Source organism: Ovis canadensis, chromosome 3 (genome assembly GCF_042477335.2).
Source record: "Ovis canadensis isolate MfBH-ARS-UI-01 breed Bighorn chromosome 3, ARS-UI_OviCan_v2, whole genome shotgun sequence".
NCBI lineage: Eukaryota > Metazoa > Chordata > Mammalia > Artiodactyla > Bovidae > Ovis > Ovis canadensis.
Genome location: NC_091247.1, coordinates 222353590 through 222423089, shown reverse-complemented (window position 1 = coordinate 222423089; position 69500 = coordinate 222353590). Strand labels below are relative to the sequence as shown.

The window sequence follows — 69500 nt, the reverse complement described above, 5'->3', positions numbered from 1 at the left end:
TGGTCCCCCTTACTGCCCACAGTTACGCAGGCAAATCTCACTCAGGGGGCAAGAAGCCAGGGCGTGGAAGGAGCATGGGCTGTGGCTGCACGTGTGTGAAAGTCAAGAGCAGGCAGGTGTTTCTCCCTGGGCAGGGACGGGGTACCGACCAGAGGGAGAACGAGGATGCTTCTGGAGGCCGGAAGAGATCTCGTCTTGATCTTGGAGCCGGTTTTGTGGGTAGGTTGAATCAAAAAAAAAAAACCAAATTATCAGTTTTGATTTTACTTCACGCAAGCATGCATGCTAAGTTGCTTCAGTCGTGTCCGACTCTTTGCGACCCCATGGACTGTAGCCCTTAGGATGGCGTGGATGAAGGTTCAGGGAGATGAGACCGGAAGGAAGTGAGGAAAGGGGCCTGGGAGGACAGCTCGAGCAACGGCCCTCAGAAGAGAGATGAGGACAGGGTCCTGATCCACCCTGCAGGGTTAGAAGAGGTCATTGTGAGGGGAGGGGCATTGGAGGTTGTCATTTTAGGGACTGATACACACACACACACACACACACACACACACATGTATCTTCCCCGGTGGTGCAGTGGTAAAGGATCTGTCTGCCAGTACAAGAGATGAGTGGGTTTGATCCCTGGGTCAGGAAGATCCCCTGCAGTAGGAAACAACAACCCACCCTAGTATTCTTGCCTGAAAAATTTTGTGGACAGACGCCTGGCAGGCTACAGTCCACGGGGTTGCAAAGAGCTGGACATGACTGAGCATGCACGCACAACATATATATATATATTTAAATTGAATATTTATTTATTTATTTGGCTGCCTCAGGTCCCAGTTGCATCACGTGGGATCTTTCTTTGTGGGGCATGAGCTCTCTAGTTGCAGCGCATGGGCTTGGTTGCTCCACTGGGATCTTAGTTCCTCAACCAGAGGTTGAACCCACGTCCCCTTCATTGCAAGGAGGACTTGTAAGCCCTGAACCACCGGGGAGATTTCTCTGTATTTTGATCGTGCCACCCAGCATATGGGATCTTAGTGCCCCAATCAGGGATGGAACCCAAGCTCCCTGAAATGGAAGCATGGAGTCTTAACCAGTGGAACCCCAGGGAAGTCCCTACTTGGTTAAAAAAAATTTTTTTTAATTTGTTTGACTATGCTGCATCTTAGTTCCAGCACTTAGGATCTTCAGTCTTCCTTTTGCACACAGCATCTTCAGATGTCGCACGTGAACTGTTAGTTGCGGCACGTGGGACCCGGTTCCACCAGGGATGGAACCCAGGCCCCCTACATTGGGAGCGCGGGGTCTTAGCCACCAGGCCACCAGGCAAGTCTTGAAGAGCACCTCTTATCTGACCCCATCTGCACCTGTTGTTTTCTCTTGAAGGGGTTCCCGTCTCCCTTGGGCCAGGGTTGCCCTGAGTCCTCACCCTGCATTGAAGCTTCCAGCTGTGTCTCCCCTGGGCATGGGCTGGGCACACGTGTGCCAGGTGAGTGAACAATCTCTGACAGGCTGCCCGGCCTTTGTGTATCAGGCACACATCCTCGCCGTGAGGATTTGTTTGGACATTTCTCCCCCTGGGTGCAGCTCAGAGCTGTTCTTGCAGGAAGAAGAGGGTGTGGGCTGGGACTCATGACCCGGGCTATATCTCATCACTGTGCCTGGGTGGCCTTGGCAAACTCCTTCCTCCCCAGTCAGCTTCCCAGCCTGTAAAATGGGGTTTTTCACACTCGGGGAGGGGTCGTCAAGGGCCAGTCCAGGGCTTACCCATTGGAGGGGTGTCCAGCAGCCCAGGAGTGCAGGTATAAAGGAGAGGAGGCGTTCTTAAGAAACAGTAATTAAGTAGGGAGTCCAGCGATTTGGATTTTGGCCTCTGTGACTTGGGGCAAGTCATCTCCACTCTCTGATCCCTGCTTGGCTCCAAGATAGGTGGTGTGGCTGCCCTTTGGGGCTTGGGACTGGGACAGGGGTGTTCCGCTCCTGGAACCCCACCTGGCAATGGAGGACGTGGAGCGGTGTTGGCGGCCGGGGGCAGCGGCTGCTCAAAGTGTCTGGGGCAGACAATGGCTCTGTGTGTAGGGGAGCAGGCGGGGCCGGGCGGGTGGCACAGTGGCTCCCCAGCAGGAATGTGCCAGCCTGTCTGGGAATGCAGGCATGTTGCTCCCCACACAGCCTGCTCCCTGATGGGGGCTCCCACCCGGCGACACTTGGTGTGTATCCCGCAATGGCCAAGGGAGGCAGGCTAGGAGTTCCTGGGTCCACATCTCCTGCAAGGCAACCTCCTGGGCATTGGAAGAGTGAGGGCGAGGGGAATAGGGGGAGCTTCCCCGTGCCATTGACTTGCTGGGTGACCTTGGACAAGCCCTTGCCTCCCTCCAGCCTCGTTTCCCCGTTTGTGCAGATGGTCTCTGATGGCCCTGTAGGGATTTCCTTGGCTTAAAACATTTCTCATGGCCCAGTCATGAGAATCACTCTGCCTCATTCTGCTCCGTGGAGTGGGGACTTGGTCTGTCTGGGTCACCACTCTGTCCCCAGGCCCAGAACAAAGCCTGGCTGTGGCTGTGCTCAGGAAACGTTTGCTGAATGAAGCTGCATTCATATTATGTGGATTATTCTCTGCTTGTTGCCCCCAGGCCCTTTCTCTGCTCTTCTCATCCTGCCTTTTGGTTGCCCCATCCCATAGGTTCTCGGGGCAGTGGGTTTCTGGCTCAGCAGATTCCAGTGGGTTTCAGCCAGTGGGAAGCGCTGGTGGGTGGACAGGTGGGAGGATGGAGGAGGGGTATTTGTCCCCGTTCCCCTCCTTGGTCGCAGCTGGGCCCGCCACAGCTGTAGCCCCTCTGTGTGTGGCCTGCGCCTGCCTCCCCTCTCACCAGCTTGCAGACCCTCAGGCCTCCTTGTCCCTCCACGGCTCTGGGGAAGCTCACAACTCCTCGGACACTTTTTCAGGGGCTTCACATCTCATTTGTCCATAGCTCAGAGGGGTCCCTTCCCCAAGATTTCCTCTCCTAAAGCCCCTATCTCTGTTTCCTGCCAGGACCTTGATACGTTCACTTGCTTTCCTCCCAGCCACCAGGCCAGGTATCTTCATGATCTCCATTTTAAGACGAGAAAACTGAGGCCCAGAGAGGGTTTATGAATGACTCCGAGCCTTGCGGCCAGAGAATGCCAGGATTTGAACCCCTGTCTCTGTTACTCCAGCGTCTGAGGACTTTGGTTGTAGGCAACACTTTATTGTCAGCTTTTTAGATGATCACGGTAGTAAAAGCTCAGAATGCTCAGCTGGAATGGCCAGCAAGTAATAAAAGAAACAGTTATGTTCCCTGACTCTCACACCAGCACAGCCTGGAGTCCCTGGCCCACTGCCCATTCAAGGCGTCCACTTCTCTCTTCTCCCTGGCTGGGGTGAGGAAAGGAGCTGGGTGGGCTAGGAGGCTTGCAGTCTGGGCCAGCGGAGTCCAGCGCTGGGCGCTTCCTCCAGCAGGGCTGTCTCTAACCTGTAGCCAGGGCGGGACGGGAAAGGGGTGCAGACAGCCCCCTCCCTAGGGAACTCCCCAGCCGGTGAGTCCAAGGACCAGACAGGCTCCTGCACTCCGGAGGTGGCTGAGGCTGTTGGATGACTTCATGGGCCTTTCCCACCCCTGAGTCACCCACACCTAACTCACTGGCCCCTGGGCACCTTTGGAGGAAAGGAGGCAGCTGGCTGGGCTGGCAAACAGGGTGGGGCTCTATTACCTAACGGTGCAGGGCGAGATGGGGGAAAGAAGGAGGGGGTCCGCCCCTGGACACGGGGTGTTGACTCTGTGTTGCCTCTGGTGCATCACACCATCCCCTCAGGGGGTTCATCTAGAATCCCACCTTCCAGAGCAGGCTGTCTGGAACCGGCCACTTAAGGACTGTGGATGCGGTTGCCTCAGTGCAAAGGAAGGAATATGTCCCTGTCTGTCTGTCTGCCTGCCTGCCTCCTGTCTTATACTCTGCACAGGTGTGAATCAGCCCAGGTGAGGAAGCTGATTCACCTTCCCCATCTGGCCCTGGAGAAAGGGCCACTTTCTCTTCCCTGGGGGTTGGAATTGAACTTGAACTTGGCTGTTTTATAAAGACAGTGACTCTGCCATGGAGGGTGGAGGGAGGACTCAGGGTCAGGACTTAGGGTGTCAAACCGCTAGGAGAACATCACAGGCACCTACTAAGTGCCTGGCTTGTGACATCCGTTTGGCAGGCGTTATTTCAGAGAATCCTCAAACCAGCCTGCTGGCCATGTCCTTATTTTGGCAGGTGAAGAAAGCGAGGCTCTGGGGTTGGGGGGAGTGACCCACCTAAGGTCACACTGCCCAGTTAAGTGCCTGTGGGTGGAGGAGGTCTGACCTAAGTCCAAGATTCCAGGTGTTTTCTGAGGGGGTGTGTTGTACTGGGGTGTATGCAGGGGGTGTGGGTGGGCTCTTAGTTCCCCTACCAAGAAGGCCCTAAGCCCAGGGATCTTGTCCTTGGAGGAACCCTCTTGCCCCAGGTAAGGCCGGGAAGGGCAGAGGCAGAGAGAGGAGGGGGGTTCAGAGCCAGCCGCCTTTTCACACCCCACCTGTGTCACCCGGTCCAGGGGTCGCCTGGGAAGGGCTGAGCTCCTCCTCCTCTGTTCTGCTTTCGTTAACCTTTAAACAGCCTGATGGTTAATTAATTACCGAGACTTAGAGGGGCTCGGTCTAGTGCCCTGGGTGCCTGTGACCCAGGAGCCCTCTCCCAGCTCCCAGGGTGAGCAAGGGGACACACAGGCAGGGCCCGCCCAAGTCCCAGAGACACTTAGAGGAGTCACTCTCACTGCTCCGCCCCAGGCCGTGGGTACCACACAGCCCGCGGTCAGCAGGGGGCCAGGACAGAACCGAGAGGCCAGGCAGGGCAAGGAGGGCTGTAGCGCCCCGTCCTGGCTTCTGTTTCATGGGTCTGTTTGACCCCCGGCGTGCCCTGGGAGCTGGGTGTCATAGGTGCCCACCTCCGCGCCAGCTCTGAGGGCCCTCTGAGCCCAATCAGGGTCTGCCGACTGGACGGGACGGGCCCAGCTGGGTTCTGACCCCCTCAGGCTCTTCGCGGGGCTGAACCTCAGTTTCCCTCACCTACCTCGCTGCCCAGCTTGCCTCACAGGGGCACCTGGGAAGAATGAGCCTCCAGTGGAAATGCTGGGGGCCGCAGATGGTGGGTGTAGAAAGTGGGGGGGGGGGGCAGGTCCTTGTTGAGACGGGACCGGACACATGACTCCTAATTCAAGGGCTGACCTTGGCCTAATCCTTTCTGATTTTCCAGCCTCGGTTTCCCCATGTATAAAATGAGGGGTCGCATCAGTGAATGCCCAGGACCCTGGGGGGACTTTTAATGGGTGAAAGAATGGGTCGTTGGTGCCATGCGGAGCCCCAAGCCCACCGCTCCCCTCCCTGCCCCCACCATGTACTGGGTGCTCGGCTCATCCTCCCGGGGAGGTGCTGGGCTGTGAATACCAGGAGCCATCCCTCCAGTGACATGGGAGGCTCCTGATCTGGTCATCTGAGGTCTCCTGGCGACTGTCAGCTTGGTCAGCTAGGGCTCGTGTGGCAGAGCTCAGTCCTGCCCACGGTGAAAATTTTTACCTCATTGCTGAGGAGACTGGACCTCCCAGGAAACCTGAGACGCTGACCCTGGGAGGCAAGGGATCTTGGAATGCATCCGGTCTTCTGAGATTTTAGAATTCTTTCAAATTAAGATGAAATGTGGGACTTCCCTGGAAGTCCGGTGGTTACGACGCCACACTTTCACTGCAGGTGGCACGGGTTCGATCATTAATTGGGAAACTAAGACCCCAAAAGCTACATGGCAGGGCCAAAAAAGAAAAACAGTTAAAATGCAACAATGCAAGTAAAATCAAAGTCCATAAAGACAACCTTCCGTGTAGGAAGGCACATTCACCTGCCCCCGCAGGGGTTGAATAGTGTCCCCCAGATTCATGTCTACCCAGAACCTCAAATTATGACCTTATTTGGAATAAGGGTTTTTGTTTTTCTTTTCAGATGCAATTAGAATAAGGATCTCAAAATAAGATTATCCTGGAATTGGGCAGGTCCTAAATCCAAGGACAATGACCTTATAAGAGAAAGGAGAGGGATTTGAAAATGGAAACAAGGAAAGAGGAAACAGGGACAGAGGGAGACGGAGCAGAGATGGGAGGGACGTGGCCACAAGTCCAGGGTGGCGGGAGCCACCAGCAGCTGCGGGAGGGCAGGAAGGATTCGGCCCTAAGACTTCGGAGGGAGCCGGGCTCTTGTGACACCTTGCTTTCGGACTTCCGGTCTCTGGAGCTAGGAGAATAAACGTCCCTTGCTTTTAGCCACTTGGTCTGCGGTTGTTTGTTACAGCAGTCCCAGGAAACCGTTGCAGACTCGTCCCAGAGCCCTTCCCAGTCTCCTGTCTGTCCCTCTACGGCTTCTCTCTCCTCCCCATGTAGACCCAACTTGTATACAAGAGACTGTGCTTTTCAGATAGACACATACCCCACATCGCGTCTTGTAAGTGGCTGTCATCGCCGTCCACTGTGTCTGGGGAGGGCTCCAGGGTCTTACTCCTACAGCTGACTTCATCATTTCTAGTACCCGTAGTTAGTCCGCCCCGTGATTCTACACGGCTCGTGTAGTGAGACCTTGTGGGTGGCTGTGCAGGCGGTTTCCATTTTGCTCCGTGTGCACGCCACCGTGAGCATCTTTGCACTATCTCTTATGCCTGATGGTTTCCGGGGCACAGAAGATCCCTCAGAAGAAAAATTCCTGAATCAAAGGGTAAGCCTGTGTACAATTCTACTGGTTTTGTCAAATTGAGTTAAAATGTGTTAGAAACTTAGATACCTGAGAAGGGGTTTATCGTGTTGGATACTTCCAACCCCAGAATCGTGAGGGTGAGAGGGAGAAGCGTCCTTGGAAAGGACATCTATGCTGGAGTCTCACTTGGGGTGACTCAAGGTGACCACTCTGAGTCCCTCTGGGGTGAGCAAGTAGAAAGCAGAGGAGATAGGACTGGGGGTGGGGTGGGCCCTGGGAGAGCCCTGGCAAGAGCGAGGCACCTCCCCAACCTGGGCACCCGGCTCTTCTGCCCCATTGAGGCTGCCCCTTTCCAGCTGGGGTGCAGGGCCAGCTGGGTCTCTATGGCCACGCACACTGGTCCCTCAGTGCGTGGCACTGAAGGAGACGTGAATGGAGGGCAGGGTGGGGACAGGGGAAATGGGGCCACCTGCTCTAGGACTGATCTGCTAGCTGTGGCTGGAGGGCTGGGCTCTGGGGCAGGGCTCAGGGGGTCTGGGATAGATAGTAGTTTCCTGCCTTGGGGCCACCTCTGTCTTCAGTTTGGTGGTTTTAGAAGATGCCCTGCCCCTTGGTATCTGACAGTCTTCTTATAAGAGGTGGGGGGAGGTGTCTGTGTTCCTTTCCCTTAAATCTGGGTTCTGGGGATTCTTGGGCAAAATGGTGGAAGTGATGCTGTGTCAGACCCAGGCTGTAAGAAACGGCAGCTTCCACTACCCATAAAGTGGGTTGCTTACACTTGGAACTCAACCACCATGCTGTGATGAAGCCCACCAGCTCCATGGAAGGGCCATGTGGAGGGGAACAGAGGCCCTCACACCCACAGAGCTAATGGATCCTCCAGTCCCCCGTCGACTTGCCCCAGCTGATGCCTCCTGGAGCAAGACTGTGCCTTCCCTGATGAGCTCTGCTTAACTTGCAGATCTGTTTGCTCTTGTTTCAAGCCAACAAATTTGGGGGTCATTTGTTACACAGTGACAGCTAACTGAGACATCCCCACAGCCAAAAAAATCAGCACCAGTGCCTGAACACAGGCTTTGGGGTCAGTCCCACCAGTCTTATCCCAAGATCTCTCTCAGCCTCTGTTTCTGCCTCTGCAAACAGTGGTTGTAATAGCACTTGCCTTGAGAGGCGCTGAGAGGGTGGAATGAGATGAGGGATGGAGGGGCTGGCAGAGTGCGAGCCACGGTGCTTGGCAGCTTCTGTGGTTGCCCGTTATTGTTATTATCATAAGCACTAAAAAAATGACCCACTCCAGGCTTCATTAAAATAGTCAGATCCTTCACTGATCATTCCTTTGGGGGCTTCCTCCTCCAGGAAGCCTTCCCTGACCATCCCAGGCTGAGCTGCTATCACCTTTGTGCATCTACAGCCCCCTGTTTTCTCCCCACCATGACATGGGTCCCACTGAGTGGTCACAGCCTGTTTATAGCTGCCAGGCTGGGAGCTCCTCAAGGGCATCAACAGAATGGCTGGCAAGGGGTTGAAGAGCCCCATGGGAGGACGGGATGTGTGCACACAGGTGGGGGCCCTGGAGCTGCTTGCTCCTTGCATGAGTCTTGCGTGCAAGGCCTCTGAGTATTTTGGCCAGGCTGTGCTCACGAGGATCCACGTACGCGTGTCTGTAGGTATACGTGGCGTGGGTATATCTCAGTGCTTGTGCTTGTGTGCACGCCTCTGTGTGCAAGCATGTTTGTGTACATGTGCCCGTGGAGGGGCATGGGTGCCAAGTACACAGGTTTGTCCGTGTGTGTGGGTTTGTGCTCCCGAGGGCAGGCTGCGGCAGTGAAAACCCTCCCTGTAGCAGCTGTTACATCCAGGTCTCACCATTCCTCATTTGGGAACTAAAAATAGCCCAGGCCCAGCCCTGTCCCAGCGGGCCGGGGGCCGATGGGCAGCCCCACTGGGCACCCTAGACAGGCTACTGCCCTCCCCGCTTCTTGGGCCACTGCCCCGGCTTCTGGTCCCCGCCTCAGGCTCCCATGAGCTCAGGCATGCCCTGTGCGGCCAGGCCAGTGAGGGGGTGGGGAGGTGCAGAGGCCCTGCCCACGTCCAGGCGCTGGACGCAAGCAAGGCCTGATAAGGTCAAGTGTGGCATGGGGTCCGCCCCTCCCTCAGCCAAGGCCAACCGGGCGGATATGAGTCAGCACAGGGGGCACTGGGCAGCCCAGGCCTGACTACTGGCTGGTGACGAGGAAGGCCCCCTGGGGTGGGCTCACCTCCCTGGACAGGGCAGGAACTGGCTAGAAGGAATCACCTGCTGGTGTTGGCCAAGACTTGACCTCATTCTCCACCTTGAGGAACCCCACCTCCACTTCCGCCCAGAAAGCCCCACTCAGGGGCTTCCTGCTCTGTCTGGTCATAGCTGGGTCTCCTGAGGGCTTATACTCACCCAGTTTAACTGCTCTGCCCCAGGGCCTTCCATGTGCCCCTTTCTCCGAAAGTCCTTACTGACCCCCAGGCTGGCCTCGGGCATTCCCTGGGCTCCCAGCTCCCTTTCTCTGAGTTCCTCACTCTCAGAGTCAAGCCTGTTAATTCGTCTCTGGAGCCTGAGCTTCTAAGGCTCGGGAAGCCTCTTTTCCGTCTGTGTTCATATGTGGACCCCCACTTCTTCCCTTCATAGCCTAGGACGTGTCATTCTATCTTCCTCCACAGCGGAGGAAGCTGAGACCTGGCAAGGAAGTGACTGGCCCAAAGTCCCCATTTGCTGTGTAACTTTAGGCTGATGGCACAACATTTCTGGTCTCCTTATCGGAGGAATCAGTGGGACTCTAGCCTCTTGATGATGCTGTGTTGTCTAAGGGGACACTATGAATTCTTGAGGTATCCTGCCTGCAAATCCCACCCTGGACAGGCTGCACTGGGGGGTCCTAGACTCAGGCTCCACTGGGGTCTGTGTAGCCCCCAGCTAGACTGGAGGTTCAGGGGTGGGAATGCTTCTGGTTGGAATCCAGATGGTTTCCAGACCTGGGGTTGAGCCATTCCTGGAAGGAAACCAGCCGCTCTGAGTCCAGCTCGATGGGCAGGAGCATGAGGGTGTGGCTGGGGGTCCGGAACTGCCCTCGTAACTTTCAGGAAGGAGTCTGAAGAAGGCGCCAGGGGTCTGGGGCCTGGGTTGGGCCAAGAAGACCTCAGACGGTGGATCTTTAGTGGACAAAGAGAAAGGGAGGAGCAGGGACGCCGTGGAAACCTGGGCCCTGAGCTCTGAGCCACCTTCCATAACTTCTGGTCCTGCAGCTCAGTTTCCTAAATGGGGTCATAATAGCCTCACCTCCCAGAGTTTTTGTGAGGACTGAAAGGGTCGCACGCTCGGGGCCTGGACACATACCGCAGGCCTCAAGGGGGTAGCTCTCCTTTTCCATCTCTCTAGCTCCCAGGGAGCTTGCCCCCAACCGCAGGACACCTGCAAATCCCCCTCCATGTCCCAGGTTCAGAGAATGACAGGAGGGGAAGAAGAGGGGACAATGGAAACAAATTAAAACATGATTCACTTGCTGAAGGCTGCTGCTCACGTGTCCAACAATTAAAATATATCGCAGGAGTGGAATGAACAGCTCCCACTCTTCCTTAGTCCAGTTTCTGGAGTCTTCCAGGGATGACCTAGGCAGACACATGTCAAGAAATGTTCACATGCTTTCCTCTGCCCTAAACATGCGCCCGTTGGCGGCCTGGCTCTTCCTCTCCTGCACCTTGGAGCGGCCCCATCGGCCCCTTGCGGAGCTTCCTCGTTCTTTTCTTGTGGCACTGCCTGCGGGTGTTCCAGCACTGTTCAACCAGACCACAGACGGAAGCTGGCCTGCTTTCCCTTTCTCTCTTTCCTCCTCTCTTTCTTTTTTCCTCCTTCCTTTCTCTCTTTCTTCTTGTCTCTTTTCCCTCCCTCCCTTCTCTCTCTCTCTCTCTCTCAGCAAGGGGACAATGGAATGGAAGTGTTTTCCTTAGGGAATCGGGGACAAGAGACATGGGCTTGAGCATGGCCTCCTATCCACATCCCTCAGGGAGTCTCATCCATCACGCTTCCCCTCCTTCAGCCTCAGTTTTCTCCCCTGTCAAGGAGTGCTTGCTTCCATCAGTGAGACAGCATTGCTAACTGGTGGCCCACAAGCTGCATCTGTTTATGGACTGTTTTGCTCCCCCCAGTTTTGCCCAGATCTAGAGATTTCACATTAAAACACAGATTATCTGGCTTCTCTTGAAAAACAAAACGTCTGGCAAAGGCTGCGTATAGTCTAGTAGCAGCAGCCCCCTTTGGACGGGCGGGGAGGTTCCTTAGCCCACATGGCTCACTGACCTTTCTGCCTGCTCCACAAGCAGGTTTGTGATGTTGGGGTTAGAGTCTTGCAACCATGGTGGGGGCTCTGTGAGCTCCCCGAGGGTACGGTCCTCAGTGCGCAGCACGGGCTCCAGCTTTACCTCTTGCCAGCTTCTCAGGCTGTCTGGGACTTTGTAGCCAGAGCCGTGAGCAATCCAGGCCTGAGGACTCAGGCCTTGGGCGGGAGGCTCCAGAGTGTCTCCTGTACCAGAAGGGAAGCGGAAGCACTGGCACCACGTCTGTCCGGGATGGGCTCCAGGCTCCAAGCCAGGCGGCTGTGTCCTGGGAGGCGGCAGCTGAGGCTTCTTCCCTAGGCTGGAGCCGGAAGCTAGGCTACGGGCACCTGGAGTTCCCATCTCCTGGTCCCCAGGATGTGGATTCCTGCGCACAACCTCCCACGCCTTCCTCTTCCCCATCTACATTTGGCAGTCACATCCTGTAGGGGTGGGCCAGGCCTGAAGGGGAGGCAAGGACGAGGGTGGAGTCCTGGTAGGACCTTGGGGGCATCCTTTTTTGAGGGCGGTTGAGATCTCTTCTTGTCCGCAGGGTACCTTGGAACACAGTTTGAGAACTACTGGTGGAGCTCTATAGACAGATGGGAAAACAGAGGCCTGGAGTGGAGGAGGGTGGAGGGGCCAGAGCCCAGGATGCCCTTGCTGTCCCGCTTTCTCCCGCTACAGAGCCAGGCACATGAAAATGTAGCTAATGGTGCCCTAACCCGCCTTCCCTGGAAAGGCTGCCCTGACAATGTCTTCCCAGCATACACACACATACATACACACAAATGCCCACGAAGTGCCCGCTTGGTGGGGTTGTAAAGAGCAAAAGAGATGATCGTGCATGTAACAAGGCTGCCAATCCTTGCTGCTACCACCTGTGAGTCTAACCAGATGCTGGACAGGCAAGCTTGAGTATCTCATTTGTTAAATAGCTTTATTGAGATATAATTTACATACCGTAAAGTTCACCCATTTAAAGTGTGTGGTTCAGTGGTTTTTAGTATATTTACATAGTTGTACAAACATCACCATAATCCAATTTTAGGATTGCCCTGCAGAGCAAACTGATACTCATCAGCAGTCACTCCCCAAACCCTTTGCTCCAGCCCCGGAACCACCGCTCTAATCTCTATGGATTTACCTACCCTGCACCCTTCATACAAATGGAATCATACAACATGCGGTCTTTCGTGATTGGCTTCTCTCACTTAGCATCATGCTGTAGCATGCGTCAGTACATCATTCTTTTTCATGGCTGAAAAATCTTCCATTATATGGATGCGTTCCTTTTGGCGCATCCATTCATTCACGGATGGACATTTAGCTTACTTCTGCCTTTTGGCTATAAGGAAGACCACTGCTACCAACACTCCTGTACAAGTCTTTGTTATGGACCTGTTTTCATTTCTCTTGGCTGTATACTGAGGTGGGGAGTTTCAATCTCAAACGGTAACTCTTAGTTCAACATTTCAAGGGGCTGTTCAACTGTTTCTAAAGTGGCGGAATCATTTCACACTCTCACCAGCGATGTACGAGAGCTTCATTTCTCTACATCTTCACCAACACTTTTTCCGCATCTACTTTCGATGATAGCCATCCTTATGGGAGTGATGTTTTAATTTTTATTTCCTTAACCACTAATCATGGTCATCTTTTCATGTGCTTATTCAGATATGTTTTGGGGAGAAATGTCTATTCAAATGACAGCATCTCATTTAATCCTCACAGAAATGTCATGAGATCTGTACTATTATCGTCAGCTCCTTGATGTCAGAGGAAAACTGAGGTTCAGAGGAACTCATGAGAGATGGTGGGGCCAAGGCTGTGAGCCCTGGGCCCTTACGCTGGGACACCACATCTGGGGAGGGGAGTTTGTGCACCTCAGAGTCATGCAAATGGGGGGCACAGGCGATGAGGGCAACAAGGAGGCCTGAGGAGCCCCCCTGGGGCTTCAGGGTCAAAGAAATGAGCGCTGGGACCTCCCTGGCGGCCCCGTGGTTTGGACTCCGCGTTTGCACTATAGGGGCACACGTTTATCTGCTCTGGGAACTAAGATGCTGCATGCTGTGGGTGTGGTCAAAAAACACAAATGAGCCTGTAGTCTTCCTAATGTCTTCCTCTGTCTCATTCTGGGGCCTTGGACAACATTTGCCTCGGCCTCAGTTTCCCCATCTACCATCTATTCTGCCATGAGCATCAGATTTGCTGCTACAAGTGAACTTGAAAGCAAGATGAGGGGAGCTTCCAGATCCCCAAGAGGCTCACCCTCGAGGCACTGGCCTGCCGGGGCCAGCTGAGGGCCGGGGTCTCTATTCTGGGTCTTGGGCCAGCCTGCACTCCTGGGGCCCAAATGCTGGGAGGTTCTGGGATGCAGGGAAATCCTTGCTCAGGCTGGGAGTGGGCGGAGGGCAGGCAGGCAGTGCCTGGGCTGCTGGGCTGTGGGAAACAGCAGGCTTGTCCCTGGGTAAGCGCGGCCTCCTCCCGTTCATTCCCTCCATTCACTCATTCATTCATTTATTTAATTTTATTATAATTTTTTAATTTAATTTTATTTTGGCTGCACCTCAAAACACATGGGATCTTAGCTCTCCAATCCAGGATCAAACCCATGCTCCTGGCCTTCTAAGGCAGTGTCTTAACCACTGGTCTACCAAGGAAGTCCCGTCATTCATTCATTTATTCATTCATTTGAGTGTGTGGGGCGGGTCAGAGCTGGCTCCCAGGGGGAGGTATGGGTGGAGCCAGGCTTTGGGAAGAGTGGCCGCAGCCCTCAGGTCATTTTCCAGGGGACACTAGAGACTGGGCCCCCTCCTGCCCAGGAGCTCTGGCTGGCTTATCGCCTGCCTGTCTCGGGCGGCTCTTCCGAGCGGCTCCTTGGGTTTCAGCACCAAGTCTGTGATAGTGGGGATGTGGGAGACCCAGAGGGCAGGTGGGTGGCTCTGCTGCGAATAGGGCTCCGGGCATCCCGACTCCCCCGGGTTATCTCTGGCCTGGGACAGGCTGGGAAAGTGAGAAGCTGTGTTTATCTCCTCCACTTCCCTCTGGAGATAGGGCTGCCTCAAAGCCCTCTTGTTCTGCCCCCTTCACACCCAGCGGTCTCGCAGGAAGTGAGGAGGGTGGGGGGCTCCCTGGCAGCACCGAGGCTGTGGCGGGGGGACCAGAAGTGAGGCCAAGTAGCCTGAGCACCGGGCGGGCAGCAAGGGGCTGCGAGGGGTTTCGTGCTCACCGAGCATCTACTGTGCCAGAGCAGGGGAGAGACTGATAAGCGCTCACACCCGGGGGGTCCAGGCAGCGGCCAGTCAGCTGACCTGGGCAAGCAGGTCTGAGGACCCCCTTCTAGGACAGGTGAGACCCGCTAGTCACTAGCTCATAAGGAAGCCTGAGGGCTGGAGGCGGGGGTCTGGGCAGCGCAGGGGGGCATTTGGAGACCTGGAGCCGAGGCTGGTTACCGGTGGATTTGGGTCTACTTTAGGATTTAGCAACCTGGGAGGTCCCGGTGACTCCCCAGCCTACATGGTGTCGAGGTGAGGGGCCCAGGGCAGAGACACCGGGAGATAATGTCTGCTTGTCTGTAAAGTGACCTGAGAATGGCTGGTTCTGCACAACTGAGGCAGAAGCAGGGCCTCCTGAGCCGGTGGCTGCAAGTGGTGCCAGCGCAAACTAGGGCGACCGCCTGGAAATTTCTGTTTGACCATTTTTGACAAAAACGGCCATTTCCTGTGCTCAGGCGGTTGTGAGTGCTGGTGAATGTAGGAATTCAGGTTTCTCAGGCCTTGTTCCAGGTACTGGAGGCACAGAGATGAGCGAGGACGGCCAGACCCTGTATTCAAGAGCCTAAGGCCAGTGGGCAGACAGGTAATTGCGGGTAAAAGGTGGCTGATGGCTCCAAGGAAGGCGTGGCAGACAGAGTAACTGCCCCCGCACCCCTCACCCCCACCCCACTGCCCAGGATAGCCAAGTCCTAATCCCTGGAATTTTGCCTTTGGAGCAAAAGGAATTCTCCAGATGTGATCACGAGATGGGAGATTAGCCTGGATCATCCATCAGGGCCCCATGGAATCACCAGGGTCTTTGTCAGAAGGAACAAGCTGAACCGCACACTTAGAAGCAGTTAAAATGACAACTGTCACGTTAGATCTGCTGCTGCTGCTGAGTCGCTTCAGTCGTGTCCTACTCTGTGCGACCCCATAGACGGCAGCCCACCAGGCTCCGCCGTCCCTGGGATTCTCCAGGCAATTCTAGAAAAGTAATAATGGAGTAAATCCCAAGTCATGGAATTGTATACTTTATTTATTCATATACTTATTTTGGCCACATGGAGGGCGGGGCTTGCGGCATCTTACTTCCCCAACCAGGGAGTGAACCTGTGGCCCCTGCTGTGGAAGTGCAGAGTCCTAACCACCGGACCGCCAGGGAATTCCCTTGGAACTGTATACTTTAAATGGGTGAATCGTATGGTATGTGAGTTACATCTCAATAAAGCTGTTTTTAAAAAACCAAATGGAGCGACAAAATACCCAAGCAGCACGCCTCAAAAATGTCAAGATCAGGAAAGACTGAGGAACATCACAGACGGGAGGGATGGAGGTGACAATGTCACATGGGATCCTGGACAGATTCTGGAACAGGGAAAGTACATTGGTGGTGAAGCTGGTGACATCTGAATAAAGTCTGCAGTTTACAGGGCTGTATATACGTTAACCATCTCATCCTCTCACCCTGTTCTCCTCCTACCGTCAAGCTTTCCCAGCATCTTTCCCAGGGTCTTTTCCAGTGAGTCAGCTCTTTACACCAGGTGGCCAAAGTATTAGAGCTTCAGCTTCAGCATCAGTCTTTCCAATGAATATTCAGGGTTGAGTTTCTTTGGGATTGACTGGTTTTGATTTCCTTGCAGTCCAAGGGACTATCAAGAGTCTTCTCCAACACCACAATTCAAAAGCACCAATTCTTTATGGTCCAACTCTCATATCCATACATGACTACTGGAAAAACCAAAGCTTTGACTATACGGATCTTTGTCAGCAAAGTAATTTCTCTGCTTTTTAATGCACTGTCTAGGTTTGTAACAGCTTTTCTTCCCAAACTGTAAGATTAAAAATTTATGTTGCTTTAAGTCATCACATTAGTAGCTATTTGTTACAGCAGCCACAGGAAGCTGATACCGAGGGTAAGGATAGATAATAATGACAGCCACAATAATGAACACTTAGGAAGGGCCCAGCACGGTTCTTGAAGCACTTTACATGTGTAAACTGAGTTGGTTGTCAAACACTCCTCAGTAGAGGGACTGTTATGGTATCCCCACTATACAGATGAGGTGCCTAAGGCACAGAGAGGTTAAGTAACTTGTTCAAGGTCACACAGCTGGGACGGCAGAGTGGGCTTCTAGTCCAGGTAGATGGCAGCTGAGTGTATGCGTGTAGCTGCTGCCCTCACTGCCTGGCTTCACCCTGGGTGTGAACTCTGACCCCGTTTGGCCCATGTTGAGACCTTTGAAAGAATCTGATTAATTTCACAACCATCCTATGGAGTAGATGTTTTCATCATTCTGTTTTACAGGTGAGGAGACTGAGGCCCACTGAAATGGAGCCCCTTGCCCAAGTCACAAGGACAAGGCTGGGCAGAGTTTCCTAAAGACGCTGCTGCTTCCAACTGGGGCCTTGGAGCCCCTTCCTGCCCCCTTCTCCACATTCCCTGTGCTCCCTGAATGGGACTGGCATCCTCGTTAAATGTCCCCACACCCCTGCCTGCCAGAGAGGGACATCCCGGCCCCATTGTTCAGGCCAGGAAGCCACCCCCTCCTTGATGGCCAGGGGAGGCGGTCTCTGGGGGGAAGAGTTCCTTCCCAGAGAGGTGAATGCTCCGGGAGCAGGCCCTGGCTGGGCCCAGGACGGAAGGCATACACTGGTCCTTTAAGGCCCAGGCCGGAGGTCACTGAGTCTCTTAAACTTTTCTAGCTGGGTGGACCTAGGACCAAGGGCAGCTGCTGACAGCAACTAGGGGAGGGGAGAAGAGGCTATTGTTTAAGGCATGGCCTCCTCCTCTGAACTCAGTTTTCTCAGCTGTAAAATGGGAGAGAGGGGCTGGGGCTCTGTAAGCCCCTGGCATCCTCTGGGCCCGTGACCCCAAGGATGCCTGCTTCCTGTTCATTGGTAAAACATAGTGAGCACCTATTGGGGCGCTCACACCATGACTTTTCCAGTTAAATCTCACAGTGCCTGGGAGCGAAGCATACCATTACAGTTTTTTATCTTTTCATTTTAAGAATCATTTTTGTCTATTAACATTTATTTTTATCTTTTGACTGTGCTGGGTCTTCACTGCTGCACGGGCTTTTTCTCGGGCTACTCTCTAGCTAAGGTGTGCGGGCTTCTCATTGTGGTGGCTTCTCCTGTGGAGGAACACAGGCCCCAGGGCATGCGGGCTTCAGCCGCTGCAGTTCCAGGGCTCCGGAGCACAGGCTCAGTAGTTGTGGTGCATGGGCTTAGCTGCCCAGTGGCATGTGGCATCTTCCCGGATCAGGGATCGAACCTGTGTCCTCTGCACTGGCAGGCGGATTCTTTACCACTGAGCCACCAGGGAAGCCTTGCAGTTGGTTTGAGAAGTGAGGAGGGAATTCCCTGGCGGGCCAGGGTTTAGGACTCAGTGCTTTCACTGCCTTGGGCCGTGGGGGTTTCCATCCCTGGTTGGCAACTAGGATCCCCATATGCTGTGGAAATGAAAGTGTTAGTTGCTTAGCTGTGTCCGATTCTTTGCGACCCCACGGACTGTAGCCCGCCAAGCCGGCCAGGCTCCTCCATTCATGGGATTTTCCAGGCATGAACCCTTAGTGGGTTGCCATGTCCTTCTCCAGGGGATCTTCCTGACCCAGGATTGAACCCAGGTCTCCTGCATTGCAGGCAGACTCTTTACCATCTGAGATACCAGGGAAGCCCCATATGCTACACAGCGTGGCAAAAAAAAAAAAGTGAGGAAAATGAAGTGCAGAGAGGTTAAGGAGTGCCCAAGCTCATCCATTTGGGGAGCTTAAAGCTGGGATATGCACCCAGGACTCAGACTCCTTGGGCTGTCGGAGGCCACCAGCCACGCCCTCTGTCCTGTAGTCACCACTCACTCTTCCTTTCTCTCTAACCTGCACTGAGGGGTGGGAGCTGGATTAGGGATTGGGGGTTGAAGAGTGAGCATCAGAGGGTGTGCCTTGTGAAAACTTAAGAACCCAGATGCTGCTGGTGCTCCAGTAACTCCTATCCTGCCAAGACCTGTGCTTTCTCTGGGATGGACCAGGGTTCAGGAGCCAGTTGCAAACTGCCCCAGGGTCAAGGAGGGCTTCCTGGAGAAGGTGGCATCTCAGCTGAGCAAGAGTAAGCATTAAGCAGGCAAAGGAAGGGGGAGAGGACCTTCTGGGCAGTGGGAAGCCCAGGTTCAGAGAAACAGGAAATATCCAACCTGCCTTGTCAACTCCCCTCCCCCTCCCCCTGGCCCATTTTCTCAGTACTGCTTCTTGGCCTGGGGATGCCTCTGAGCTCCCCCTGGCTGAGGCATGGCTGTTTGTCCACCTGGGGATCCTTCTGGTACCTGATAGCTTCTGCACTAAACTGTCAGCCAGGTGCAGTCGAGAGCCTGGACTTAGGAGCCCGACCACCCCATTTAGACCCCGCCTCTCGCTTGTAACTCTGTCACCTGCCTTGAGACTTGGCCTCCTTGTTACTGTCTCAGTGTTATTTACGATTGTTATCGTTCTTAGTCCCTCCAGCCCAGCTCACATCACGGAAGGCCCGTGGACTGCGCTTGTGCAGGAAGCACAGCTGAAGAGCCGAGCAGTGAGGGGCCAGGTGGCCGGGGTGGGGGGGTCTGGGCTGCAGCGGTCCCCAAGGACCATCTGGGAACCTGGCCCTGCCTGGCCAGGTCTGCAGAGTATTCAGGAGATGCCAGCAATCCAAGAACTCTCCAAATTTTTAAGGGAAGGTCAAATTTTAGAAAACAGTTAGGGGTCGAGAAAAACTGGGCTGGATTCTGCCCTTGAGGCTGCCAGATGTCACCCTCTGCCTCCTCAGCGCTGCTCCGATTCTGACAGGCCAATGAGCACCTTTTCTTGTTGGCACAGAGCCGAATGCCAGGGCAGTCTTCCTGTTAGCTCTTTCCCTCCATGCCTTTGGGATGGAAATGTCCTGAGGGCAGGGCTTTTTTCTGTTTTGCTCACTGCAGTACTGCGAGGACCTAGGCCTGTTCCTGGCATACAGGAGGTGCACCTCTTCTGCTGAGTGATTAGAGGAATGCGTGGTGGTGGAGGGAGGTGAGGTATCAGGGAAGGATGGTGGGCATAGCTGATTGGCTGAGTGACTGTGGACACTTCACGTCACCTCTTGGGGCCTCTCTTTGCTCTTCTGTAGAATGGATGGTGCTTAAGGCCTTTGGAAAGCAATTCGACCCAGTGTGCCAGAAATCTATATGACTCACTGACCCAGTAATTCCATTCCAGCCAAGGAGATATCCCTAAATATGGAAAAAGGAAAGCTTTATGTACAAAGATCTACCAAAATACATTATTTATAACATCGAAAAACTGGAAATAATGGAGATGTCCGACAATAAGGGAATGGCTAAATAAACTATGGAACTTCCACTTGACAAACTATTAGGCAGCCAATAAAAATGAGGTTCAGAGAAGAGGAAAAAGAAATGGGGTTACAGGGAGTGAAATAACCAGAAAAGTGCCCGTGATATAATGGCAAGTCAAAAAGGCAGGATACCACCGTTTTGTTTTTTTTCTTTTAATATACAGTATGACCTCAGCCAGGTTTAAAAAAAGGTTCCAAACAAAAAACTATAGAAGGAAATCCATCAAACCTTAACAATGATTGTCCTGGGTGGTGGGGCCGTGGGTGGTGATTTTTCTTCCTTATTTTGACTTTTCTGCATTTTTCAGGTTTTCATAAATGAGCATGTATTGTTGCTTCATTAAAAATGAAAAAGAATGTGAATTGGGAAGTGGGAGTTGATGCAGCCTAAAGTCTACCCAGGTCTCTGATAGGGAAGGTTACAGTCTCCTCCGGGGAATCAGAGAAGGTTCTGGGCTTGCGGTTGGCAACCCAAGTTCAGAACCAGGGATGTGTGTGTGTGTGACACTGGGCAAATCATTCCATTCCTTTGGGCTTCAGCTATGTCCCCTGTCAAATGGGGCCCGGTCCCTCACTTTACAGTAGCAAGAACAGGACAAGAACATGGCTTTCTCATGCCTTCCGAAACTCCAACTGAGTGAACCCAATGGTATCCTTATTAGCAGTTCCTGGGAAGGCCAGCTCTGCTTTCAGTCACCTTGGGAAGATGTCAGTGTCTTTGTTTGGAGTCCTTGGGAGTATTTTTGGGCCCCCAAGGTACAGATGTTCCTGACTCATTTTGGAAAGTCGACCGGGGGTAATTTCCAGAAACGCATCACTGTGTGGAGGAGGAACAGGGCCAGGGACTCAGAGTCCTGGGTTCTTGTCCTAGTTCTTCCTCCACTGCTGTGTGACCTTGGGCGAGTCACTCAGCCTTCCTAGCCTCAGCTTCCCCTTGCCACAGGCTCTGGACACAGGGGTCACTAAGACCCCTAAACTCCGTTCACTGGAGGCCCCCTCACCCCAGCCCTTAGGGGCAGGGACGCAGGACTCTGAGAGGCAGCCCCTTAGTGGCTGGGATCCCCAGAACCTCCCATGGGTGGCCTGTGACCTCATTTCTGGCCCACCATTCCCCGGGAGAGTGTGGGGGTAGGTGGGTGGTTTGGGGGGATATATCCCAGAGAGTGTCTTGAAGCTCAGTCCATGGGGTGGGATTACCCTCAGTGCCCACTGTCACATTTGACCCCTCAGAGGGTCCAGCAGGGGAGGAAGGGCAGAGGCTGCTTCAGGGTTGGTGGTGGGTATACAAGAAAGAACACCTGTGTATGCACAGCCAAAACATACAAGCGGGGTGCACCAGTTCTCAGCCAGGGGTGACAGTCACCCCATCCTTGTTGCCACGAGGGACCCCAGAACCTCAGTCCTGGACACTCGCAAGCCTCTGCTCTGACACACAGTGGAGATGTGCAACAAACCTGTCACACTCTCAGGCGCAGATCAAGGACATCGGCCCTGCTTACGGTCTAATTAACCTGAAGGTTAATGCGTGTCCAGGGCTTCCCATAGGAGCCATCACTGTGAATCTTCAGACCCGCTCCGTGAGATAGGCCCTGAAGCTCCTCAGCACTATCGATGGGGGACTGGAGAATCAGAGTGGTTAAGAAACTCGCCCGTGATCACACAGCTGGCATGGGCACAGGGCCAGGATTTGACCCCAGGCCGCCTGGCTTGAACTCACACTCGTGATTGTAATGCTTTGAGACCACTTAGCTTCTTCCAATTGCGGCTTTGGCAAATGCGAAGCCCAGCACAGGTCAGTGGTTTCCCATGTGTGCAAAGCCCAGACCGGCTCCAGACCTCTGGCTTTGGGGGATGGGGTCTTGACCCTTGAACTCGAGGGGATCTGTCTGTCATAGTCATCGTTGACTTCCGTGGCCAGCACAATGCTCAGCAAACAGGCCAGTGGCTAATGTGCCAAGTGGACCCGGATAATTTCTCTGTTTGTTCATTCACTTATCTGTCTGTCCACTAAGATCCTTCTTGATGCCAGGCCCTATGCCTGGCCCTAAGGTATAGAGATGAGCAAGATCCCTCTTCTGCTCATAACCCAGGGACTTCCAGGAGGCGGTAACAGCTGAGATGTGAGGAGGGAAGAAAGGGTGTTCTGGGCCCAAGGAATGGCTGATGCTTTTGGGGAACCCCCATGGTGTCTGGGAGGGCTGCTGAAAGGGAAGGAGAGCAGGCTGCCAGGGTCTGACCCTACTCGGGGGGGGCGGCCAGTGAGTGGGGGAGGGATGAGAAGGCAGTCACCCACTGACTGGGTGTCGGTCAGCTGCTCCGACCTCCGCCGTCCTCTCTGGAAGTCCAAGAGGGAGTGAGGCAGGGAAGATGCAGTTTAGGAAAGGATGCGGTTCCTGCCTTCCCGGGTCATAACTGGAAGGGGAAGTGGGGGCTGGGCTGGGGCTGGGCTGCAGCTGAGGTCACAAGGCAGGAGGGGTGGTGGCGGAGCAGCACCCTAGCTCGGGCCTGGGGGCTGGTGGGCAGTTCTGCAAGCGCTCCTCCGTCAGAGGCAGGAAGGGGAGAGGGAAGTGGACCCAGCACCGGGGCTCCTCTGACGGCATCTCCTGCCTCTGCTTCCTCACTCACTTCCCACTGGCCTTGCTGCTGTTTCTCCAATGCATCCCACTCCTTCCTACCTCAGGGCCTTTGCACCCGCTGTCCTCTCTGCCTGAAACGACTCTGTTCTCTCATCCATTCGCCTCTTAAGTATCACCTGCTTGACCCCTCTGCACGGCCCTGCCCCATCCCCAACCTCCTTCCCCATTGCAGCGCCACGTGATTGTACATTATTTCCTGCCATCTAACCACCTTGTGCTCACTTATTCACTGTTTCTTCTTCCCCTCAGGACATAAGCTCGGTAAGGACAGGATCGTGGTCTGTTCTGTTCATCACTGAATTCCCAGCTCCAAGCATACTACCTGGCACACAGTGGGCCCTCAACAACATAGCACTGGGCATTCACTATATGCCAGGCACCATCCTGTGGGCAGTAACTCATTTAATTCTGAACATGCCATGGGTGGTGGGCCAGTCCTGGATTGGTGGGGCCTGAAGCTGAATCATTCTTGAGATCTTTAATGTGATTAAGAACATGAAATAGGTGATATCCCTTACATGCAGAATCTTTAGAAAAAAAAACAGTACAAGTGAACTTCTTTGCAAAACAGATTCACAGACTTAGGGAACGAATTTATGGTTACCAGCCGGGGAAGGGTGGGTTTGGGGAGGGAGAGTTAGGGAGTTTGGAATTGCCATGTTCATACCGGTGTGTTTAAAATGGATGTGGGGGTGGGAGGGAGGTCCAAGAGGGAGGGGTTATAGTATACATAGAGCTGATTCACTCCATTGTACAGCAGAAAATAACAGAACATTGTAAAGCAATTATATGCCAATAAAAACAAGTTAATTTATTAAAAAACTAAAATGGATAACCAGCAAGGACCCACTGCTTAACAGGGAGCTCTGCTCAATATTATTTAACAAAATAAATGGGAAAAGACTTTGAAGAAGAATAGATACATACGCATGTACAACTGAGTTACTTTCTTGTTCACCTGAAACTAACACAACATAGTCAATCAGCTCTCAGTTCAGTTCAGTTCAGTCGCTCAGTCGTGTCCGCCTCTTTGCGACCCCATGAATCGCAGCACGCCAGGCCTCCCTGTCCATCACCAACTCCCAGAGTTCACTCAGACTCACGTCCCATCGAGTCCGTGATGCCATCCAGCCATCTCATCCTCTGTCGTCCCCTTCTCCTCCTGCCCCCAATCCCTCCCAGCATCAGAGTCTTTTCCAATGAGTCAGCTCTTCGCATGAGGTGGCCAAAGTACTGGAGCTTCAGCTTTAGCATCATTCCTTCCAAAGAACACCCAGGACTGATCTCCTTTAGGATGGACTGGTTGAATCTCCTTGCAGTCCAAGGGACTCTCAAAAGTCTTCTCCAACACCACAGTTCAAAAGCATCAATTCTTCAGCGCTCAGCTTTCTTCACAGTTCAACTATCACATCCATACATGACTACTGGAAAAACCATAGCCTTGACTAGATGGACTTTTGTTGGCAAAGTAATGTCTCTGGTTTTGAATAAGCTATCTAGCTTCGTCATAACTTTTCTACCAAGGAGTAAGCGTCTTTCCATTTCATGGCTGAAATCACCATCTGCAGTGATTTTGGAGCCCCCAAAATAAAGTCTGACACTGTTTCCACTGTTTCCCCATCTATTTCCCATGAAGCGATGGGACCGGATGCCATGATCTTCGTTTTCTGAATGTTGAGCTTTAAGCCAACTTTTTCACTCTCCTCTTTCACTTTCATCAAGAGGTTTTTTAGTTCCTCTTCACTTTCTGCCATAAGGGTGGTGTCATCTGCATATCTGAGGTGATTGATATTCCTCCTGGCAATCTTGATTCCAGCTTGTGCTTCTCCCAGCCCAGCGTTTCTCATGATGTACTCTGCATATACGTTAACTAAGCAGGGTGACAATATACAGCCTTGACATACTCCTTTTCCTATTTGGAACCAGTCTGTTGTTTCATGTCCAGTTCTAACTGTTGCTTCCTGACCTGCATACAGATTTCTCAAGAGGCTGGTCAGGTGGTCTGGTATTCCCATCTCTTTCAGAATTTTCCGCAGTTTCTTGTGATCCACACAGTCAAAGGCTTTGGTATAGTCAATAAAGCAGAAATAGATGTTTTTCTGGAACTCTCTTGCTTTTTTGATGATCCAGCGGATGTTGGCAATTTGATCTCTGGTTCCTCTGCCTTTTCTAAAACCAGCTTGAACATCAGGAAGTTCACGGTTCACATATTGCTAAAGCCTGGCTTGGAGAATTTTGAGCAGTATTTTCCTAGCATGTGAGATGCATGCAATTGTGTGGAACTCTACTCCAATATAAAATAAAAAAAGTTTTTAAAAAAGAATAGGGAATAGGAATGTTGCCTTGGATGGGGCCATGCAGCTGAGGGGTGCTGGGGCTTAAAGCTCATTTGTCACAGGGCAAATGTGCTGCCTCTAGGGTGGAAGATTATTCCTATGTTACACTTGAGGACACTGAGGCATGCAGATGAAGTAACTCGCCCCTAGGCTTGCAAGGGGAAGCCCTGTGATTTGAACTCAGGAAGTCTGTATTTGAAGACTCCAGAAGGTTTCGATGTTTTAAAGCTTTTACATTTGTTGACCACATAAATGACTAGTTAGCCTTCAACAAATGATTTACCTTCTCAGGCCTCAGTCTCCTCATTTGGACCATGCGGATGTGCCCTGGATGGGCAGGAGGGCAGCTCAATGCCTCTTCTTTTATCCTCTTAACTATCAGGGGTTTTAGTCAAGTGGAAGGATTCTGGAGTCATTCATTCACTCACGCATTCTTTTGTTCATTCAATAGACATCAAAACTCTGCGTGCCAGGCCTTGAACTAGGCAGCGAGGACACAGCAGTGAAAACAGAACTTGATCTTAGGTTTCCCTGGTGGTCCAGTGGTTAAGAATCCGACTACCGATGCAGCGGATACAGGTTCAGTCCCTGGTCTGGGAAGATTTCACAGGCTATGGAGCAGCTAAGCCCATGCGCCACAACTACTGAGCCGGAATGCCCTAGAACCCATGCATCACAAGAGAGAAGCCACCGTAATGAGAAGCCTGCACACTGAAGAAAGAGCAGTCTGCACTTGCCGCAACTAGAGAAAGCCTGAGCCCAGCAATGAAGACCCAGTGCAGCCAAAAATTAAAAAAAAAAAAAGATAGAAGAAAACAACAACAAGAAAAAAACAAAGTTGCTCTTGGCAGGGCGCTCCTGTGACAATGAAGGCACAGGCCAAAAATGGAGACATAAGTTCTCATCATTATCAGGAGGTGGAAATTCAATGGAGAAGAATGAAGCAGGGAGAGGATGGGGAGTTCTGGGGGCACATGGCGGCCGGGGCCCTCCCTGAGTAGGTGGCACTGGGGGTGAGAGCTGAAGCGGTGAGGGAGTGAGCCAGGCAGACCTCAGGAGGAAAAGTCATCCTAGGTGGGAGGAATCACACGGGCAGTGGCTCTGGGAAACGGCTGAGCTTGACGAGTTTGGGGAAACAGCTGAAGTGGAGTAAAGGAGGGGAAAGTTGGGAGGGTGGAGGTCAGAGAGGTCATGGAGGCAGGTCATGGAGAGCCTGTGGGTCGCTGTCAAGACTTGAGGGAGAGGGGAGCCAAAGGAGGGCTCTGAGCAGGTGTCCTGGCTCCACGGGTTCACTCCAGCTGCTGTGCAGACCAGAACGCAGGGTCCAGGGCAGAAGCAGGGAGAACAGTCAGGAGGCTGCTGAGTGGTCCAGGCAAGAGGCGATGGGGGGCCCAGATTAGGGTGGTGTGGGTGGAGAGGTGAGAAGCAGCTGGATTCTAGATTATTTTGAATCATGAGTCCCACAAGATTTGCAATGGGTTGTGTTTATTTTTTTTAATTGAAGGATAATTGCTTTACAAAATTGGTTCCATTTCTGCCATCCATCAACATGAGGGTTGTTTTTTAATTAGCCACATAACCAACCAACCCCACACTTTACGCGGCTTAAAACAACAAGAATCATCTTACTGTTTTTCATAGTTTCTATGGGTCATGAATTTGGAATGGGCTTGGCTAGGTGGTCTGGCTTGGGGTCCCTCATGCAGCTGCAGCCAGTGGCTGCAGTCGGCTGGCTGGGCATCTCTCCCCTCCTCCTATTCTCTCTGGACCCTTCTACTTGGTCTATGTGGGCTGGCTGGGCTTCCTCCCAGCATGGTGGTGGCTCAGTGCTCCAGAGGTGAGTGTCCTAGGAGAACCAAGTGGAAGCTACATCGCATTTTCTGACCTCGCTCAGAAACCACAGAGCTTTGCATCTGCAAATTCCAAGGCTCTCTAGATTGGAGGAGGGGGAACACAGGCGGATGCGTCTCCTTGGGGGGGAGGTCGAGGTTGTGCTGTAAGGAGAGCATGTCACAAACTGAAGAAACTGTGTTTGGGTGCTGTCACTGCAACAAGACCAAATCACTCGGCCTCTTCACACCTCTGCATCCTCATGTTAGAAGGAGCATCGGATACCAGCTGCATCCTAAGGCTGGGATTCCTTCCACATGCACCACGCCTCTCACAGGGTTGGGTCTAGGGACCAAGGCCTACCCTGCCTCCTTCTCACCAAACATGTTGGTTCCACTCTGTGCAGCCTGGAGAGAAGAACTTCTCCACAGAGAAGAAGATGCAAACAGCAAAGTTTGGAGTAACTGTGCCTCTCTGCGGCTGTTAACTCAGCGCCATCTGCTTGGGCTGCCCTCCTTGTGCAAGCACAGGTGTGCTTACGTGCACACCCACGGACTCAGGTGCCTGTGAGCATCTTTCTCTCTCCAGGCAAGCCAGCAACACCCCCTGAACTCCTGCTTCATGACGGCCCCCTCGCCCTCTGGTCAGCTGCTCCAGCAGGAAGCCTCGCCTCTGCTGCTACAGCCGGAAGCTCACCTGGCCCTGAGGGTTCCTCTCAAGCCCTCCACCTTTCCTCCACCCTTCACCTCCACCCTCCTCGGCCCTCCTTACCAGGACCCATGCAACAGCAGGTGTCATCTCCTCCACGGCAGGCGTGATCACATCACACAGCTTATGCGGCATTCTGGAAAGTTCAACATTATCATACTAGAAGGCAGGCCAGTGCTTGCCTGGGGCCAAGGGTGAAAGTCACTAAGGAGGGGCTGAAGGAACCTTTAGGATGAGGAATTAATCTTGGTCCTGATGGAGGTGGTGCTTACACCACTGTATACGTTTGAGTTTGACAACTGGCGACTTCCATTGTGAGTGCATGATACCTCAGTAGGGCTGACAACAAAACCATCCATCCACGTGCTTGTTGAGCACCTACTGTGTGTCTGGCACTGGTCTAGGCACTGAGGCAGCAGACAAAACAGACAAAATCTCGGTCTTCCCTGGTGGCTTGTAATGCAGGAGGCGCGAGTTCAGTCCCTGGGTGGGGAAGATCCCCTGGAGGAGGAGATGGCAACCCACTCCAGTACTCTCGCCTGAAAAGTCCCATGGACAGAGGAGCCTGGGGGGGCTACAGTCCAAAAGGTAGCAAAGAGTCGGACATGGCTGAGCGCGTGCACGTTCACGAGTGCAGGCAGAAGGCAGATACAGCAACTACGGGGGCTATAGCGGGCAGAAGTGCTACGGGGACTGTCAAAGCAGCCTGGGGGACGGGACAGACAGCCCGTGTTGAGGCGGCAGTGACCTGTGTCCTTCTCCAGCACCCTCTCCTAGACATCGCCCTTTGAGGCTGCTCCCCAGTGGCCAGGGGCAGGGCTAGACTGTGGCAGTGGGGTCCCAGTAGGAGGAGATGCCAGTGGGTGGAGACGTGTGGATGTACCTGGACACACGCATGTCCACACGTGGTTAGAGCTGATGTGAATCAAGCACGTCCTCTCTCAATTTTTATCTCAATCTTCCCAAGAACTCTTTGAGACATGTACTGTCTTGATTCCATTTTACAGATGGGGACTAAGTGGGTAGTTGCCCCACCTAAAGTCTGAGCCTGATCATAGAGAGCGGGGATCTGAAGCCAGGCTGTCTGGCTCTGGGGTTTGGTGTCTATGGCTCTTCACCCAGACCAGTGGGCACTGGGGACGACTGTTTCCAGTGACTCCTGCCCATCCAGAGGCCCTGTGACCCGTGCGTCTGCAGCACCTCGGAGCTCACAACCTTCTCCCAGCCTGAAATGGGAGGAGGGTCGGTTAATTATCCTTGTTTTGCAGAAGAGGAAACTGAGGGAGAAACGTGGTTCTGGGTCTCTCTCAAGGTCACCTGGGGGTTGATGGCGCGACCAGACCCCGCATCCACGACTTCCGATCCATTGGTCTTGCCCTGCCCTCTGGGTGTGGTGCTGCCAGTCACTGCCCAGTTCAAATCCTCCTGCTGAACAGGCTCGGGAATTTTCTGGAAAGCTGGGAGCAGAGCGAGGGGTGAGGGGACAGTAACGGATCAAGGGCGGGAAGGGTAGCCTTTCTGAGGACGCAGAGAGGGTTCTGGGGTGGGGCAGGGATCGGAGCCAGCCCACTGTGAGGAGCCAGATGTCCTGGGCTCCGCAGGGACTCTAGGGACTGGACCCTGGGGGGGAACCCAAGAATAGCATCTGTGCCTCATCCAGGCCTGTCTGGTGGGGGTGGCTCATCCCAGCTGGGGTGGGGAACAGGGACTGTGAAGGACTCTGGAATCCAGACCCCCAAGGGAGAGCAGGATCAAGGCCAGGGGCGAGAGAAACCCGAGCAGGCCCTGTGCCCTCGTCGGTGGGAGGGCCATGTCCCCTTGGCACCTGTCTGGGGGTGCGGAGTGCTGGCCCAGGAAGCGTGGCTTCCAGCCCATCCTTGCACTCTGTCCTCTGCAGGAGGCCGTGCCCGGCCAGGCATTGTTTGCAGGTATAAAAATAAAGGCATCTTGGCCTGGGCCCTGCTGGCAGAGGGAAGGAGGGGGCAGCCCTGGCCCAGGCCTGAAGGGCATCTGGCTAGAAAAGGAGCCTCACCCAGCTCCGCCACCAGCAAAGCTGGGCACATGGGGGGTCCCCAGAGAATCTCCGGCCCCTTGGCTTCTCTTGCCACGAGAGGCACAGGAGCGTGGGTGGGTGTCTGGGTGCTGGCTGCCCTCTCCTCACTCTAGTCACTCAAATCTGTCTCTGACCTTCACCAGAGGCTTCCAACAACCTGAGGCCACTGGGGTATACCAGATTCCCCAAGACTCTCTTTCCCCTACCAGCTGATAACAGTGACAACCATATCTTGATAACCTGGTGGGGGGAGGCACTATTATTATTTATTACCATTGGATAAGTAAGGCAATCGAGGCTCAGAGAGCTTAGTAACTTGGAAAAGGCCACACAGCTGGTCAGCGGAGGAGCCAGGACCATAAGCAGGGACCGCACTGCCCCGTGCCGCTCCCGAGCGCCGCCTCTCCTGGTCTCTGGTCCCGTCACAGCAGAGAAGCTTCCTAGTTCCCCACAGTGGCCAGGGGATGCGGGGATAGGGAGGCTGATCAGGAGCGGGGAGAGGAGGGGGAAACCGACAGACAAGGAGCGCTGGAGGGTGCTAGGCCCTTGGAGTGGGGTGAAATAAAAGTCACTCCGTCGCGTCTGACTGTTTGCAACCCCATGGACTGTACAGTCCATGGAATTCTCCAGGCCAGAATACTGGAGTGTGTAGCCTTTCCCTTCTCCAGGGGATCTTCCCTACCCAGGGATCAAATCCAGGTCTCCCGCGTTGCAGGCAGATTCTTTACCAGCTGAGCCACAAGGGAAGTCCAGGAGTGGGGTGGGGGGGTTCCTTATTACATTCTCACACCAAGTTCTTGTGCAGGAGGAAGCGTGTCTATTTTGCAGATGAGGAAACCGAGGCCCAGAAAGTCCACCACTGTCAAGATAAGATTTGATCCCAGATCAGCTTCTGTCCAAAGCACTGTTCCTCGATCCTGGTATAATAGGAATCTCACAGAGCACGGTCTCCCCTCACCCTCAGCTGGGATCCAGGGTAAAGCTAGAGGATGTGGGCTTGGAGGGAAGAGTGGGATGGGGGCACCGTTCCTAGGGAACTGGCTTCCTTGCTCCTGGAGGGATGGTGAGTAGACAGTCAGCGGGTCAGCAGTTCATGGGAGCTAGGGGTTGGGGGGCAGCTCCAACGTGGGATGTTCCCCACCTGGGAAGTGGCAGGCAGGGCCCAGCCCTCCCCTGGCTCCCGGCGGACAGCTCCCCATTCCAGACAAGATCTGGTGATCCCCCATCCGCCCCCGTAGCCCTCACCAAGGTTGGCACGCTGTTGCTGGCACCAGAAAACGACATTCCAGAGGCCCCCCAACAACTCCCTGCCAACCCCAGATTCTTGGCAGAGCAGGAGAGCGGGGGCTTCTGGGAGGGGAGAGGGTTATGGTGGGAGGGGCCTGGCCATCCCCCAGGGACTGCACATCTCCAGTTGGCTCACCTTTCCCCAGGCTGGATCCTGGGTAGGGCCCACAACTCAGCCTACAGACTGGGAGAGCTGGGCTGAGGGCAGCATCTCAGACAAGACGCTCTTTTCAGGTGTCAAGTCCCTCTTACTAACTCCTATTAAAGGTTATCCAGGCAGAGCGCCAACTTGCTGTGTGACCTTGGGCAAGACACATACTCTCTCTGGGCCTCAGAGACCCATGAGGCCTGAAGCAGGTGAATCTTGAAGATGCCCTCTAGCAAATGGTTTTTCTTATGCCGAGATGCTACGGCTTCAGCATCCTCTCTGGTCTCTCTGTTATCCCACCTCTACACAGCAACCAACAGATTCTCTTAAATTTTCGAGTCAGGCACGTGACTCCCTTGCTCATCTCCCGGCGGGGGGGTGGGGTGGGGAGGGGACCGCCTCTCACATGGGAATGTCACCCCGCTTCTTCCTCACATAGCCCCTGCTGTCTCCTGATCCCACCCCTTCCCACCCCATCCCTCCTGGGATGGTCTCCTGGCCTCCTGACAGCCCCAGCCTGGCAACCTGACCAGTTTCTTCCCTCCAGGCCATCTGCCACCCCTGCCTCTCCTCTGGCCTGGGGGGCTTGGCCCCACCCAGATCTTCGAATAGTTCATTCTGATCATCCAAGACTCAGCTCAAATGCCACCTCTCGAGAGGCCTTCCCTGACCCCTTTCTCTGAACAAGGGCCCTCCGCTCACATTTCATGAGCCCATCTCTTTGATTTCTTTTCCTTCATAACACGTGTCATGACAGAAAGGATCTTGGCCATTCATTGTTTACTCCGCTGATTCCCGTTCTTCCTCTGATCTGTCTACTCCAGGAGGGCAGGGTTACCTTTTCTTCCACACTGGGCCCAGCACAGAGCACTCACTCAATATACCTTTTTTTAGGTGGGCCATGCCCCACAGCATGGTGGATCTTAGTTCCCGGACCAGGGATTGAACCCGTGCCCCCTGCATTGCAATCTCAGAGTCTTAACCACTGAACCACCAGGGAAGCCCCATCAATACATCTTTTTTGAATGGATGATGATGAAACTCTGTGTTTCTTCCAATATGTCTAGGCCTCTGGGTTGTCAATGGGAGCTTCTTCCCTGGGTGCTCACTGCTCTTTCCCTCTGTGGTGGACTTCCCCAGCTCAGGCTGGTGGTAAAGTTCCTGGGGACTCAGCTCTGGGCAAAGCAGCCTGAGGGGGAAGGAGGGAGGGAGGAAGAGAAGGAGGGAGGAGGAAGAGAAGGAGGGAGGAGGAAGAGAAGGAGGGAGGGAGGACTTATGATCCCTGGTCTCAAGGCATCTCATTCCCCAACAGCAAGAGCACAGCGCTGGACCTGGAAACCCCCTCAGTCTGGCTGCTGGGGCAAGCGGTTCCGGGGTGACCTCATCGCCTTGAAAGGAGGGCAGCAGGGGCAGGAAGCAGAGGACGCATCAGATGGGCTAAATTTAGAGCGTTTGATTCAGCCCAGGCAGGACAATATTCCTGGAGTCCCCATTGTTTGTAACGGGCCAGAGGGCAGGCGGTCCACTGAATGGCTGGGTCTGAGCCATGCCAAGCTGTCTGGGCCTGCAGGGGTGGGGGGCGGTGGTGGGGTGGCCCCCGGCCTGCTGGAGGAGAAGCCAGGCCAAGGGTCAGCAGGGCAGAGCTGGGGTGGAGGCTGGCGGTGGTGGGGGTGCCGATACTAGGGGTGCTACCCTTGGGATTAAGGCCAAAGGTGAGAAGGAGGGGTGCCTCACAGTTGAGAAGAGGGGGCTCTGGGCGGCCCTGATCACAGCCGTTCAGTTGTGCGATGCTCTTCACAGCCAAGACACAATCAGTCCTCCCCACAGCTCTGCCATCTTCTAGTTAGGGGTGGGGCTCGGATCTAAGGCGTGAGTTGCTGATCGCCACGCAGACGGCCCCAGTCCTGACTTCCATCCTGGATCCACAGCAATCAGCTGTGCCCCAGCCCGCATCCTCCCACCAGGACAAGTACTGTGCGCCTTCGCTCCAGCGTGGCCCTCTCCCCAGCGGGCCAGGCAGCCACAGGGCTCCGCCTGCGCACAGGCTCCAGAACCTGTTGCCATGGCAACATGGGGTCCAGGCCTGCCCTGCTCTGGAGAGGAGCCTGAAGCTGAGGACTTCCTTGGGTGAGCAGGTGTGTGTTGAGGGGGAGGGTGGCCACAGCTAGGGCTGCCTTCTGACCCCCATCTGCCAGAACCCGGGACTGAGCCAGCAGCCTGGCCAGGCTGCCCCCGGGCTGGTCACACTGGCTAAGCCGGGATCCGTGAGGGTGTCCTGTTTCTGCACCCACGCCTCATGTCCACCCCGAGGTCAGGCAGCCAGAGGAGGAGGACAGGGACTGTCCTTGGTTCAGGGCCACCCTGGTGGGGGAAGGTTCAGTAGGCCAAGTGTCCAGGAGCCTTGGGCTCTTGTCTAAGCCCCGATCGCCCACCCTGCACATCCCCCGGAGGCCCAGGGAGCTCATTGGGCCACCTGCCTTGGAGATGGGGGGAGGGGGACCAGAAGTTCCAGCAGACCTGCTCTTCCAGCTGACTGAGACAGGGAAAGGGAGAGGACCCCGGGCTTCCGTGCTCAGAATGGCCCCTGGCCTCCATCCTCTTCCCAGCTCAGGGAGGACCTCGGGAATGAAGTCCACCCAGCCCACCCTGCCCCACGTTCCAAATGGGTGAGCTGAGGGTCTGAGCTAGGAGGAGGCTTGTCTGAGACCATGCGGGGGAGAGTAGCTTCCCCCATTCTCCTGAGCTCTGCCCACTGCGGGTCTCCAGGCACCAGCTCTCTGCCGGCAGCCCCACTGCCCTGCCCGGAGCAGCGGCCCAAGGCTGTTCACTGCTTCTCTTGATTTCACATCATGACTCACGTTATCATGTTCTCAGGAGCTGAGTAACCACCTGAGTTATTTATACCCTGGCTAAGCAGGCTTCCTTCCCTCCTCCCAGAACCCAGGCTGGGAGGACAAGTGGGGGTGGGGAGGAACCTGGGTGGGGGATGTGGACTGGGAAAAGGCAGCTGAGGTCCCCCTCCCCCCACCATATCCCCTCCCTTAGGGTACCACCCCCATAGAGCGCCCAAAAATAGCGGTGCCTGTCCCAGCACAACAGGATGGGCCTGGATCTATGGCATCGATTTATAGGTATTATGATGGTTTGGGGAGGGGGGAATTCCTTTCCCGAGCGAGTCACCCGTCTGGAAAAATAAAGAAGGAAAAAGCTGAAATTTTTTCCTTCCATCAAAACAGGAAGGAGCTGGGAGAGGTGGGGGATGGACGGAGAGATGAAGGGTGGAGGCCGAGATGCATCCTCCACCCTGTGGTGGTCTTCTGGGAGGGGAGCCCCCCGGCCGGCACCTGCACGCAGGGCCCCAGGGGCACTAGGGCTGGTGCCGCGTGTCCCCCGTGTGGGACATCCCTGGCTGCCCCAGGCATTTTTGTCCTCTCTGACCCCCGGGCCCATGTGCCTTCATGGACATAGTACACAGATGCTGATATGCACAAGACCCGTGTCCCCTTGGTCCCCTCTCACACCCGTCACATGTCCATCCCAGCAATCCCCTCCAAATCCCACGGGAGAAAAGGTCTTCCTCTGGGTGAATGGGACTTGGGGAAGGGTCTGCCTTTCTGACCTTTGTTTTTCCCTCCCATTGAGGACTGCCCTGGAAATCCTGTGACTTCAGCTCAGATCTGGCTTTGCTCCAACTCCAAGGGGCAGGGCAATCTAAGGGAAGTCAATTTCCCTCTCTGAGCCTCAGTTTTCTCATCTGTAAGGAGGGTATGGTCTTCTCCATGGTGCTTCCCTCTGGGGCAAATTGCTGGGACCAAGTTTTCCAAGTCAGGGGACTGACAACCACAGCCCCCGTTTACTCAGCGTGCTCTCTGTGCTAAGCACCTACATCCAGTCACTAGATTAACCCCCCTGACCAAACAAGGTATGTTCCAGAATCACCCTCATCTATGGCCCAGAGGGCAAGGACCACCTGAGGGTCACACGGCTGGGATGTGGTAGAGGTTGGTTGTGAACTCTGGGTTCCTCAGCATGGTTCATATCCAAGGAAAATGAAGGAGCACCCAAAAGAGGAGGGGGAGGAGGGGGAGGGGGAGGAGTGGAGAAAGGGGGAGAAGGAGGAGGGAGTGGGGAGGAAGGGGGAGGGGGAGGGTAAGAGGACAAGGTGGCCCAGCTTCCTTGGGTCTCGCGTTCCTGCTGGGTCCATCAGTGACAACCCCGTGGCTACAGCAGGGATGTGCCCGGTGACAGGCAGCCTTATGCCCCCTGCGTGGTGGTTACTATTAAGACGATTAGTCACTCCCGCCGGGCTGCCCTCTGTTTGCTTGTTGACTTATATAAGCACCACCCGAGGGTGTTTGCACAGTTGTCTCGGTCTTTCTGTCTTCCACCTGCCTGCCTCAGCCTGTAAGCCCCTCAAGGGCAGGGGGCTCCAGAGAGGTGAGCTGACAGTGCAACGCCCGATTCTGTATGAGGACAACTCCCAGGCACCACACAGGCCACGTCTGCGCACACTCCCCACTGTCAGGTTGTGTTGGGACCCCAGTCGACAGGTGAACACTCTGAGACCTTGCACTGCTCTCCTCCATGCCCAGCGCCAGACTGGCCCAGGACGGCCACCCCAGCAGGTCCAGCCCTGAAGCCCAATGCACTGGACGACATCTGACTTGGCTGCCTCCCGATCATGTGAATTAGGGAAGTCACATGATCTCTCCAGGACTCAGTTTTCTTGTCTGTAGAATGGGGATAATACACTTTGCTGTCCCTGGATTGTCGAGTGGTTCAGGGGTTTAGCCATGATATCACAATGTCGGACCCTTCTGGACCCATGCTTTAGAGCAGGGCTCCTCAGACTGTGCACATGGCTCACCAGGGTCTTTCCAAAATGCAGATTCTCATTCAGCAAGTCTAGGGTTGGCCTGGCACTATGCATTTCTGACAAGCTCCCGAGGATATGGCTGCTGGTCGGTGGGGTGGGCCACATTGCGGGAGGTAACGGTGGAGAGCTAGACCTCAATGCAAACTGAGCAAGTATGTGGTGCCAACACATCGTTGCTCCTGTCCAATCCTCAGAGCAGCCCTGCAAGGCAAGTGTGCCTATCTCAGTGTTCAGATGAGGAAAGCGAGGCTCAGAGAGGCCAATGCCCTGCCCAGGGACACACAGCTAGTAACTGGCACCTGCAGGGTCTCAAAGGCAGACCTGCAGGGCTTACCCAGCAGGGTCCTTGTCTATCAATCTTGAAGCCACATCAGACCTTCTCCCAAAGGGGTACTTCCTAATGGCGGTGGGGGAGATGGGGGTGTGGGTGAGTAAGCTGAGGCAGAGAGAGAGGAAGACCAGGACTGGACCATGTATACCTCCTATGTGCATTTCCTTTCTCGAATCCTCTAGGGTCCACTGCCCAGCACGTGGCAGCATCATTCATGAGAGTGTGAGGTTTCTTTAGCCAGGGGTCCAGACCAATGCCCACCAGAGGGCCCTCGCTAGAGAGCTGTGGAGCTGGGCCAGAATCTGTGGGTGAGTGAGGGTGGGGCCCAGGTGGTCTGGGCACTTATGTGTCTTCCTCTTTGCCTGGCCTGGCAGATGGGTGTAGACATCCAGAGAGTGAAGCTGGCCCCGGTTGCCCAGGTTCAAATCCCAGCCCTGCCCTTCCTCATCCCTGCCCTGGTGGAACTGCACCAGATCTTGGTGTTCCCATCTGTAAAATGAGGTGATCACGGCTCCTCTCTTGGGGCTTAACTGAGTCAGTACACCTGAAGGGCTTGGAGCAAGCTGCCAAGGAAGTGAGTGCCACGTAGACATTTGTTCTCATGAATGTTGATGAAAAATCTCTGGCTTTTCCCCTGCAGCTGGCTTCCCATCGGCAGGTCCATTATGTTTCCTGCAGTGACAAATACACTCCCCTGGAAAGCTGGTGAGGGTTTGTCTGCTGTTGCAGGTGTACCCCACCCAGGGGGCTGTCTGCTACCTGCCTATCCCCTCCTTTCCAGAATTCCTAGTCAAATCTTCAGCACCCAGTGGCCAGGACACCCTGATTCGGAAAGGGCTGGCTAACCCGGATCAAGAAGGCGGCTCCCCACCTGGGGGCCCACTGCGCCTGGCCCCCCCCACCCCGCCCTGCCCGGCCTCCTTCATCTGGCTTGTGTGATGTGTTTACTTTTCTATGTGTAAAGTGACATGAAACGCTGGGCAGCTGTGATCCAGGCCACACAGGGAGACATCATGTATCAGGGTGATGGCAAGAGTGTGGGCTTTGGCATGACAGCCCTGGATTCAAATTCTGGCACGGAGACTTCCTTGCTGGGTGACACCAGGCAAGCTAGTGTCTCTCTGACCTTCAGTGCCCCCTCCTCCAGGTATGAAAACTATGATAAGAGCACCAGCCCTCTGGGAAGCGGGTAAGGACTCTGCCAGTCGTGTTCGTTTGCTGCTGAAAGGGTGACCTTTGCTGTACTTCTCTCAATGCTGTCAGTTTAGGTAAAGCTCTGGCTCAGGGCGAATGCTCCGGAAGCGAGGCTGTCTCAGTGATCAGGGCGCTCCAGGACCAGCAGGTGAGCAGCAAAAGGTGCAGCGAGAGCCGACCAGGTGCCAGACGGGGCTTGTCTCCCGGTCTGTCTGGCCCGGGTCCCTCACCCTGGGGGGCTTTACTCCATTTCCAGCCAGCTTCCAGGACAGGTACATCAGAGCTGCCCGTCCAAACATCCTCTTCCTTGTCTGGAGACTGGAGGAGCTAAAAATGCATTGCCTTGGCCCTGGGTAAACAAACACGATGCTTCCCTTGCTTTTGTCTACAGGACACAAGGCCCAAGGCCGCGAAGGCAGTGTGGTGGGCTGCTCCAGGCTTCCCTAGGCCTGCCGGGGCAGAGGTGGTGGTGGGGGGCAGGTATCTGTCTCTCTGCCTTCTTGGGGTCTCTCCTGCCTCCCTCACAGCCTCAATGGCCTGAGCTTCAACCAGGGTGGGTGGTGTCTAACAGGACTGGTGAAGGCACTATGTGAGGACAAGTCCCCCCCATCCAGGTCACATGCTGTGGCCTCCCCAGCTGTGGGCCCCTAGCCCTGCCTCTGGAGTTCACCAGTGGGTGTGTGTGTGCACACGCGTGTGCAGCTTAGAGTGATGATAATGCACACAGGGACGACTGATGACACCGCTGGACTACCTGCCCCTGCTCTCCACACTGAAGATGTATTACCTCATTTGACTCTATAAGGTAATTACGATCACCATTCACGTTTTACAGATGAGGAAACCAAGGCTCAGAACAGTGGGGTGACTTGTTGAAGGTCACGAGCTAATACATGGTAAAGCGGGGCTTCGAACGCAGGCAGTTCTTGCAGGGAAGCCTTGTCCGCTGCCCTTGCTAAGTCTCAGTTTCCTCCTCTGTAAAATGAGCACACACAATGTAACATTTCCCTCTCCAGGTGATTGTGGGGGCAAGGCAAGGGCAAAGGCCTTGCCAGCAGGGAGGCAGGGGACTGGCCAGTTAGGGGGTCTGGGGGAGCCGATGGCAGCTACAGGGCGCAGGGGCAGAGGACACACTTGGCCATCACTCAGCTCGGGCTAGGGTCTCAGGCCATTTGTAGCCTGGTCTTGGACCATCCCCAGCTTGACGCTCCAGTTCCTCTTCCATCAAGCTGGGAAAAGCCAACTTGCCTGGCAGGGGTACTTCCAGGGCTCCCTCTGCAGAGCAGGAATACCCAGACACACCATTCCCATCCTTCTGGACTTGGGGGCGCCTGAGGGTGGGCTTGAATCCAACTCCTTCCTCAGCCCCTGGTCCCCACTCCCATGGTATGAGATGCTTTCAATGGCTGAGGGTTTAGCTTGCTCTAAACAGTCCCCAATGCCCCCAGCTTTGGGCAGGCCCCCTCCAGCACCTATTTGAGGGCTTCAGCTGCTCAGTTTTCCACTTGGGTCAGACCTATTTGGGGTGAGGGGGAATGAGAATTATGGGAGTGTGGCCTCCACCCATCATAATCCACTCCCAGCCCTCCTGGAAAGCCTGATTCCTCAGCGGTCCCAGGGCCAAAGATGGGCTGGGTGCTGCAAGGGGGTGCCCCTCAGGTATCTTGTGCATCTCAGTTTAGAGGCTCATGGTCCAAGCTCCCTCCCCAACTTTTTCCACCATTCCGATGGAACCAACAGGCCAGGAAGAAACAGGTAAGATCTTGACTCATTTATTTGTTTCTTCAGCAGATATTTATTGAGCAACTACTGTACTGCAGGAGCTGAAATGGGTGTCAGTCTAGCACCAGACCGATAAAAAAGGGCAATGACAATACCATGGTGTTCCCTGGTGGCTCAGATGGTAAAGAGTCTGCGTGCAACGCAGGAAACCTGGGTTCAATCCCTGGGATGGGAAGATCCCCTGGAGAAGGATATGGCTACCCGCTCCAGTATTCTTGCCTGGAGAATCCCATGGACAGAGGAGACTGGTGGGCTACAGTCCATGGGGTCGCAAAGAGTCAGACACAACTAAGTGACTAACACGTCCACTTTCAATACTATGGAGGACATGCTGTGGGAACCCAGAGTAAGCACCAAGCCTGGGTGCTTCCTGGAGGAGGTGTTGGTTAAGCCCAGCCTGTCAAGAGAAAAAGTAGGAGGTGTTCTTCCCCCTCCCTGCCACGCCCACACTGATATGGTGCTTGCTGCAGGAAAGGGCTCTGCTCAGCATGACATTCAGGGCCATGTGCCATGTGGTCCCTGCTGCCTCTGCTGTGGTCCCTGTCTTGCCACTTCTAACCAGTGTGCAAAGCCATCTTGGACTGGAATGATTTATGCCTCCCTAACTCAAGAGCCTGGCGGTCCCAGAGTGCCAGGGCTGGCTCTCCTTCCTGATTCCATTTCCCAGTGTTTCACACAGGGCCTGCATGCAGTAGGTGCTCAACGATGCTGCTCCCAGTAGCCTTCTCCCATCACATCCCCCTTCTGAGGCTGAGCTGTGTGCGCTCCTTTTGCGCTCCTACAGCACGCTGTACTTAAGTCAGAACTCATATTGGTACAGCATTCTCAGTTGGCAAGGTGCTTTTGCAGGGGTTTGTGTGTTTGATTTGGTGTGTTTTGTTTGGTGTTTGTGTGTTTGAAGCTCATCAAAGCCCTATGTAAGAAGTGCCGTTGCAGTCATCGCCATCACCTGCCAGGACGCAGCCCAGCATGGTGGTTTAAGCAAATGTGTGAGCGCAGCAGCTGGATGACCTGAATTCAAGTTCTGACTCCACTGATATGTGACCTTGAACTCTGTGGTTATGTGACCTTGCTTCACTGACTCCATGTATAATACAGGAGCAAACATATCTCCCTGGAGCATTGAAGATCATATGCAGAGTAAGAAGAACACTACCAGCCATAAGGACACCTCAGTCATAACAGTAGCTATTGTCAGTTATAAAGAAGGATACAGAAGGTCAAGGTCAAGTTCACCTAGCTGTCCAGTGCAGCAGGGTTTTATCTCTAAGTCTGCAGACTTCAAATCTTGGGTTTGGGGATTATCTTCTCATCTTCCCCACCCTGTCCCCCTTGTCACCCTGTCTCCTAATTAATCTGTTCACGCCTCTGTCTGTCCTTCCACATGGGGTTCTTCCAGAGCAGTATCAGCACCAAGCCGTCTCCCCAGTGGCCGGACGGTGCCTGGCCACCGGGGGACTGTGTTGAAGGAATGATGCATTCCATGTACCAGGCATCCTGCTCTGTGCTTCCACATGGATTATTTTATCTGTGCCTCCAGACCACTCTATGAAGTAGATAACAATTCTTCTACAACTGTCTTGAGCTCCAATAAAGCACTTATCGGTCTGGATATATGTGAATACTTGTGAATTCATCACACCCAGCCAAGACGACAAATGTTTCCACCCCCCATCCCCAAAATGTCCCATGCTTCTTGGAAATCCCTCCCTCCCTCCAATTGTAGATTTCTCTCCAGTTTTGAGATAGGGAAGGAAATCGAGGGACTGAGAAGTTAGACTTCCCAGAGACACTTGGTCAGCAAGTGGCCACGCCAGTATTTGAACCAAGATGACCTGTCCCCGGCCAAGCTGCCTTGGCGGTAATGGGAAGAGGGTGGGAGCATGTGGTGGTCTGTAGAGATGTCCTCCCTCCTCACCGCCCCTGCTCACTCAGGCCCAAGAAGACAATCTAGGAAGAGACGGTGGGTGCGTCTCTCAGAAGGGTGTGTGCACATGTGAGGAGCAGGCCGCCACCCCAGAGGGATGTTTGGGTACAAAGGGCAGACAACAAAGACATCACAACGAGACCAGATAAAGGTGTCCTCAAGCCAGGAGCCGGGCGATGCGGTGAGCCTGCGGGCCTCATGGTGGGGTGCTGGGCTCGTGTGGGCGTGTGACTCTGTGACTGTGACCGTGTGACTGCTGAAGGCAGGGACATAGCAGCTCCCGGAGCTAGGGGGGCGGAAGGCGTTAACTGTATGAATGCTGGTGTGGGGGGGGGGCCGGCGGCCTCCAACCTGGGGGCTGAGGGAGGTAGTAAACATCAGGGCAATTGGAGGAGCATGATGGCGACCCTACAAGGATGCTGCAGGGTTGTGGGGTTTGTGTGACTTTGCAGCTCAACAAATTCAAATTCAGCCAATGCTGGCAGCGCCTGTTGTGTGCCAGGCAACCGGCTAGGAGGAGAGGAGCGTGTGAGGCTTTCGGCTGCAGGGTTTGTGTGATCACCTTGTGCCTGGTTTGGGGCTGGGTACTTTTGCTCTCTCCAGGCACTAAGTCCTCACAGTCCACCCACCCCACTTTGAGGCGAGATGGAGGAGCACAGAGAGGAAGTGACTTGCCCAAGGTGACCCAGCTACTCAGCGCCAGGCAGGATTGCAGAGCCTGAGTCCTTCAGCACCACGCCTGGGCTAGGGCCGCAAACCGCCGGTCTTGGAGGTATCGCCTTGGAATCCTGCAAGCCAGCGGCTTGGGAGACACCCTGGCCCCCAACCACATGGGCCAGAAACCAGGCCACAGACACTGCTGAGGGGCCCAGCGTTTGATGGCCCCTAGTTCTCCCTTGCCAGGGACCAGATTCCTGGGCAGACGGGCGGCGGGGCTTTCGGAGACCCCTAAGTTCCCCCTCCTCGCCTCAGGCCCTCCTGGAGCTCTCCCCACCCTCCCGTTACTGACTCTCGGCCAGAAGAGGAAAAGCTGTCTCCACCCACCTCTCGCACTCTCCCGTCTCCTTTATAAAGGCCGGAACAGCTGAAAGGGTGGCAACTTCTCCTCCTGCCTCCCCGTGCGCCCGCAGCCTCCCCCGCTGCCTCCCCGAGGGCTCCCCTCTGGCCGCCAGCGCCCATCTTTCATTCCCCAGATAGAGATATTTTGCGCGCACACACAGACACACACGCGCAAAAAAGGGGAAAAAAAAAAAAGACAACCCACCCTCCAGCCTCGTTGCAAAGAGAAAGCCGGAGCAGCCGCAGCTCGCAGCCCGCAGAGGACGTCCAGAGCGGCGAGAGGGCGGGCAGACGGACCGACAGACTCGCGCCGCGTCCACCTGTCTGCCGGGCGCGGCCCAGGGCGCAGCGGACACGCCGCGCGCGCGGAGCAGCCGTGCCCGCCGCCCGGGCCCCGCGCCAGGGCGCACACGCTCCGGCCCCCCCCACCCGGCCCGGGCGGGAGTTTGCACCTCTCCCTGCCCGGGTACTCGAGCCGCCGCTGCAGAACCAACTTTGGAAAAAGTTTTTTTGGGGAGACTTTGGCTTTGAGGTGCCCAGCTTTGCGCTTTCCGACTTCAGGGACCTTTCCAGAAAATGTTGCAAAAAAGCTAAGCCAGCGGGCAGAGGAAAACGCCTTTAGCCGGCGAGTGAAGACGAACCATCGACTGCCGTGTTCTTTTTCCTCTTGGAGGTTGGAGTCCCCTGGGCGCCCCCACACGGCTAGAAGCCTCGGCTGGTTCGCGACGCAGCCCTCCGGCCGTGGATGCTCGCTCGGGCTCGGGATCCGCCCAGGTAGCGGCCTCGGACCCTGGTCCCGCGCCCAGGCCCTCCCCAACCCCCCAACGACGGAGCCCGGGCTGGGGGCGGCGGCGCCCGGGGGCCATGCGGGTGAGCCGTGGCGGCGGCTGCAGCGGCCTGAGAGCCTGATCGCCGCAGACCCGAGCAGAGCCCACCTCCCTCCCCAGCCCCCGCCCCCCACCCTGGCCGCGGGGGCGGCGCGCTCGGTCCACGCGTCCGGGGCCCCGCGGGGCCGGGCCCGGAGTCGGCATGAATCGCTGCTGGGCGCTCTTCCTGTCTCTCTGCTGCTACCTGCGTCTGGTCAGCGCCGAGGTGAGTTGCGACGGCGGCTGGGGCTGCTTCGCTTCATTCATTACCCCCATCCCTGCCTCCCGATCGCCCCCTCCCTTCGCTGCAGTGAACTTTGGACCCGTGGGCTTGGCGGCGGGCGTGAGGTGACCTCCGAAGGCTGCAAAGCGAGGTCCGGGAGTGCTAGGCTCTAAGGGGAGGGGCAGCCGTGGCTTTCTTTTCCCTGGGGGGATCTCAGATCTCCGATCTTTTAAGCGTCAGGGGAGGAGGTGTGTGTGGTCCTGTCCCCCACCCCTCCAGGAACCCGAGAATAAGCCCCTTCCTAGCCCAAGCGAGAGGGGTGGGGTGCTGCCTAGGCAGCAGGCAGCGCGTCCTCGAGAGCCCACTTCGGTTAAGCTTAGGTCCTGCCCAGGACCCGGTTTGCCCTGGAGGTGCGAGCTCGCGCACGGGTGGCAGCCACACCAAGCTTCGGCGGGGGTCTGCGAACTACCCCGGCTCCTGCTCCCGGTCGGGGCGGGTGCCCATCGGGCCGTGCAGGTCTTGCCCGGCCCCAGAGTGCAGTGTCGGAGCCGCTTGCAGTCTACGGGCGCGGTGGGTGCAGTGAGAGGTTTGGGGCACCTGGCCTGAGGGGCGGAGCAGGGGCTTGTAGGGAATCCAGCCCCGGTGGCGGTGTGTGCCTGAGGCCGCGCCATACCTGCGCCCGCACCCTGCGAGAGGACGCACCTCTCTTCCCCCGACCGCAGGGTGCGGAGCGCGCCGCCTCGAAAAGCCCCGCAGCAAGGAAGCTGGGATAGGGAAACGTCTGCGGGAGCTATCAGATCGTACGGGTCCCCCGCACCCCTCCCAGCCTCACGTAGCAGTGAGTTGGCAAGTCTACCCGGAATCCAGGTGGGAAAGGGGGCGGGGCAGGGAGGAGGCGCGAGGTGCCGGGGAGGAGAGGGCGGCGGGCCGCGCGCCGCTCCTGGGTCCCGTCCCGCCAATGCTCGGCCGCGGCCGGGAGCCCGCACCTCGCCCGCTCCCGGGGGGAGGACCGGCCGCTCTCGGCCTCCGACGAGGCGCAGGAAGGAGGCGGCGGCGGCGAAGGGGTTAAGGTGAAGAGCTCCGAGGCCGCGGCCGGGCCTTGGGCCGCCGCCAGCGCAGGTTGTTTTGACCACGGAGGAGCCGTCGCCGTCTCCTTTTGTTCTCGGGGCTCCTCGAGGGCCGCCGGCCGCCCGCCCTGGGGCCCCGCCCTTCCGCGGCCACCCGCCACCCCCCCCCACCCCGGCGGCAGCACCCGGGAGGGAGGACGCGGGGCTCGGCCCGACCGCCTGCAGGCCCCTCCCGACGTCCCCTCCTCTCCGCTCCCGCAGCCCCCCGGGCCGCGGCCAGCTGTTGGGGAGGGGGGCGCCGGCCGGCCCCAGCTGCCGCCTTGCCTCGCCGCGGGGCCTGGGGGGCTGGGCCCGGTGCCAGGGCGTCCTGGGAACCGCGGCAGCGCCCCCGCCTCTGCTCTCCGCAGCCCACCCCGCCCGGCCCCCCGACTCGCGCTCACTCACCCCACGCATGCACACTCTTGGCCGGAGGCGATGCTGCGCTCCGGCGGGCGGGCGGGTGCGCAAAGCGACGGGCACGCACTACCGCGGCCGGGTCGCGCGCCCGCCGCCGCCGCCACGCCCGTGCACACGCGGGGCACACGCGCGCGCACCGCATACACACGTACGCACGGCCCCCGAACACGCAGCTTCAGCACACGTGCGCGCACACCCACGCACGCACACAGGCACGCAGGGCTCGTATACCCACCCTGTACCAGGTTCCCTCCCCCGCGCAACAGGTGGCCCTGGAACCTGGTCACCTCTGCAGCCACCCCATTTCCTTCCTGGGTCCGATGAGGGGATGGAAACAGGAACCCTCCCGTCAGGGTCTGGCTCCACGGCACGCGCTGGTTTTTGCCTTGTCAGGTCAGCCCCACGCCCCTCAAGCATGACCCCTCTGTAGCTGCTTTTTCAAACCATCCTCAGGTGGCCGAAAAAGATGTTGTGTGACTGGGGCCGTTGTGATGTCCAGAGCACTTCTCCCTTCACATAGGCCCAGCTTTGAACCTCCAGCCAAGACTGTGGGCCCTGAACCGCTTGAGGGGGTTTCCCATCCCTGCCGGCTCAGTCGTCTTTCCCTCCCCAGCCGGCTCTGGGGAGGCTGGGTGACAGCTGGAAAAGGCCTCTGCAGGCCTGCCCTTTCCATTTCCAGCTTCATCCAGCACCTCCTCCTCCTGTTCCACAACTCCATGGGGGTGTGTGCTTGGTGCGGAGGCTCTGGCCAGGAAGCTGGTGCCTCTCTCCTCACTTGAATCACAGCATCCTTGAACGTAGTCTTCAGGAACTCACGGTTGTGTCGTGCTTTGCAGTTTATGAAGCACTTTCCTGCAGAGCCTGAGTAAGCCTCAGGAGGCTCTGAGGGAGGAGACCTAAAGGGAAAAGGGAAAACCCAGTGACATGGGAGCCAATCCAGGAGGGCTTCCTGGTGGAGGTAGCCTTGAGGTTGGTCCTGTCCCCTGTATGCCAGCAGTTGGGAAGGAAGAGTAGGGAGCTCTGAGGTGGGGCCTGGTTGAGGGTCGGCTGAAGTCCATAAGGTCTCATCTCCATTAGCTGAGCTGGCTTCCGGGAGGGTGACACTCATCATCATGTGATGCCTCTGGCCTCAGCACCCTTCTGCCAAGAAGAAGTGAAGGGCCCACAGACCTTCATCACCCAGCTTCTTTCTTATTTGCTAATGCTCTTACTTAGTGGGAGACTGACTTGCTGGAATCTCCCAACCCTAGAAGTGTCTGCAAGCTTAGGATCAAACAGAATTTGAAGGCTCTGGTGCAAGACCTAGGAACTGTGTGTGTGTATGTGTGTGTGTGTGAGAAAGATTGATTCAGCAGAAGTAGAAAAGAAATAACTTGCCATGGACCTCCTAAGACCCTCTCAGAATCTTCCCTCACCACCCCCCCTTCTCCATTGAAGTACCCCGTCTAGTGCAATTATCTTCATTTTCTGATTTATTTGGTTGTTTCTTACCCATTTTTCCTCACTGGAGTGTAAACTCCACTAGACAGCTTTTGTCTTGGTCACCACTGTCTCCCCTGCTTAGAATGGTGCCTGGCCATGATGGATAATCTGTAAATATTTGTGGAGAGGACAGTGAATCCTTGAAGGGGGGAGGGAAGGACCGGACGTGTATCCCAGGCTTGCTAAGTGCTTTATAAACACGGCCTCATTCCGTCCTCACCCAGGGCAGCCCAGTACAGCTCTCCTGCCCTCCAGCAGACATCTTCGAGTCCCCCGCAGCATCCCCCAGTCTTGAAAGACAAGCATCTTTCTTTTCCGTGTCTTGGGACTTAGACTGCCAAGACTGGACTGGACAGAGGGGAAGAAACAGAAGCAAAGTGAGATCACAAATAGTTCTGGGTGTTTTGAGCTGGGCCTCAGTTTCCACCATCTAAAAGCGAGAGAGAGAGAGAGAGAGAGAGAGAGAGAGAGAGAAGACTAGATTAGCTCAGTTTCTCAAGAGCAGCAGAATTACCTGGTCTCTTGAAAATGCAAATTCCTGGGCCCCACTGGATGCTGGGAGTTGGGATCAGGGTGGTGGTGGTGGCTGGGGGCAGTGATTGCGGTGGACTGCCAGGATTGTAATTGCTGCTCTGGCCTCTCTCTCCCGTCTAACAGTTTTTCTGCTGGAAGGAGAGAAGGGAGCCCACTGGGGTAGCTGGTGGGGGTGGGGGCTGGGCTAACCGTAATAAGGATGGGGGAGAGGGAGGGTCCCAGGAGCAATAGGGCAGGGAAATGCTGGTGGGAATGGCTGGTTCTAAAAGGCTTCTATGGTCTGCCCAGAGAAGGCTTCTTCAAAGGGCTTGGCTTTGGCATCGAATCTAAATCAGGCCCGAGACTCTCAGGCAGGCGGGTGCTCCAAGGCCTTCTTCCTCTGCCAGCCACTGACAACGCCCCTGGTTGCTTGGGCCAAGCCCTTGTCGTCTCCCACAGCGGAACTTCAGGCAGCCTGGGGAGTGTGTATCTGTGTGCGAGCGCTGAGGCCCAGGCAGAGGGTGGGGTCCAAGCCCCTTTAATCTGCCAGCCTGACTGGGAGCAGGTAATTCACCTGGCCTCAGCCAGCTCGTGCCCTTCCTACCTCTGCAGCTGGCGTTGGGGGTGGGGTGGGGTGGGGTGGGGAGGAGGCTGTTTGCTTTGGCTCCCGAGGAGGCTGGCTGTGCCCCAGCTGCCTTCTCTCGCCACGCCCTCGCCCTGCCAGGAACCCCAGGCCTGAGATCTGGGGCAGCTTTATCAGGGTGCGAGGCCTCCTTTCCCATTTCTGAGGGGGAGCTTCCCACCTTAAGGAGGTTTCTAGAACCTGTGCTCAGGAAACCCAGGCTCTTTGCTGCTCACCCTCCCACGCCACGAGGAGACTCTGACCCCCCGCAGGTGCCCCGAGTCCCCGCAGGGCATCGCATCCTGGAGCTGACCACAAGGCAAAATGTCCCCACCTCTCAACCACCCCCAGCCCCGGAAGGGACTCACCCACCAGCCTACAGGGCCCCCCGGCAAGTGCCAGTGTGGGGCTCAGGTGTCATTTCCTGTGGTTCGCACAGTCACATATCTCCCCTGGGTGGGCAGCTTTCCACCCACCCACTGTTATCCTCAAAAATGTCCTGCACTGCTGGCCCCACGCATGCGTGCTGCTCACTGCTGCCCTCAAGGAGCCACACAGAAGGAATGGATGCGGACCATAGCAGGGCTCATTAACTACCCATCAATCTGTTGGCTGCTCTGCAAGGTCTGATTCTACCTGCCAACCCCTGCGAGGTATTGTGAGCCCCATTTCAAAGATAAAGAAGCTGAGGTTTTAGGTTGTTAAAAGACTTAACTCCCTGACTTCCCTGGTGACCCAGGGTTAAGACTCTGTTCTTTCACTGCAGGGGGCATGGGTTTGAACCCTGGTGGGGGAACTAAGATCCAGCATGCCACAAGGCCAACAAATAGATAAATAAAATACTTACTCCAAGAACCCCAGTTTCCATGACAGCTGAAGCCTTTGCCTTTTTTGTCTACTACAGAGCTTCTCCGTCTCTGCACTGTGCATGTTTGGGGCCACAGAATCCTATAGATGGAGGCTGTCCTGTGCATAGGAGGATGTCTAGCAGCTGCACTGGCCTCCACCTACTTGATACCAGCCGCATTCCTCTGTTTGTAACCACCAAAAATGCCTCCAGACATAGCCAGTGTCCCCTGGAGGCCCACTTGCCCCTGATTGAGACCCACTGCTCATGACACACACAGGGTGGGGAGCCGACAGCAACTGAGGAGCACCTCCTTGGTGCTGGGAGAGGGGGCTCTGCTCTGCCTCTTAGGAGTCGTGTAGACCTGTAGCTGTTTACTTAATTTTTCTGAGCCTCAGCTTCCTCATCTGGAAGATGGGAATAAAAGCAGCGCCAGCCTCTTGGGTTTGGTCATTGGTACAGCATTTAGCCCAGTGCCTGCCTTGTGGTTAGCACTTCATAGACATTAGCTGTGGTGTTAGTATAAAATCCAGGAGCTCTCAGGGCACTCTGGGCATCTGGTGGCCAAATTACAGAAAGCACGTGCAGGAATCACCTCTCTGCTTAGAAAAAAAGTAGACTCTTTAGGAGGCAGGGTGCTTGGGGAGTGGTCCTCCTGGTGGATGGGGTGGGAGAATCATGCAGAAGGGAACCCCAGAGAGAGGGGGAGAGTCCTCCATGCATTTTACCAGCATTTATTGAGCACCTACTGTGTGCTTCTCCCACTTCCCCAGTCTCTCTCCCAGGCTCTTCCCCTCTCAGGCTGGGAGGTTCTGGGTTTGCTTCCATGAGATGGCATCTTCTTGGCATCATCAACCGAGTCAGGAGCATCTGCTAGGCCGGTTTGGGGACCTGCCTACTCTGCCATCACTGGCAGCTGCAGCCGGCGCTCTAGGGGGCAAGGAGGTCTTGGCATGAGTGCTATGTGCCATTCGGTCCTGGGCTGTTGGGCTCCTCTCCTGGGGAATTATGAATTATTACTCCACAAGAAGCCGGGGAGACCTGGCTGGGTACCCCATCCTTGGCTTCCCTCTCCTGCTTCTCTAGCCACCCCCAGGCAGGATGAGAGTTGAATCAAGTGTCTTCAACCCCTTCTATTCATAGATGAGAGCCAGGACCAGAGAGGGGCGGTGGCCAACCTGAGTTCACGGGACGGTCAGTGGCAGTGGAGGGGGAATCCAGCTCTTTGGACTACTCGCTCTGAGACAGACAGAACTCTCGGGGGGCATGGCCTGCTTTGGGCTTCACTGGAGACCAGCCCCTGTTTTCCCTTGCATGAACTGGGTCCTGTGTTCACATCTGGAGACCAACAAAGGCGTCGTCTCTCTGGGTGGGAGGAGGCAGGTCAGGCTGGAGATGGGAAAGGCAAGTGCGGGCCAACCGAGTTGATATCCTTCCCATCTCACACTCGTATCATCTGGTTTCCTGGCTGTGCAGCCGTGGACCTGAGCTTCCAGCCAGGCTTAACTGCTAGACCTTCACCCTTCTCTCCTGACAGCCCTGGGCACCAGGCAGGATTATAAGCTCCACGTTCAAATGAAGCAACTGAGCTCAAGGCTCTTAAGGAATTCGCTTTAAAAGCATGGCTGTGCTCCACCCTGGGTCCTCTGGTTCCAGGGCTGACTCCAGTGGCCAGGGCTGCAAGCGATGGGACCCTTAGGTGAGGAAATGGAGCTTTGGCGGAGGCTAAAACCTCATCCATCACCAGGCTCCTAACAAACCTTTTTGGGAGCATCCCTGGGACTGGCCACAAGGCAGGATGACCTCCTACACCTGTCAGGCAGGGAGAAGGCAGCCCTTTCTCAAGACAGCCTGTGCAGAGCCTCTTAGCGCTCCAGTCCTTGGAACGTAGAGAGAACTAGCTGGAGCAGGAGCACCTCTTGTCTTAATCTGGGGAGACTGAGGCGGGAATTGTGTAACCTAAGGTCAGGCGGTAGTAAGTCCGGTCTGCTGATGCCCTCCCTGGGGCTCCTCCACAAGACAGGGCCCTTCTGTGTGTTTGCATGTGCACGGGCATATGTCTGCAGGGGTGTGAGTCCGGACCTGCAGCCGATCTCGCGCATTTTCTTTGCCCAGAGACGCTGATGGTCAGCGTCTGCTTTCCAGCCTCTGTTCTGCCTTCACCTCTTCCTTCAGACCTTTGCCGTCAGCCCCTCGGGTCTCCCTGGACCGTGGGGGACGTGGCCGTGACCTTCCTATGAGGGCTGCTGTCATGTTATTGTGGGACCTGTGATTTCCCTGGAGGAAGCCCAGCTTCGAACAGGGCCTGTTAAAGTGCTTATTAAGTTTCAAGTGTTTTTGGTGGCAGGCCAGAGGGGGCTCTAAAAATAGGGTTTGGTTGGGCATGGGGCGCGGGTGAACCTTCAGGTTTCCTGGCCGTGTCTGAGGATTCCCTTCTCTCCTCTTCTGAGTGAGAGGCTGAACAGATAAGACAAGTACATGTGGCCTCCTGAGACCATCCAACTCTTCAAGCACTTATTAAACACCTTGTATACCCAGGAGGCCAGGAGTACGGGTTCTGCCATCATAAAGACTTGGATTTGAATGCAGCTTCTGCCGAAAATCAGCTATAGGGTTCTGACAAAGGATGTCGCCTTTTTGAGCCTCTTTTTGTTTTTTGAGTTTTCTTTCTTTTTAACTAATGTATTTTAATTGGAGGATAATTACTTTCCATATTGTGATGGGTTTTGCCATCCATTGACATGAATCAGCCATGGGAGCCACTGTTTTTCTATCTGTCCAATGGGGATAATTCGATCTCCCACGACAAGTGCTGGCTGCCTTTAGCTGTCAGGTGTGGAAGGGAAGCAGAAATCAGATTGTTGGAGCCCCCGGAACCTGTAGTGTGATGGGGAGACAGGTGTGTGTGTGTGTGTGTGTGTGTGTGTGTGTGTGTGTGTTAGTCGCCCAATCATGTCTGACTCTTTGCTACCCCGTGGACTCCAGTCCACCTGGCTCCTCTGTCTGTGGAATTCTCCAGGCAAGAATATGGATTTCAAGGGGAGATAGATAAATATGGTCAAATCTAACTTTAAAGCAAGCTGGGGTTCTGTTTGGGGTGAGGGACACAGATCTGAGCTGGGTCTTAGAGACTTGGTCCCAGGTTTCTGTGCTTCTGGTTGTCCAGCCTGGAATCTGCCCTCAGCCCACCCCCACATGCCTTCATCCTGGTTGTCCACTTGCCCTTGGCCAAGGGGCCCTGTGGGAACTTCCCATGGGAGGGAGTGTGTGTGTATGCTGGGGGGAAGAGGGCCATGGCTGGGAAGCCCTGGCTCTCAGCTCACTTGGCCCCCCGTCTTTGCCTGGCAGGGAGACCCCATCCCCGAGGAGCTCTACGAGATGCTGAGTGACCACTCCATCCGTTCCTTCGATGACCTCCAGCGCCTGCTGCATGGAGACTCCTTAGGTAAATTGAATCCTCACCCGGTGCTCTGGCCTTTTGCTGAGTCCTGGGGGTCCTCGAGGGGCCGGGCAAGGACATACCTTCTTCCTTGACATCCAGAGGACCAGAGGCCTATGGCTGCCTGGGAGGGCTTGGCCACACCTGTCCAGGGCAGGGCTGAGCAGGCAGGCGGGTTGTTACCTGGGACGTGGGGCGTGGCAAGCGAAGCTCCCACATGTGGCTCTGGCGAGGGTGCAGAGGGCGGGGTCCCAAGAGGAGGGGGCGGGGAGAAGGTGCCCAGGGCATCTGCTGAATGTCTATCCAGGTGTGGACTCAGCCAGGGAGGATGGGGTGGGAGGCGCCATCTCCCTGCCTGTCTGGCCGAGTGCCCAGTCTCCAAGGTCTCCCGGGGACACCTGGCCTGGACCAGTGGGGAGTCCTGCCCATGCCCAAGAGCGCGCCCAGCACATGGGCACGTGCTTAGTGGCACACACGTGGCGGGGCTGACGGGCTGGGTCGGGAATGTATTTATAAACGCTGTCTTCAGAGCAAATTCCTTTCTATTCTAACCTCTGGCCTGTTCCCTGGAGCCCTAGTCGGCACCCCCCCTGCACCCCCAGCTCCCCTTCCCTCTGGGGTTTTGTCTCTTTGTCACTTTGTAATCCTTGCCCAGACTGCTATCTACGGGGGACAGCATTTCCTGCCTTTGTTTCCTCTCCCCGTTGGGCCCCTGGCTCCCTCTCAAAAGCATTCTCGGGCCCTTTCAAACCTGCCTGTGCCGGGGGCTGGCGAGGCAGGCGGGAGGGGGACCCAGCTGGGCCCACCTATTGTTCACCAGGCCCCCCACCCCACATCTCCCACACCCCTCACCCCATGCCCGACTGGCCAGCCCTGGTCAACACAATGGGGCAACTGCCAAATTTAGCCTTTCTGCTGTTTCTTTCCAAGGCCCTTGGCCCCCACCCTCGGGCAGCCCCTACGTACCCCTGGTGGGGGTCGGGATCTCCGAGACGAACCTTTCAATAGTGGGCCTGTTTCAAGGCAACCATGTGGCTATTTTTTTCCCAATCAACTTAACCTTTCCACAAAGCACATCTTTTCCCCATCTCCTCCCCACCAGGGACATTCCAGAGACGGTAGAGAGAAAGGAAGGGAGTAAGAAGGACAGACAGACGCAGGAGCAGCAGATTAGACGGAAAGGCACCAGTTAGGGCACGGTCTCCTCCGAACAGGACCCCCCCAGGAGCCTGCATGGATGAGCAGGGAGCTTTGTCTTGGGCAGGGCCAGCGGGCTGGGGAGACAGAAGAACAGAGGTGAGGTGCTGTGTGAAGTGGGCAGGAGCTTGTCCTCCATGTCCCTGTGGTTCATTTGCTGACCCTTGAACCATCGGAGAGATAGAAGGGGCTCCATGCAATTCAGCATGGAGCTCCGAGTCCTCTGCAGCCCTCACTTCCTGCAGCGGCTTCCGGCTGCCATTGCTAGAGAGAGAGATGCCTTCAAGGCGTGCCGATGACGCCAAGGCTTGAGAAGGGAGCTGTGGTTCGTGACTTCTTTAGGAGTAAATGGACAGCTGAGGGCAGACACGGGGCACAAGGTTAGAGGGAGAGACATAAACAGTGAAAGGCTGGGGGCTGGAGAGAGACTCATGCCTGAAAGGGGGCAAGGCAAGGGTGCACCTACCCAGCAGACCTGGCTCTCCACCCTTCTCTTGGTCTTTGGCCCCCGCCCCCACCCCTCGCCTTCCCTCTCTCTCTCCCGCCCAACTGCGCCATTGTCCGGGGCTCCAGAGGGGCTGCGTCCAGGGCATGCTGGTCCCTCCTGGGGATGCTGGGAATTTCTCCATTCAGCACTTCCTGTGGGAACGCTGGGCGGAGGGGCACTGGAAACTGGCCTTCAGAGCTCTGGGTCCTCACCCTGCCCTGGAGGCCAAGGAGGGTTCTCTTACAGTAGCAAAGGGGATGGGTTATTTTTAACTCCATTGACATGGGTTCTGTCCAAATATGTGGTGGAAGGGCCGGGAGTGGGGCTGACAATCCCTTGGCGATGCAGTCAAAGGGCCCTGCCACCCTCTGAGCCCTGTGGCTACCCGGGCGTTTGTTTGCCTGGAGGGGCCCCTCTCAGAGCTAGGACCCTCAGGTGTACGGGGAGCCAGAAGGGGACACTATTCCCTGGAGTGGTGGTGGTCCAGCGGGGGTGGGGGAGGGGAGCAATCCTCCCACCTGTCCTGGAATCCCCATCAGATTCCAGCCTCGGTCCGGCTGGCGGTTCTCAGTGTGTCTGACCTCCTCCTACAGATGAAGACGGAGCTGAATTGGACCTGAACTTGACCCGGTCCCATTCTGGAGGCGAGCTTGAGAGCTTATCCCGTGGGAGAAGGAGCCTAGGTAAGACTGAGGGTGATGGCCCCTCAAAGGTGGGAGCCAGGGACAGAGAATTGGGGACGTGGCCAGCCCAAGGCTGGAGGGCCGGCTCCTTCGTCCTGACACGTGGGAAGGTGTGGAGCTAAAAGTGTGTAGCCATCCTTAAATACCCTCTACCCAGGAGATGAGTCATCATTCTCCCCTCCCCCAACACACACTCTTTTCTCGGTATAGTTCTTTAAAACCTCATTTGTTCATTAGTTCCACCAGGGAGGCAGATATTATTGACCTCATTTTACAGAGTTGAAAACTGGGGCCCAGAGAGGGTGAAGAAGCAGCCTGAGGTCACACAGCTAGCAAGGGGTGATGTGCGTTAAGCAAAGGAGGATATAGGTCATTGGGTCCCACTGCAGCATTTTTAGGGAGGCAGGTGCCCACTCCAAGCCCCTCCTCCTCTCTGCCTACAGTCCCAAAACGCTGTAGACTGAGGCTGGGGCCCTGCCGCATAAGAATCAAGTGGCCTGGGTTTCCGTCCTTACTCTGTGAATTTGGGCAGCTAATTTGGGCTCTTAGCTCTCAGAGCCTCAGTCCCTCTGTATGTGAAAGACAAATGGCAGTTGCCCCAGCACTGACTGTCAGTCTGCTGAAAGCCAAGTTTCACTCCCATTAATTGTTCAATTGGCAAGTGCAGGGTAGGCAGAGTTATTGTCCCATTTCACAGATGAGGAAACTGAGGCTTGAAAAAAGCAACAAGATAAGACTATATTACAGTGTAAACAGCAATGTAAGTAATACACAAGTAAGGGCCACATACTGGGCAAACTTATAAATGTGTGAAATTGTAGAATAAAATGGTGGAGGAACTGACATGTAGCACAGATCAGCACTCTCAGAATGATCTAACTTGATCCTTATAGTGGTTCTAGGTTGTAGATCTCCTCAACCCCATTTTGGAGATGGGGAAACCGAGGCCCCAGGCCTCATGCCCAAGGCCCATGGCTGGTAACCTTCCAACCCGGGGTTGCAAGGGGTGGGACAGGCCTTGCCTGCTTCTGAATTCGAGCAGTCCTAGAGGGGCTCTGCCCTGGGCGTTTCTACCAGCTAGGGGGCCTCTGGACAGGTCCACCCCCGCTGAAGGAGGTCCCTGCTCCCTCCAGGTTCCCCGACGGTCGCCGCAGAGCCAGCCGTGATCGCGGAGTGCAAGACGCGCACGGAGGTGTTTGAGATCTCGCGGCGCCTCATAGACCGCACCAACGCTAACTTCCTGGTGTGGCCGCCCTGCGTGGAGGTGCAGCGCTGCTCTGGCTGCTGCAACAACCGCAACGTGCAGTGCCGCCCCACGCAGGTGCAGGATCGGAAGGTGCAGGTGCGCAGGCCTCGTCCAGCCCGCAGTGGGGTTGGGGCGGGTGCAGAGGCCTTCCCGGAGGGCCCCTGGGGTCTGTCCAGAGACGGCTGACAGGCGTGGGGAGGCCCCCAAGGCTGGGCTGACCATGAGCCTCAGACAAGCCCCCAGGTGGATAAAATCCCCAAATGTTCCTGCAACAGACAGGTCTGCTAACATACTGGACACTCAGGATATTCTGGGCAGCTGTTCAGCTTTCCCCAAAGCTCTCCCCTATACAGGGATCTCCATTTTCTTCCTTCCACACAGAGAAGGGCTCATAGGCACCCCAGCATTTTTAGCACCCACTTATCTCCCTTCAACAAGTCATGTCTTCACCAAGGGGGGCACAGAAGACCCCCCCCCCCCCCCCCCCCGCCTCAAGGCAGCAGGCCCTGCAAGAGCTGGGGCAGCCCCTAGCAGAGAGTCAGAAGGCTGAAGCCTGCCCCTTTGCTGGAAAGACTGGGTATACACTGTGATTCAAGGGAAATTTTAGAGCAGAGGCCATCCTCGGAGCTCCATAGGGCAGGGCAGGGCAGGGCCAGAGAAGTCTCTGATTCATGTGGAAAGGTTTCTGCATCCCTCTGGCCAGCCTTGCCACACAGCAGCTGTGGGGTGGTGGGCACACCTTCCCAGGGCCCAGGACCAACAGGTGACCCCTACCTCCTCTTGCCAAGTGTTCGGCCTCCTCACCACACTCCCCGCCCCTGTGGTCAGCCGCGGCCTTTTCTTGTGTCCCCCTTCTATCTCAAGTCTGGGCCCTGGGCCCGAGATGAACAATGTCACTCTCCACCCCGGCATCCACTGCCGTGGTATCTCCTGTCCCCAGCCCTGCCAGCTCTATGGATGGACACCTGACAGCTGACCTCCCCCTTCCCGCCTCCCTTCTGGATAAAGCCTCCCCCTGCTTCCTTCCAGACAACCATTTCCCCGCCTCTGCCTCTGCCGCAGCCCCTGACCTTGGCTGGCGCTCCGGGAATGAGGATACCACAGGCCCCACACTCAACCCGGAAATGCCTTTCTCCCTCTCTGGGGGATCCTAAGGGGACTGCCCGGAGGCCAGGTGGGGAGGGCTTGTTTTGATGGAAAAGCTATGAGGGCAGAGGGCAAAGTCCTGCCATTGTTCGGGCTGAAGCGCCTGCCCTGCTGCCCTCTGGGCTTTCGAGGAAAGATGACCTCAGGGGATGCTGAGCAGGCAGGCAGCTCCCTCGGGCCCCAACCCGTGTGGTCCCCTTCAGAGGCACTTTGGGGGTTCTGTCCTCCAGGTGAAAAAGATTGAGATCGTGCGGAAGAAGAAGATCTTTAAGAAGGCCACAGTGACCTTGGTGGACCACCTGGCGTGCAGGTGTGAGACGGTGATGGCTCGAGCCGTGACCCGAACCCCGGGGAGTTCCCAGGAGCAGCGAGGTAACTGCTTATCCAAGGTCTGCCTCTCATTGCTCAGCCCTGCCGCCCCCTTCTCCTGTGGCAGCTGCTGGGGGCACTCAGGGAGAATTGGATCAGGCATGCCCCTGGTTAAATTCACCTGAAGCTTTTCATAGCGCTGGCAACAGTCCAGCTTCCTCCCCTGCCTGGGAGGGCTTATGCGAGTATATAGCCCCCAGCTGGCACTCTGTCCTTGTTTCCAACCAATGCCCCTCACTTATGCCACCCCAGCAAGGGTGGCCTCATTGAGTGGCCAGATAAGTTTCTGCCTCAGGGCCTTTGCACATGTCCGTCTGGGTGAAATTCACATCTCCTAGCTCTTCTCAAGCCTAGCTCCTATTCCTCGCTTGGGTCTAAGGTCAGAAGTCACCTCCTTCTAGAGGTCTGCTGGCCACCGCGTCCAGAGCAGCCCCCGTCCCTGTCTTGCTACCACAGCCCCCTGCTTTGTTTAGTGAGTGCATGAAACGGTGGGAGGAACCATGACCTGGAGAAGAGAACAACCCATGCATATATCATATTCAGATATTTGACAACTTGTCCTGGAGATGAAAAATCAAATTAATTCCTTGTAGCCTTTCCCCCCCACCTTTTTTTTTTTTCCCCTTGTAGCCTTGATGAAGGAATTAGGGGCAGTGGGGGAAAATCACCAGAGAGATTTTAACTACGTGTACTTCCCAGATGGCACTGTTGGTAAAGAACCTCCTGCATGCAGGAGACATAAGAGGTGCAGGTTCGATCCCTGGGTCGGGAAGATCCCCTGGAGAAGGAAATGGCAACCCACTCCAGTGTTCTTGCCTGGAGAATCCCGTGGACAGAGGAGCCTGGCGGGCCACAGTCCATGGGGTCGCAAAGGGTTGGACACAACCGAAATGACTGTGCGTGCATGCCTGCAGTTTGACTTAACTGAAATGGGCTAAAAAATGATCTCCAGTTGCCTCCTCTGCATTAAGTGGAAGAGATGCCCGAGGCCTAGATAGGCCATGGTCTTGCCCAAGGTCACACAGCCAGTTTCAGACAGGGGCACAGCTAGAATTCAGGTATTCTGAAGTTTTGTTCTTGGCTCTTCTCTCACCCTGACCGCTGTCACTGGCTCATTTCTTCTTTTTAAGTATTTAAAAATTTTAGAGCTAGCGATGACCTGACAAGCCCCTCCTTCAGTGTTACTAATAGGGCTGCTGGAGCACAGACGGGTTAAGGGACTTAATGAGGGTTGCACAGTGGCAAAATTGAGCCTGGAACCCAGGTCTTGGAACGTCTAGTTTGGGGTTCTTTTGACTATATTGTGCTATCTTTTCTTCCTCAGAGAAAAGTAAGGATTATATGAGACTCGTTAGGTTAATAGGAGTGTTGTTCAGTCACTGAGTTGCGTCTGCCTCTTTGCAACCCCATGGACTGCAGCACACTGGGCTTCCCTGTCCTTCATTATCTCCCGGAGTTTACTCAAATTCATGTTCTTTGAGTTGGTAATGGTATCTAACCATGTTATCCTCTGCTGTCCCCTTCTCCTTTTGCCTTCAATCCTTCCCAGCATCAGGGTCTTTTCCAACAGGTCGGCTCTTCACATTAAGTATTGGAGCTTCAGCATCACTGAAGCTGAAGTGAGCGTGTGAACAGCATCACACGTTCCAATGAACATTCAGGGTTGATTTCCTTTAGGATTGACTGGTTTGATGTCCTTGCAGTCCAAGGGACTCTCAAGTCTTCTTCAGCAACACAATTTGAAAGCATCAATTCTTTGGCACTCAGCCTCCTTTATGGTCTAGCTCTCACATCTGTACATGACTTCTGGAAAAAACCATAGCTTTGACTGTACGGACTTTTCTCAGCAAAGTGATGTCTCTGATTTTTAATATGATGTCTAGGTTTGTCATAACTTTCCTTCCAAGGAGCAAGCAAGCGTCTTTTAATTTCATGGCTGCAGTCACCATCCACAGTAATTTTGGAGCCCAGGAAAATAAAACTTGTCACTGCTTCTACTTTTTCCCATTCTATTTGCCATGAAGTGATGGGACCGAATGCCATGATCTTAGTTTTTTGAATGTTTGAGTTTCAAGCCAGTTTTTTCACTCTCTTCTTTCACACTCATCAAGAGTCTTTTTAGTTCCTCTTCAGTTTCTGCCATTAGAGTGGTGTCATCTGCATATCTGAGGTTGTTGATATTTCTCCTGGCAATAGGATTAGGTAAGCATAAAAAAAAAATCCATGCAAGTGACTGTTTTGATTTTCAGTAACTTTCTTTGGTTAGGGGGCAGGACAATCTCACTGTCATTTCTTACTAACAAGCCCCCTGAAGGCAGAGCTATCTCAGCCTCTTCCTCCTGCTCTCAGAGCTGAGCTGAGGCAGGGATGCCCTGGGAAAGGCTGATAATTTGACAGCTTCAAACTGACGTGCTATACATTATTTGTAGACTTACTATGGAGAGTGCTTTCTATTCAGGAAAAATTATATTCTTCTTTATGTTTAGAATGGGGTTCTCTTCCCTGCCTCTGTTTCATATGATTTTCTAAACCAGTTTCTTACAAGGCATGTTCACCCACTTGCTATGTAGGTCTTGCCATTTTAGTTTCAGCGTTGTGGCCCTGGGGGGCAGTTCCTCTGGCAGCTGGCAGCGTGGCTTATGTGATGGTCAGTGTCAGGCCTCCTGGGCTCAAATCTCTGCTCTGTCACTTATGAGCTGAGTGATGACCTTGAACTTTCTCAGGCTTTGCCCAGCCTAGCGTCCTGCTGATGGCTTGGTCTCTGGCCCTTCAGTGGCCCCCCTGGGCAGCCTCCCTCAAGAAGGATCTGAGACCCACCCGAGTCCCTAAATTTCACGTTTGCTGCAGTGGGATAAGTGCCTCATGGGGACTTGTGTCTGTGAGGTGGAAGGTCAGGTGTTGGCCCCCAGAGAGCTGGATGAGCCAAGGGGGAAACTCCAAAGGCTCCCAGGAAGAGGTGGGCCTTGAGCTTGGCAGAGAAAACTTTCATTTCCAGGCTGTCTACTTAGCAGCCCAGGAGGAAGAGAGACAGAAATGAAGTGCTAACCTTGACCAAGACTTTCAGGCACAGTGATTTCCAGCCCAGTGATTGAAAGCATGGATTCCAGAGGCAGGTCCCTGGGTTAAATTCCAGACTTTCTGTCTCGGTTTCTTCATCTGTTAACTATTCACATCTCTGTCTGCTGCGAGGAGGAATAGGCTTAGAACTTTGCCAGGTGCGTGGTAAGCGCTAGCTAAGGGTTTCTGGTGATTTCCACGCATTATCTCCTAACCCTAGGAGGCCAGGGCAGCTGTTCTCAGTTTTAAAGGTATGGGAATTGAGGCACGGAGAGTGTGGATGGCTTTCCTCAAAGCTTCCAACTAACTCCTGGCAGAGCCCAGTTTGGATGCAGGTGGTCTGGCCCACCGTGCTGTACTGGTGGTAAGGGCCAGGTAGACCATAGGTACAGTGGAGAGAAAGGACCAGGTCCCTGGTGGGAGGTGTGGTTATGCTCAAAGCCCAGTGGCTTCCCCATCCCATGACCGACCAGAAGGGGCTGAAGTGGGTAGGAAGAAACCTCAGTAGGAGGTCAAACTGGGGAAAAAAGAAACAAGTGAATAAGAGCAGCTGCTATTTTTGCTGATCACTTCTTCTCTAAACTTAGTGGCTTAAGACAGTGGCCATTTTCTGTTCTCTGGTCTGTGGGTTGCCTGGGCTCATCTGGGTGGGCCTGCTTGCATCTCTTACGGTTGCAGTCAGTTACCTGGAGGCTGCACTGGGACAACTGGGCCTCTGTCCCTCTCCCTGAAGTCCAGGGCTTCTCCTCACCCTGTGGCCTCCACAGATGGGATCCCCAGCAGGGGAACCAGACTTCTTATGTGGAGGCACAGGGTTCCCCAAAGTGCAAAGGCGGGAGCTGCCAGGCCTTCGTAAGGCTTATGTCTGGACCTGGCCAGTACCAGTCTGCCTCCTTATATTGGTTAATGGGGCCAAGTCCAGGCCAGGTTCAAGGGCATGGAAACAAGGGCCAGTGTCAGTGGGGTAATGACAAATAAATTGAGGCCAGAACTCATCTGCTCCTCTCTGTGTTGGCCAGCATACTATCAGTTATTTTAGTCCTATGAAATGGACAGTCTATTATCCCCATTTCACAGATGGGGAAGCAGAGGCATAAAATGGCTCAGTCATTGTTCCTCAGGTGCAGCTGGTGAGCAGTGGAGCTGGGATCCAAACCCAGAAGGTCTGGTCCCAGACTCCCCTCCCCTTAGCCTGCAGGATCTGAGGAGGTCTGTGGCGGCCTTGGTCAAGGGGGCATTGACATGCCCCGACCTCTGCCGGTCTCATCCACCTGCTAACCAGACCTTTCTTTCTCTCAAGCAGCCAGGACGCCCCAAACTCGGGTGACCATTCGGACGGTGCGAGTCCGCCGGCCCCCCAAGGGGAAGCACCGGAAGTTCAAGCACACGCATGACAAGACGGCGCTGAAGGAGACCCTCGGAGCCTAGGGGCATCTGCAGGAGAATGTGGGCAGGTGAGGGCCAGCGCTCTGCTCCTTCTCCCTGGCCTGGGCTTGGGCTGAGACAGGGGTGAGGGGAGAAGCAGTTCCCTTATAAAATGCAGGCTCTAAGCCTTGATCCCCTCTTGCCAGTTATCAGTGGAGCTTTTTCATGGAGCAGGTTGGGTGAGGGGCTGGGGGAGGCCCCGACCCAGCTGTGTCCCAGTACATCTTAAAGGAATCAGGAGGTCTAAACCTCATATTTCCCAGTCCTGAGTGCTGCTAGAAATCAGGGACAGCTGGTCGACCCTGCCCCTGGTTGTCTGTGAGCATGGGATGGAGCCCCAGGCTGTCTCTGACCCCTGTGTCCCTCTGCTTGGCCTACAGGGTTATTTAATATGGTATTTGCTGTATTGCCCCCATGGGGTCCTTGGAGAGATAATATTGTTCCCCTCGTCCGTCTGTCTCGATGCCTGATTCGGACGGCCAATGGTGCTTCCCCCACCCCTCCACGCGTCTGTCCACCCTTCCACCAGTGGGTCTTCCCTCAGCGGCCTCCAGCGTCTTGCCAAGAAGCTCGAGAAGGAAACGAAGGACCTGGACTCCATCGCTGTCTTCCTCTCCTGACCTGGCAAAAACGGGATAGAAATGCAAGAGAGACTGATGGGGTCGCTGTTGGGAGAAAGGGGCATCCTTCCCCAGTGCTGTGGATTGGCCTGACACCCTGCACATGGGCCTGAGGATCCCCGGACCCTCAGCCAGCTCTGATGGGAGCACCCTCAGGCCGGCCAGGGTGCTCATACTCCTGTGGCTGAGACCGCGTGGGGAGCATAGACTGGAGAGAACCCCTCCTGCGGCGCCGAGGCCCAGTCGTCTCCCCTTAGTCACCTCTGCTCACAGTGGCTTCTTTTCATTTAATATGTTTGAATTATTGGAAGACGTGGACTCCTCTGGGCAGGTGTGGCAAGAGCACCAGGCAGTCAAGTGCCCTCTCGGACGGGTTAGGGATGACGTTTGCTTTGAAGGTGGATGTAGGTGGTGACCCGGGCATCCACTGCCTCCTCCCACTCCCCACCCTAGTTCACTGTTTCCCATTTCATCTCTCTACCTCCATCCTGTGTCTCCTCCCTTATCTGCACCACCAAGGGGCTCCTGGACCCCTTATTGAAGCCCCAGATAACCCCAGTCACTGCTCTGTAGGACAGAAAACCAGGGGCCAGAGGGCAGCAGGGGGCCTGCCCATCGTATCCCAGCCCAGCCAAGACTACCATGTAAGGTTGTACAGGGTGTGCACTGCACAAGGGCGCTGCATGCGGGGATCACAGTTCACACACACCATAGATGTGGCCAATTTGTGTATTTATTATGACAATTCTTTGGCAAATGGAGGGATTCTTTTCCTAATTGACACGAAGGCTCCATGTGGACTGGCTGTGTCTATGACCCAGCCCACGATTTGGAGTGGTCAGACAGGAGTAAGCCCTTGGTGAGGGGCAGGGAGGCAGCATTTGTCCATGTGGCCTCCATTACCCCAAGTCCTCAGCTCAAGCAGTCTTCCCTTCAGGCAGGTGTGAAAAGCCCAAGAGAATGTCTCCAAGGGAGGGGGCAACCCTGCTCCATGCCCCTGCTCACGCGCCTCCTCTTAGATCCTTTTGAGTTCCAGATCTGGTGGCTCCTCCCAGGAAACCAGCTCTTGGGCTGGGAGTGGGGGAGAAAAGGGAAAAGATCCCCAGGGCCCCCTAGGGGTGGGGTCTGACCTCCCACCTCCCTTTCCACCTTCTGCACTTTCCCCTCTTCCCCGCTGTCTCCCAATCTGCTTCCTTCAGTTTGTAAAATCGGTGGTTATATTTTTGGGGGCTTTCCTTTTATTTTTTAAATTTAAAATTTATTTATATTCTGTATTTAAAGTGGTAAAAAAAAAATAACCACAAAACAAAACCAAATGAATCCGCCGGAAATCTGTCTGTTGGCACTGCGTGTGACAATTACCCTTTCTGCATTGGCAGGATTTACCGACAGCTTGCGGCATGTTCCTCTCGCTCCCGGAGGCTCAGGCGCAAACTCACGCACACGCACACATACACACGTTCACACATGCTTATGCACACATGCCAGCCTGCTGCTCTGAGGGAGGCCTCTGGGAGTGGGTGAGAGCCAGGCAACCCACTCTGTACAGCTAGGTCCCACTGCAGCTCGTGATACCTGGGCCCCACATGCCAGCCCTGTGCCCGTCACTGGCAGTGAAAAGAGATGAATTTCTCCAGTCTGAGGGTCTCTACAAAGAGAACGGATCCTCAGCATCACGGGTTGGGACTGGCTGTGGGAGGGGAGACCCACTGTGGGGAAGGCTGGAGGAGGTCCCTGAGGAGTGTGGGGTTTAGAAGGAGCACAGCTCAAGGTTGGGACGGGGGTCTGATCTTGGTTCAGCCCTTAGCTAGCTGTGTGGCCTTGCGCAAGTCGTAGTCCCTCTCTGGTCAGAGCCCCATCTGAAGCACAAGAAGATGAGCAGGAGGCTTGTGGTCTCCAAGGTTCAGCTGTGGGGTTCTGTGCTTCCCCTCATCCCTGAAGACTTGGGTCTGATTTCATGAGAAAGATGCTACATGTATCTGGGTCTTAACTGCTGGCAGACTGTGTGTGTGTGTGTGTGTGTGTGTGTGTGTGCTCAGTCGTGTCCTACTTCTTGGGCCCCCATGGACTAGGGGACTTTTTGGATCCCCATGGGCTAGGCTCCTCTGTCCATGGAATTTTCCAGGCAGAATACTGGAGTGGGTTGCCATTTCCTTCCCCAGAGGATCTTCCCGACCCGGGGACCCAACCTACATCTCTTGAGCCTCCTCAATTGGCAGGATTCTTGACCACTGCACCACCTGGGAAGCCCTTTGGCAGACTGGGGCTGACAGGGAAACCTAGGAGGTGGAGAATCTGACTCCTCATAAAGACAATCTAAAACTAAAACCATTTTGCCTCTGTAAGTAGTGAGGTCCCTGTCACTGGAAGTGTGTAAGTGACAAGTTAGCAGCTTGGTGACAAGTTGGCTGAGGTTAGACCAAATAATATTGGCGCACCCCTTGATTGATTGGTTTTTGGTTGATTGATTGACTGGCTCATTCATTCATTCATCTTGATCCCATATTTTGTGTCTGTCTCTGCCAGGGTCTTGGATAGCTATTTGGTGTAGATTCACCCTGGGATTCATAGCCCCGTGCTTGCGGTGGTGGTGATGGACAGTGCACATCAGAGGGGCTTATCTGAAGACTTCTACCCCTGCCTGCCCAGCCTGTCTTAGAACCCTCCCTATTCCCCAGACCCGCAGAGTTCTGGGTCCCAAGGCACTAGAGAAGGCTCAGGAGGAGGGGATGGAACTTAGCAGGCAGCTAGAGGGCCCAGTGTATGTGACATCTCAGCATCTGAAAAGCAGCTGTGATGTTCCATGGATAGCTGCAGGAATGTCCTGGGTGAAACAGGCAGAGCTGCCTGTATCTTTCCCCTTCCCGGGTGCTCTTCCCGGCTGTGCCATCCCAGGCAGCTGCAGTGTCCAGCCTAGAGGCCTCCAGGGTCCTGGTGGGCCCTCTCTGAGTTTTAGAACCACCAACCTAAAATGACATTCTTCCAGAATCCCCTCTGCTTGGGACAGGGCATTCCCTTCTTGGTTCCTTTCTCTGCCCTGTGGGCTGTAATACAGGCATGATGTCTGGCACTTCAGCAGCCATACTGAGCACTGAGGTGAAAAAGTGCTGAGACTGGTGGAGCATAACAGAAGAGCCGGGGGTCCCTGACACCTGACCGCCTAGCTTAAGAGTTTTTTATATAAGAAAGGAGGAAATATCTCTATTTGACCTACTCTTATTTGGGGTTTTCTGTTCATAACCAAACTCAATCATAATATCCCTGTTCATTCTGGAAAAGAGGTGATGTGGCTCCCGGGTTGGACCATTAATCTTCCACAATCCTTGGGCACTTAGCATCACCTTGTGAACTCTTCTCCTTTATTCAGGGCCCACTCAGATCTTGTTCTCCACCCCTATCCCCACACCCCAGGAATCTTCTCTGTCCCAGTTAGCAAGACTTCTCCCTCAACTAGAGTAGAACTCTAGCCCTCCTTGGAGGCTTAAGAGTTGGCTGCCTCTGTAACATAACAAAATAATGGACCTTTTTCACTCATAAAGAAAAATATCTATGACCTTTTATTACTAGTGGGATTGTTTTAAGGAATGGAGGAGGAGAGGAAGGGCGAAGTGACGGCAAACAGGCTTAGAGAGAGTAAGTGACTTGCTGAAGATCACGCAGCTCCTGAGTGGCTGGATCCCAACCACACCCTCCTCTGCTGACACCGCATCTGGTGTGTTTCCACTGTTTCATAACATCAGACCAAGAACCCCAGAATCCCAACACTTGTACACCACCTGGGGTATATAGTCCTGGTTCAGTCATGCAGTTACCATGTGATCCTGGGAAAGTCACTGCTCCTCTCGGATCTCAGCCCTTCCTTTGGGCTTCCTTGCAATTGTCAACCCACCAGTGAGTCTTGCTGCAGAGCTAACTCCCTCACTCCCCGCTGCCTACTTAGCTGCTTTATCTATCGCCATAAAACTTACCGCTTTTGGCTCACTCTACATGACCCCTGAACAACATAAGGACTGATCCGTTTATAGTCAGCCCTCCCCATATACCTTTCATCCTTGGTTCTTCCTCATCCGCAAATTCAACCAACCATGGACAACATAGTACTGTTGTATTTACTATTGAAAAATATATGTGTGTAAGTGGACCCATGCCATTCAAACCTGCATTGTTCAAGGGTCCACTGTACATCTTTTCTCATCTCCTCCAAGCCCCCACTGAGTTATTCTGTTCATCTTTCTGTCCCCAGAGCCTAGTACCTGGTACATGATAGGCACTCAATAGATGCCCGTTGAATGAATGAACATAAAGTTCTGTTACCGGAGCAATCAAGTGTGTCTGCCCCATGTGGCAGCTTGCTTGGCTAATCTTCATCACACACACTGTGGTGAGGCTGGGACGTTGCAGTCACGAACTACAGATAAGGTATTTCAACTTCTCAGCCATCTTCCTTGATTGGAAGATTCTTGCGAGCTGGGGGTCATGTCGAATCCATCTTCTAAACTATTTAGCCATCATCTCTCTCCATATCTGCATCTCTCCATCCATCCATCCATCCATCTATCCACCCCGCCACCCACCCACCTACCCACCCACCGTTTCACCCATCTGCCTATCTCCCACAACATCCATCCACTCACCCATCTATCCATCATCCATCCACCGACCCATTCACCCATCTGTCCATTCATTCATCCACCCATCTGTCTGTCCTTCTCTCTACTCATCCACTATCTCCCTCCTTCCTCCCCTCTCTATTTCTTACTTCTACCACGTCCGAAGATCTGTATTTGCCACCTCGTTTTATTAACTTCCGAGGAGTATCGCACCAGTGAAGAGAACAAAGGTTTAGCACGGAACACAGGTGGCCCCGTCCCAGCAGCACTAAGCCCCTGTGTGGCCTTACAGAGCAGCTGCACAGGTTACAGACATGAGGGCCGTGCACTGATCCTGGCGTGTCCCTCGCCTTGGTCAGCGGTGGGGTGTTATTTTTTAACTCTCAGCATCCAGCAAAGGGCCAATCACACTCGACTACCGTGGAGTTAAGATGGAAACAAAGAAAGAAAGAGCACAAAATCACAGAGGGATGAAAAGTTCAGCTGCAGCCAGAGCGTGCATTTATATTCCAGGCACTGCCCCATTATTCTACTCAATTAACCCCACAATCCTTTCAGGCAGATATTATTGTCCTCCGTTACAGATGAGGAAACAAGGACTCAGCGAGGTTCAGACCTCCCTCCCTCCTACTCCCCGGGGCATAGTTCTTCCATAAATGGCCATGGTCCCCTTGGGGGAATGTTTTGGGGAGATGCATGGGACCGACTCGGAATGTAATGTCAGGTCCTTTCCTTGCTCAGGGAGCTCTGGGTCTGCGAACGGACTTGGGTTTGAGGTGGGGGTGGGACCACCCATTGATTTCTGTCAAGTCAGACCTCTGTTTACCAGACCTAGATCCTTCTGGTTATAAAAGTCTTAGGTCCAGATGTCCCTGGTGGTGCAGTGGATAAGAATCCACCTGCCAATGTGAGGGGCACGGGTTCCTTCCCTGTCTCGGGGAGATCCCGCGTGCCGTGGAGCAGCTAAGCCCGTGGCCCACAACTGCTGAGCCCGCACACCTCGAGTCCATGCTCGGCAACAAGAGAAACCACTGAAATGAGGAGTCCTCGGACCACAGCAAAGAGTAGCCTGTGCAAAAGGAATGAAGACCCAGCACAACCAAAAAATCAAAAATAAATTAGTTTTTAAAAGAAGAGCCTTAGGTCCTTGTGGGTCGTTGGCCCATTTCCGCCCTGGGGACTTTGTGATCCATTACCCCCACCCGTCCTCATGGCCAGACCACTGGGATGGCCACCTGGTCCTGCTGCCGTGATGGCCAGTCACGGCTGCCATGGCCTCTGCCTTCCCGAGGGCTAGGTGCCCCCTTACTCCACCCTCCCCCAGAAATCAGGAGTCAGATCACTGGCAGCACTCTGCACCTGGACACCGAGTCCTTTGAAAGCTGTTGTGTTGCCTCAGCATCCTGGTCCTCACTCTCTTGGCGAAGGAAAGCACGAAAGTATTTGGGGGTGTCCTTAGGTGGGATGGGTCTCCCATGGTTAACTCACACAGCTGTCTTTTCATTCCACCTCGGCATCTCTGCCATCTCCGCCTTAGTGAGCGTGGGCCATCGTTGAGTCAGGCTTCAGCATGCCTGCCATAAACAAACCAGTCCTGGAAACAATTAGAGCCACCCCAGCTGATCAGTCTGACACCACGAATCCAGGACTGCCGCTAGGTACCACCGTGTTAGATTCGTCTCGGTCAGTCCATTCACAGACTGTCTCCAGACTTTTGATGGTATGAAATAACATCTGGGTGAAGTTTTGCCCCAAATTTGATTTGGGGTTGATATTCAGTGCTGCCCCATCCCGCTGGCCATCTGGGGACAGCTTTGTGATCTGAAGACCCTGAGGGATGGGGGGACACAGGGGGCTCGTTAAATGGGCCCTGGACAGGGCCAGCATCATCAGACAGTGAGGAGAAGTTGCTTCAGCTCTCAAGGGAGTTCAGCGAGTATGGGGGATCAGGGAGGGGTTCAGCGTTACCCCATACCCTCCCACGTGGCTCCATACAAAGGCTGAGCTCACAGCTTCCCAAAGAGCTGATGTCCACAGAGCAGAGCTGATGAAAGCCATGGCATCTGCTAATGATATAACTTGCCATGCTGCAGGCTCAGATTCTGTTTCATTTTTGGCTGTCTCAGCCTTATGGCCGCGAGAAATCAGGTATCTTCAGCACACGAGTCCTCTGGTTTTGATCTGGCTCTGGAGTCAAGAATTCAGGACACTGTCTTCTGTTTCTTCATCTGTCCGGGCCAGCAGTGCATTCCCACAGTCTACTTCCTCATTCCTTACATGCTCTTGTAAGGCAGTGGAATTTCAGTCTCAAAACCCCTGCCCTCAACGGGCTCTTCATTCCAGGTGATTCCAGGTGGCGGACTGGAATTCCCATTTTCCTCCGCATGCCATAGGATTCCTGGTCTGATCCCTTGTTATGCTCTAAATTTTTACTGTCTCCAGTCCCAAGCAGTCCAGATAACCCATCTCAGCTTCTCTGAATATCCTCCAGCATCCATGGGCTGTAACCCCTTCTGGCACCAATTTCTATATAAGGCAGCATTCTTGGTTGCAGGCAGTAGAAACCAACTCAGGTTAACTTAAGCAGAAAAGGATGTTCAAAGAATAGATACTCAAAAGGATATTCAAAGAATGTTGAGTGACTCATGAATCATCAGTGAGCTGGAGACCCAGGCTTGTGGTATGCAAACAAGATCGATGCTCCCAGGTGATCTCTGAGGCCGGTGCTCCAAACACCTGAAGGACGTCACAGCCCCTGCGACCTGCACGTCCCACACGCCAACACCCAGCCCTGGGCACCGCTGTTCTCGGGGCTCAGCAGGGAGGTGCTCTGCTTCTTGGCAGCCCAAGTCTTGTTTTTAAATCTTGAGTTGATGCATCTGACGGGTGAGCCTTGAAGTCCCCAGCTGCAAGGGAGTCTGAGAATGTGGGATTGGCGTTTTTAGTTTCAATTGAAGGGAGTAGTCCATGGGCTAAGACCCATGAAGTGGGGTTCAGAGAGTGAGTGGTCAAAACCCTGAAGCAAAACAAAAGCTAAATGTCTGTCTCATTCTGTACCACACTTCACTCATTTCTTCTAGGCTAGGCTGGAAGTCTACCTGCCCAAGATTATCTCCCCGGGGACCTCCCTGGTGGTCCAGTGGTTAAGAGTTCGCCTTCCAATGCAGGGGACACAAGTTCGATCCCTGGTTGGGGAACTAAGATCCCATGTGCTGAGGCAACTAAGCCCGAGAGCTGCAACTACTAAGCCCACGT

General features: G+C 54.9%; 1 protein-coding gene and 1 long non-coding RNA gene across 3 annotated transcripts; one reads left to right on the top strand and one right to left on the bottom strand.

Annotated features, from left to right (window-relative positions):
* Window positions 1-26163: 26163 nt before the first annotated feature.
* LOC138436116 (uncharacterized) lies at window positions 26164-28632 on the bottom strand. The gene is made up of 2 exons (XR_011255341.1): window positions 28551-28632; window positions 26164-28459 (listed from the first exon to the last, which is right to left on the bottom strand). It is a non-coding gene; the product is annotated as an uncharacterized lncRNA (long non-coding RNA).
* Window positions 28633-41925: 13293 nt separating this feature from the next.
* PDGFB (platelet derived growth factor subunit B) lies at window positions 41926-62970 on the top strand. Of its 2 annotated transcripts, none has more exons than XM_069581646.1 (7): window positions 41926-42982; window positions 51315-51411; window positions 53683-53772; window positions 54906-55114; window positions 56395-56536; window positions 60894-61044; window positions 61396-62970. In XM_069581646.1, exons 1-6 carry the CDS (start codon window positions 42920-42922, stop codon window positions 61016-61018), a joined length of 726 nt encoding a protein of 241 aa, XP_069437747.1. In that variant the 5' UTR covers window positions 41926-42919; the 3' UTR covers window positions 61019-61044; window positions 61396-62970. The 2 variants fall into 2 exon arrangements, with proteins under 2 accessions (XP_069437747.1, XP_069437746.1); XM_069581645.1 differs by having other exon boundaries at window positions 42018-42982; window positions 60891-61044.
* The last annotated feature ends 6530 nt before the right edge of the window (window positions 62971-69500 follow it).

Bases quoted from the DNA above. Each gene is read 5' to 3' on its own strand.
- PDGFB (XM_069581645.1), top strand. From the start codon at position 42,920: ATGAATCGCTGCTGGGCGCTCTTCCTGTCTCTCTGCTGCTACCTGCGT. The intron at 53,773-54,905 runs GTAAGACTGAGG...TGCTCCCTCCAG, and splicing joins CCGTGGGAGAAGGAGCCTAG to GTTCCCCGACGGTCGCCGCA. The intron at 56,537-60,890 runs GTAACTGCTTAT...CTTTCTCTCAAG, and splicing joins GAGTTCCCAGGAGCAGCGAG to CAGCCAGGACGCCCCAAACT.